The following is a 72,089-nucleotide window of genomic DNA, read 5'->3' on the forward strand; positions in this document are numbered from 1 at the left end:
AGGTATGTAAAATCTCTCACCCAAAACCCCTCAATACTACTGGACCCAGATTACTAGTCTGACTTTGGCATCAAAGGGTCCCCTACTCTAGCCAGGGTCTCCTTTGTCTTCTTCTTGTGTAGGTACTCAAAGGTCAAAAAAGGGTGGACCAGATTTTTTGCATCAATAGTACAGTTACAACAACACCATTCCAATTACTGGCATATGCTTTGTGTCTTGTCGAGTAATTTGATCTCGACACAATAAAAACCAAAAAATCACTTTTCCCTAAATTTGTTGTATTGATGACATCCTAATCATGGTCGATGCTGAGCGCTTTGCCTTCACGATGGTGATCGGGAATGTTTGCTTTAATTTCTCTATTGATAATCTTTAAGATCTTGGTTGATCTTGAGCACTCCATCCCCGTAGTCTTGATTTTGTTTAGTAACAGGAGTTTAAAGCCCAATAGATCCCTATGAATCTCTAAATTTCACAATGTACATGTCGTATTGGTAGATTTTGTTTAGTAACAGGAGTTTAAAGCCCAATAGATCCCTATGAATCTCTAAATTTCACAATGTACATGTCGTATTGGTATGGGCGGAGAAGGGTGCTTAACCCTTTCATTTTCTGTTACCGAAGCCCTTCCAAATGGTTGCAAACCAATTATAGGAGTCACTCAAGTTAGAAAGCCTTTTGATTTCCTAACCCATTATAAACATATGGTGTTTAGCCGACCGTAGATTTTGAGCATGATCGTCTAGTGGCAACTTCAAGTTAAGAAGAAGTATTCACAAGCAAATTTACCCTATCGTCAAAAGAAACTGGCAACTGGTGTGTGCATTGAGAATGTAGTTATACTAATAGCCGATGTGTGGGTGTTACAAAGGCCATGCATCAAGATCCGGTCGAGGCTCAGATGATCCAATAATGGATCCAGTAGGTTATGGAAGATACTATTATTGGACCGATTTTATGATCAGGACTATCTATCAAGTGTTTTCCGGTTGTTTAACCGAAGGTCTTTAACCATTAACTTTTGGTTTTAACCATTGATCAATTGGAGGGGCTGTTGTGCTGCCATAATGGGCTTGGGTGCTTGGTGTTTTTTTCTGGGTTTCTTGGCTCTCAGGCTGAGGAGTGGGCTATGCTTCCAATCCCAGTATGTGGGGGAGCAGGGGTTTGCTCTTTCATCAGTAGGAGTGGCCGGCTTGAGGGCAACAGGATGTTTTTTTTTGCTTTTTAGGATATATGATGGATGAGGCCTGATTTTGTGCAGCCCATCTGTGTCTCTGTTTTTGTACATCCCCTGCTCATATATTCAAAATTATAGGGGCATGACCCTCTTTTCTGAAAAAAAAAAAAAACTTAAATGCATAAGACTATATATATATATATATATATATATATATATATATATATATATATAAATTTTTTTCTGGTAAAAAAAAAAAAAAACCATTGATTCATTTTAAATCACGATTGATGATTATCCAATTATTAAGATATGTTGATCCATTAGGTAGACTCAATGTCATAGAAAGATAATACATAGAATCAGTGCCGTCTTATTTGTTTGCAACAATAGGACTCAAAAGAATCTTTGGACTTGCATTGGACATTGGGCCAAAAACGGTGTCGAAGGAGAGTAGAGGAATTTGGTCAATTAGGGTACATGGTTAAGCACGATCACAAACTTCCAATGGGTTGAGCTTGGGCCTGGGTTTTGAACCGGTGAGGCCAAGTCATCTGCCAGGCATACATTCAAACTTTTAATTTTATTAGGCCTAGGCCTAGGTTGCCAATCTTAAATGTAGTAGGGCATATAGAACTATACGGTTGTAGAGCATCATAACTAGTATTTCTCCTTGTAATCCTAACTCTTTATATGTAATCCTCTGCTGGATGGAGATGAGAGAGGAGCCTTGGACGTCTACAGTCCCTAGGGCATACCCATTAGAGAGAGAGAGAGACGGAGAGACAACTAGAGAGAGAGAATCATCTCTCCCTCTCTCTCCCACCTGTCCACACGTACCAACATGTGGGGTCCATTATGGACAACTCTTGTGGGTCACCTCAGCCAATTTTTGAGGTTGGCGTATTGTCTCTCTTCCCTTTTCTCCATATAGGATGCATCGAGGAGAAAATTTTTACTTACGAGGATTTGCATCGACAATTCACAATTAGACAACACTGATTAAGTCATATTTCTAGTTGGATAATTTCTAGTTGGATAATCATTGTTTTTTATTTCTAAAATCTTGATAATATTTTAATGATCTTAAAATTAAATTACTTAAATATAGGTTTTTTAAAACTTTTATTTTCCCCCATGTTTCAAAAATGTTAGCACCCGTGATCTTGACCTTCAAACAGTCATGTCTTCAATGCATTGCATGGTGTTGATCGTCATGGACCCATGAGGAATGCTATTTGGACCACATGGATAAAACCAAGGATGAAAATTATCAACAATTTTCATAAAGATCTATGACTTTGGTTAGGTGGACATACGATGACCGCTTCATGCAGGCCATGATCAATTTGAATATCTAGTTCACTTGGACTCATCACAACTGATTATAGAAGCCATCACGGGGCTTCACATGATCTCACATGCCTTGTCATTAATTTTGAGACCCAACAAACCTCACATTAGATTAGTGGACCCATGGCCCAACTATGTGTCCAAATCATTCAATAACTTGCATTCCACTTTTAAGGTACCAGATAATGTTAAAATGATATGAAATTAGTCCTTTCAGAGCTTATTAAGTTCTTTTTTCAGATAACTCGAGATCATGTGATTTCGATATCATTTCAATTTGTTATAACCGAGTTCCAAGTATATATAGGTATTGTTGAGACTAAAATAATATTGTATATTTATCTCTTCAATTGTATTAGCTTTCCTTACAATTAAGTATTAATTCAAAAAAATTATATATGTTTTCTACATACGAGGTGATTTTAGACCTAAAGATGAATATATACTTAAAATGATTAAATTAAAGTTCAAAAGAAGATAATAAAGATTTGGAGATTTAGAGGACATTAATAAAGAATTCAAAAGCTGAACATTTAAGAAAACCAAGTGCAATGGATGGATAAAAGGGTATTGGCAAAATCACAACGTCTGATAGCAGAATAAACAGACTGTTAGGTGCCACTGAAGTTTGGTTCGGTCCGATCGAATGTTTACAAAACAGTCCAACAACCAACTATGATTTTCAAAGATAATTCGGCTTGATTTAGGTACGACCGAAGCCAGGTTTGGTGCAACCAAAGTGGGGTTTGGTGCGATCTAAGGGAGATAGAGATTTCAAATACAAATTGAGGAAATTCAGCTGCAATCGAAGATATGTTCGGTGCGACCGAAGCGTACAGTCAATTACAACCGAAGCGTAATGAAAGTACATAGATTGAAGTCAGTTCCAAGTTGGCACAAGATTTTCTTATTTAAAAGGATGTTTTATGCCCCCAAAGTACGAATTAGGGGTTGAAAGAAAGACTTAGGGATGGTGAAGCTTCTATGGAGCCATCATTCTTCTTTTCCTCAATTTTAGTTTTTTTTTTTTTTACTTCTTAATTTTATTTTTCTTTTAAGATATATGCCATATTAGGCTAATCTCTTAGCTAAGGCTAAGGGATCAATTTCAGTATTTATTTTATTTGATTTAATAACATTATTTTAAATAATGAAATTAGATTGATTTGGTTTGAATTTACTTTAAAAAAAAATTATTTATTTATTTTTGGATCTATCGTGCATTCCGAGTACAATTAATGATTTGATGTAACAATTATTTAGCCTGAATTAGAGAATGATTTAATCTGTATAATTAATTGACCTAGTGTCATCTAAGGGTGCATTAGACGCTTTTGATTCCCCAAGATTGAAATCCAAGTATTTCACGAGAGAACTATTCAATTGAAATCATATTCTTATTGATGTTAATGATGGTTTAACAGAATTATCTTTTGAATGGATAGAATAGGACTTCGATTCCAATTGAGACACACAATAAATCGGTAAATTGATATTGTGATTGCTATAAGTGGATTCTTGTATCCTTAATCTTTTATCTTTATTACTTTAAAATTATTTTTATCTTGCTGGATTAAAAATTCAAATAAATCATTATATTTAGATTAGTCTAAATCGTATTTCCCATTTCATGTGGATTCGACTTCGGTCTTACCAAATTATTACAACATCGCAGCCTTGCACGTATATATATAGGTTGCGAGGGATGTAAATTAAAGAGTTAGAGTTGGCCTAGGACTTTGTTAGCTTGAGATACGAGCAATTAAAATTCTAAATGTAAGCATAAAGTTTTTGAATTTTAATAATATAGAAATTTTAATTAGATTTAACAAAAGAAAATTTGGTTTTTCTTCCTAAATTTTAAGCAAGGGCGTGCTTGCAGACTTGTTGAACGTTTATGCTTGATCTTACTAAGCTGCTTAGGTGTCTCTCATTATCAAGGGTTTTTTTTTTTTTTTTTTTTTTAAAAAAATAATAATAAAGGAAAATTTCATTATCAAGGTTTTAATCAATCTGTCACTTACTCATCATGGAATTCCGAAGCCTATCTATATTATCAGGTGTATTCAGTTGATGTCTCCGATGTGTACTTGCTGTAGCCGTTCATTTGGATGAATGAACCTGCATTAGGATCAGCCCGCTTCTAGTGATGTAATATCTAGATGCGTTTGGCCAATCCAATCATTTAGTTGGTCCAATAGATTATCCAATCATCCTAAATCTTTTGATGTGTATAAGTGGAATCGACTAACTGGTAACTCCCTGTAGCTAACACGCACTCAAATTTTCCCACCAGTAGTGTTTGGCCCATGTTACCCATTTTACCCCTTCAATATAACATGAAGAGATGTAAATTTTGAGTTTTACCTAAGGGTATATTTTTTTTATCTTTCAAATTTCTTCCTACGAATAGCTTGTACCCTCCTTTTCTCTGTGTGTAGCTTGCATGAAGCACATTCTTAGGAAGCCTGTGTAATAAAGGTTCTGCGAGGCTTAGTTTAATGATTATATGACTTTTACTTCATACATCCGTTGTATTAGCTCACGAGCGCTAGCTTGTTAATCAGAAACTATACTGAGCCATGGCACGGAAAAGAGCAAGGATGGGTCCGTCATAATTAGAACTATACGTGTAGCATCCACCTGCATGTTGCCGCACCTTTCCCTTCGCCTCTTCTCTACAGTACTCCATTGCATGTGGCATACAGTACAATAAAATTAAAAAGGAAATCTGGGAAAACTGCACAGATTTCTATTCTTTACCATGTACAGTATAATTAGAAAAAAAAAAAAAAAAGGGAAATCTAGGAAACCTATTCATACAGATATCTTTTCTTCACAAATCTAACAGAAGTTTACAAATTTCAATGTGAGGTTTGATCAATGAGAAATGCTAAAACTACCCACTACGCGTTCCAACACTACACGGCTGTATAAGATTCATGCAATTCACCAGGCTGGCTTCGCCTTTTAGCACCCATGTCCACAAAATTAGATTTTGTGTGGTCCCAGTTATATAGAGTTGCTTAATTATGGGCACCTAATGAATGGCCTGGATCTCACGTACAAATGAGACACTGGTACAGCAGGCTGGTGAGAGTATGATGGTAGCTTTAGCAGTGCATGCTCACTATCAATTCCAATACTTGAACCATTCTTCCAAATTTAAAGCTGCAGCAGATGCCATTGAGTCCATCTCTACGCTTGTGGTGTCTCCAAAGAAAGGGTCACTTGCACTATCTCCAAACTCACCCCTTAAATACTCACTCAGATTATTGGTTAAGGAAGCATCTTCCCCCAAAATAAACTCATCAATGAAGTTCCCATCATTAGTATGAGAACTCTCACCAACCCATGAATTGGTTTTAGATGTGGGACGTGTAAGTAGGGCATCGAATGGTTGGGATTGATCAGGAATCTCTCCATTCAAGGAGTTTTCTAGAGACATTAAAGGAGGAAGGTATGCATCAAGAGAAAGGCCGCTGTTACTACTGCTAATATGATTATTATCAGTAGTAGTACTGATAGTAGCATTAGAAGATGATGATTGGGTGATTAGGCCGGAGATAATCACGTTCTCAATGGATTTGATCCATTGCTTCACATAATCAGATAAGAAGGGATTGCACAAGGGTTGATGTGTGATCGGGTTGATTCCTTTGAGGATTAAAACCTTCCTTAATCTTGTGTTCCAGAGGTTCTTAATCTCGTTGTCAGTCCTTCCTGGGATTTGGGAAGCTATAACTGCCCACCTGAAAATGCAAATTACAAAGAATATAAAATTTTAACTCCAGAGATATAAAGATATTCCTATTTGGATTCGTAGAATCCAAAAAAATGAAAACGTCACATCTCAGAAAACTGCGTATGAAGAACCCCTTTTCATGGGAAGGTGTCCAGTCTCTTTCTTTCATATATTCTTGAACTTATTAGAAGGTGTATTTTTCTTAATATGATATCAGTAGCAAACTACCATAGCCAATACCACCTTTAGTTGAAGGTTTATTAAATAGCACACGTGAGAATGATGTCTTCTTTGAATATGATTCTTACAGATGGATTAACTACTAATTTGTTGGGCGGCATGAGGAATGAACGGTACAAAGTATCGGATGGAAATGAGCTCTTTTTCTTTTTCCTTTTTTTTCTTTTTTTTCTCTAAAAAAAATAAAAAATAATATAAGTTCAACAGTAGAAGTCCCAAATCACCGTTTATTTTTCTAAGCTCATACACATGTATGAGACAGTTCATTCACACACCACCACATGTGCTACCGTAGCTAACGGGTGTAATATCCAGGCCCTTCATAAAGTGGGTCTAACCCTTTAGATGTTCTCTCCCAAAAAATAAATAAATAGCAAACTGACTTATTCAGCAGTTGGTCAACGATGTTGGAAACAGTTGGACGGTTATAAAACTTCACCCAGGCATTTTCAGCGCTGACAATTTGATGGATGTGATTCTTGGACGAGAGCATTTACATGGTGGTACATCTCAGATGAATGGATTGGATCTCCTACCAATGCGCCAGGATGGCACGTGTTTGGATGTACATGAGTTGCCTTGTGTCACGTACGTGGGTTTTGTAAAGTTCTTATAGTAACATGGAGGGCATGATTTGGGCTCAAAGTAGACTACTGTATTTGCAATGCATGTGGAAAGAGAGGAACTAATGTGGATGAGGAGTAGATTGTATGGTGACCCTAACACCTCATACATCGTGGTATGGGACATGCAGCGGTTTGGTTGGGTCATGTGGCACTGTTAGAGGTAAGTGCAGTTGATAGTAGGCTTTCAACACCTATGGATACTCGAACCCTTGACCGGGTACTGAAGCTCCTGAGAGTCTACCACCCATGCCGGAGCAAGGATCCGAAACTCGCTTTAACAACTTATAAACATGCTTTATGTGGGCTTTATTTCTAACAGCAGTACATAATCCGATCAAATTCTGCTGTCTCAACACCACTGACATATGTGGTGCTGGGATCCCACGCATTCTGCAGGGGAAGAAAGTCTCTTTGAGCCGGACGCAGATCAGCTACTAAAAGGTTGAGTAGCGAGACTCGCCATGAAGGGACGTCTCCAAGTTTTGTCGGCCCCACCATGATGTATGTTTTGTATCCACATCATTTATCCAATTGGACAGATCATTTGAGTGCATCATCCAAAGAATGAGGCAGATCCAAAACTCAATGGATCCCACCACAAAAAACAGTGGGGAGAGTGATGCCCACCTTTGAAACCTTCCTAAGGTCCACTGTGATATTTATTTGAGATCCAACCTGTTCATAAGTTGACTCAGACATTAAAGAAGGGAAAACACAAATATCAGCTTGATCGAAAACTTTTGTGGCCCTTAGAAGTTTTTAATGGTGTGCATTATGTTTTCTGTGGTGGGGTCCACTTAGGCTTTGGATATTACTCATTCTTTGGCTCATGCCTTTAAATGATCTCTCCAAATAGATAGACAGTGTGGATACAAAATATATATCATGGTGGGACCCACAAAACTAGGTGACGTCACTTGAGTAGCCAGTCTCGCTACTCAACCTGTCAGTAGCTAATCCACGTCCCTTTGAGCCGGAGCTTGGATTAGCACGTGCTTGTGATAAACTATATGCCCTTTAATTTTAGCTGCCTCCATTTTTTTTACAGACAATTTTGGTTGCATATGGTAGAATTAAAACATCCAAAATGAGAAGGGTATTTCTCCCGCCAAAGTGCAGTAAAATGTCCAAAGTGCCCATACAGGAGGGTGGTTTTTACTCACTTGTTTCCAATTGCAGCGTGGAGTTGAACTATGAGGTTCTCCTCTTCAGGTGTGAAGTTTCCTCTCCTTATATCTGGGCGGAGGTAATTCATCCAACGGAGGCGCGCTGACTTGCCGCATCTCAACAAGCCTGCACAAAAATTCTAAAGTTAGATGTTGGTTCAATGAAATAAGACTGGATTTGATAAGCCCAAGAGATCATCAAATTCATGGATTTACATTGGTTTCGTATTGGCAAATCCGATTTGATGTTAATTATTTGGGAACAAAACTTAAAATCTTTGAATTTAAAAATATATATAACAACGTCAGAGTATTTATTACAAAGGAATGACTTTCATTGCTTAAAAAAAAATCTCTAACTTTATATATTTGTAAAGTCTTAATTTATTTTTTTTTGAAATTTAAAGTTAAACTAAATTCATAGATATTTATAGGGGGCGTCCAGTCAAGAAAATTATAGATTTGACAAATTCTCAACCCCACCCTTTAAATAAAATAAAATAAAAAATTAAAAAATTAAAAAAAAAAAAAAAAAAACTCTGAACTTCATGAATTTCATAAATCCTTAGCCCAAATCCATCACCACAAACAGACGAGAGGAATGATCATGCATATAATCCATACATTGAAACTTAATGCATAAACCATCTCTAATGCCCAGCTGACACAGACACACCCGTTTATACCGTGATGGCCAACTCTTTGATGGGCCATAACCTAAAATCAAATTGGTCCAACGAGTGGCTTTCATAACTTTCCATAACCCATCCAAAAGATTCATCTTCATGTCATGGCTCACTCAGGTACTTAGAGATAGTTTATACACCAAATTTCAGTGTATAAACATTGTATACAAGATCACTCATCATCTCACCATATAACTAATTGAGTTTTTCCTCTTTTGCATGAACCTGCTTTGGGCGGGACCACGCGCCAACTGGTGTTAGGGTTTTGCAGCACAAATGATCTGAGCCGTTCGTCTTCTTCATGGGACCAAGGACCTCTCTTCAAACCAGCATGATCGCCGCTGCAACATGGGGCTCGACCCATAATAGCAAGTTGTATTACACAACCTTACAAGGAAGTTAGGGAGGCAGTTGGGAGTATGCTATAAATAGACAGTTATCTATAGTTGAAAAAAAAAAAAAAAAGAAGAAGAAGAGATTAGTGGCTTGCGAGAGAATCCAAGTGATTCTACACGCTTATTTACGTAATTTCTTACCAAATTACCCTTATATTAGAAAATTATCACACACCCTTAAATGTATGCATGTGTACATCATTTAGTTTGTGTTTGATATCCACTCCATCCAACAGGTGCACACCTTCATCTTCACCGTAGAGCCCAAATCTCAGCTCAATCCAAAACTCAGGTCAACCACAGGGAACAATGAATCTCACACCTAAAATCTCTAAGTTCACCTAGTGTGGCCGACCCTGAGCTTTGATTCAGGATGATTTTGGAGTGTCGATTCATCTTGTCATGGCACACTGGATGAGTGGATGTGATGGAAAATACACATCATGGTGTGTCCAACAAACAAACCCATGGTTGGCGTCCCTTCCCCATTTTTATTGTTTGGCCCACCTTAGTGACTGCTTTTTGGTCCCATCGACTAACATCAAGTGGCACACCTGATGGATGGAGTGGATGTTGCATACACAACATAGTGGGCCCCATAGAGCTAGGGTGTTCTACCAGCTAGCTATAGACAAAACTGATTAGAGCTGTATTTTTTTTTTTTAATTACTATTTTTCTTATCATGGGATTATTTATGATGAGCATTTTGGTCATTTCCTAAAAAACCATGACCACAACCATCTTATTTATTGATTTTATGCAGTTGTAATTAGAGCAATTTTTATATAACTAATGCTGACTAGGTTTTAAAGTGGAAGTAGTTAAGTGTCCCAAGGGAGAAGGGATGTCATTGGGCTGAGGCCTCAAGAAACTCAGTAGAATAGTACAAAGCCATGAAGAGTAAACCCACTTGCATAATATTGAAATAGTACCTTCCCTTGCTTTGTGGCGTATCATTTGCTACCACAACGTAAGAGGCTGCATAAAACAACTCACCAACCAATGAAATATCATAAACCACTATAACAAGGCAAGCAATCGCTGATGACTTTATGAATTTAAGGCCCAATTATCTTAGGCCTTGTGGGTTACTGTCGTGCTGATGTGATTTGTTAGAAACCAGTAAGATGTGGCAAATCATCCAGCATACACATGGCAAACAGGCATGACAATTTGGACATCCAATTGCTGGGTCCATTGTGAGTCCGGCATGGCTCAAAAATCAAACTAATGTGATGGTCCAAACTATCCTATTGTGGCCATCAAATGGTCTTTAAAAAAAGGCAATGGTCATGATCATGATACTCTAGGTGGAGATTTTCATCCCATCATGTGTGGATTGTCATTTTTGAACTTGGATGACCATGATCGGGATAGCGTGAAGAGTGGCACCATTCAGGGCTCCACACGAAGAGCACTCTCGTTGGATGAGTGCCAAATTAACCTTATTTCATTTGCAGATATTTTCTCCTATTTTGTATTTATCTAGATAGAAATAAATTCTGACTTAGATTTTTTTTATCATTAATCTTTCTATCACTTTTAGCATATTAAAATGATGTTGAAATAACGTGAAATTGATCTCATTTGAAGCAAGCTGAGTTGCTTTCCAACGAACTCATAATCATAAAATTTTGATATTGTTTAAGTTATGGTCAGTTTTACAAGCATACGCATAATAGGATTTCAATTTACAGAGTGAAGGGTAAGTTAGGACTTTGTCAGCTTGAAATACAAGCAATTAAGCCTATGTGTATATTAATGTAATTTCTAAATTTTAATAACAAGATGATTTCTTTTGATTTAATAAAAGAAATGTTGAGTTTTCTCCCTCTAGCAAGGGTGTCCAAATTTGTAGAAGGTTTACCCTTATTGTGCTAGGCCGCTCTAAGATCTCGGGTAATCAGGGTTTTCATCAATCCATCCCCAAGTCTCTTGCATGATTTCAAAGTCTTACTTAACATTGATATTAGGGATTTTGATCAAAGCAGCCTTGTGGTATTGCCTAAATGACGTAAACAATCGAAAAATATAAACAAATGCCTTAGCTAGCTCCTTGGCACCTTTTAAAAAAATTGGTAAGAATTTGCCCTTGACTATGTTTGCGTTGATCCCAGCACCCTTGGTTGGAGGGATTCAGATGGGCTAAACTGTGGGGCCCATTATGGTCTTTGTGAGAAATCCAATCCGTTCACATGTTTTGCCAAATCATTTTATTATATGAGCCCAAAAAGATGTAGACCCAAAGTTCAAGTGGGCCACACAACAGAAAACAATGGAGATCATATGCCCCAGTTAAAACATTCATCGAGTTGCGGAAGCTTTGGATCAGGCTAATATTTTTATTCTTTCAATCCATCCTCGTGATAAGGACTTTATGAGCATTTGGACAACCTTATGAATGGTTTGGATTGCATATAAACATTACAATGGAGCCTAAAAAGTTTTGAACAGTAGGCAACCCATTTCCACTATTTCCAGTCGTATGGCCCACTTGAGTTTGGAATCTGTCTAATTTTTGCTCTCATGTCTTAACATGATATTTCAAAACGAATGGATGGAGTGGATTTCCCACAAACATCACGGTTGGCCCAACATAGCTTCCAGTGGCAGGAACAGCCTGTAAAAGGCTTTTGCTCTCAAAATCCGTGGCAATGTGATGGGGCATGACGTTGATTGGGTAGCAGGACCTCGCTAGAGGTGGATGGGCTTGTGGGGCCCACTATGATGTATATATTTTATCCACACCGCCCATCCATTTTGAAAGATCATTTTAGGGCATGAGCCCAAAAATGAGGTACATCGAAGGCATAAGTGGACCACATCACATAAAGCAATGAGATTGAAAACCTACCATTGGAAATTTGTTGGGGGCCATAGAATTTTTGGATATAATGCATTCTCTGGCCTATGGATTTAAATTAAGTTTTGAATCCAATAGACAAAGTAGATTCAATACATATCTCATGGTGGGCCCCACAACCCATAACACATGACAACTACAACCTAGACTCTTATCACATGACAATCTCGACCACCATCACATGACAACCACGAGTCGGACTTTAACAACCTTGACCCTTAACACACGACAGACAACCACGACTTAGACTCCTAACACATGACAACCACAACCCAGATCCTTAATACAACCTCGACCCTTAACAAATGATATAGGTTCATTGTCTTCCAAAGCTATATATATTCTATCTCCTTCATTATATTTCACATGACAACTATAATTATCCATCTCCACCTCACATTCTTTCCGACAATCACTTCTCTCCACGACAATAATTATGGTCATCCCTCTCTATTCACAACCAAAAGTGGCTTTCATCTCTAAAATAATGTTATTCTGTAATAAAATAATAATAATAAAATAATCTATTTAAAATGTCTCTCCACCTATCAGTGGCTTCCATCGCTAAGAAATGTGGTCATCAAAGCAAAAAAAAAAAAAAAAAACACTCGTTTTTAGGGTCATAGAAGTTGTTAGTGGTGCCCATACACTGGAGAAGTTAATGGCATAGAAAATACAGTCGAAGGAGGTGATAGTGGGTCCCTGGAAGACATGCTTGTAAAGGATGAAAAAGAGTCCTAAGAAAATGATAAAGGAAAAAAAATGTCCACATTGTGTGAGCCTCCGGTAAGAGTGTACGTAGGTTCGTGTAGGATCGTAAATATTGGTAGTGAACTTACAGAAAACCATTGTAAATGTTAGTAGTGAACCTATAAAAAACCATTATAATGGTTAATAATGATCCTATAGAAAACCATTGAAATAGTGAAACCCGACAAACTCAAGTTTAAAGTGTCATCGGAGAGTGGATTAACGATTTAGCTGAACCACTGCATCATTGTATTTGTGATTGTTTATGTATATGAAAATCTAATTATGCTTGTGTTTGATTTGTTAATTATGGATGCATGAATAGATTGTATGCTAGGTACTTAATTTATTGCGCACACTTGATAATCACTATATCACATCATAGACATTTTGCACATATAGTTGTATCTTTATAGTATATGTTATAGGAACCGCTTAATTGAATAAAATAGATAAATAATTTTAAGTGGTCCAATTCAACCCCCTACTACTCCAAAATTATAAATTTGCGACGGACCAGACCAGTCAAAAAACTAAATTAATAACGGATGTGGTCTGTTGCTGTTTGCGGAGTCACAAATATCGACGGACGGATCTGTGACGGCTTGTCCATCGCAAAACTTAAAAATCCATCACTGAACTAGGAAAGCCCACCCGAATTATTCGTCATTATAAAAGTTTCGGACAGATACGGTCCGTCGCTGATCTTAGGAGAAGCGACGGACCCCAAATCTGTCATCAATGACTTGTTCATTAATTAGCGACAGATTTGGTCCGTCGCTAAAATTTATGCAAACAACTTGACATTAGCTTTTTTTTTTAAAATCTATTACACCTAATAGTCATCTTTAAAAAATCACACAATTGTTTAATAAGAATCCCATTCAGAAAATTCAAAATATTGAGCTAAATATGAAACTGGACTCATTTTGGGTGTTTGGATGCTCAGTTGGCCTGAATAGCAAAATGAACTAAATATATAGTAAATAGCTGAAATTGGGTCAGCTACTGATGAAATAAGGTAATGTAAAGAATATCATTTGCCTTGCAAACTAAACAAATGATCAACATAATTATGTCCCATCAATTAAAATACAATTCAGGAGATACTTTTATTCTCAATATTTCTACGAACATCCCAATGGAAAATAACACACTTGAAACAAAAGAGAAATGGTAAAGATGATAGACCTATAAGTTGCTTCCATTGATGTTGCATCGTGAATGCTAGCATGATAGTCCTGAACATGAGAGACATTGCATTAGTTTTATATAAACACATTTGATAAAGTGATAAATGCGCAATCCCAGGATTCGAGTCGTTTACTTAGCTTTTTACCATAAATTTCTTGAAGTTATCAGTCATAAACATTGAATTGCCATTGACCTGAAAAGTATGCAGTATTATAGTTCAAAAATCAAACTAAAAAAGAAAATCTCGATATAAAAAATAAAATAAAATGTTCATTTCATGAGGAACTCTTGCAAAAAAAAAAAAAAAGAAGCATGAGAAATAATTTCAGGTAAATCCAATATATTTTCAGGTGAAAGAGGAAGAAAGAATCATAGTTGTTCATAGTTTTACCTCATCTAACTTTTTCCACACCAGAATAGGCCAATTTGCATAACCTTCATCAGTAATTAAGAGATGGAGTTCACCATTGAATTGCAAATAGGGCAGGAAACAGTTTAATTTCCTGCAACTTGATGCTAACTACAAATGAGAACAATAAAATTTTTATGGCCGGTTTCTTAGAAGTGTCATATAATATCTTTGATTCCTAAATGAATGAAAGAATCAATTGAAATAATATGTTAGGGCTATAACTGACCTTAAACATAGTACTGAAGTGATTGTTACGGAAAACAACACAGTTCGCGTTCATTCAGACCCTCTTTTAGGCACGACAAGCTGAAAAAATAGGATGCTGTAGTTCCAAATGGAGGCTCCTGATTGGAAGAAAAAGGGGTGTTATAAGCCAAAAACGGTGTGCGTACCCATATGTGGTCAACTAGCTTGCATTATTACTTCTCAAAAAGTTTTAAATTAGTTCCTCCGAAAGCAATGGAAAAAGAGTTCTTCCAATAACTTAAATACAATGCAAAGGATACACTAAAAAGCCCAACCATATAGATATTATTATTATTTTTGACGTTTTTTGGTTCTGTTAGTAAGCAGCCCGTCAAAATCATCTTGCTCAACAAGAGCCATTTCACTTTGGTGCATAGGATCTCGATTTGATTCAGAATCAGTTCTCCTTCAAAGAAATTCACATGGTCTTTGGAAGTGTAGCATTTAGAAGAATCATCTTTGTCAGAGAGAGGTAAAGGACCTGTTAGGAGAAATTTGGTTTCATCTGAACTTGTTGATGGACCACATGTGCGAGATAGCATATCCAATGTCAAGGGTCTCTTAAGTTCCTCTTTCAAAGAGTGGAGCTGGTGCCTAATAATTTGTTGACTGGTGGGACCATGTGTTAGAAAATTCTAAACCGAATTAGTCGATGGGTAAGTATTGGATCATGGGTCCATGGGCTGTGACTCTGATTGGGGTTTGAATGGTCAGTCTGTTTTGTATTAGGCCACTAACCCCAAACTAGTTCCACCATTTGCTACTCTGCTTAAACTATGGATGTGTTTGTACTTTGAGCATAATGTTTAATTTGCACAACAAGAGGTTGTAGAGATGATTCTTGACACTTGTGTAATAAATGTAATAAGGAAGGCCAGTATGAAGATCCATTGGCACCAAAAAAAAAAAAAAAAACCAGATCATTAACTCATGCAATGGATATACATGAGAAAAATGAATTGTTATAATAACATTACCAAGGACCTATATTCAAAGCAACGCACACTTCATGAGTGGAGCATGCATCAAAACTCTTGAGGGAGGGCATGCTAACAGTGGGCACAGTTTATGAACTTTTGTATGATATTTTTTATTTCATCAATATAATCGACCGTTTCAGTTGAATAATAAAGGAAAAAAAAAAAAAGAAAAAGAAAAGAATCCGCTGATTTAAACTATTGATCTGAGATGAATCCAGCGGTGGAATTGAAAGTTCCTAATGCTTTCATATTTGGACTTTCCTTTGGTTGTTTGTAGACTGGTTTTAACCATTTTCCCTTCACAATGGGATGGAACGGATGGTGGAATTTATTTTTTATTTTTGCTCAAATCAATTTTAGGGAATGGATATTGTGATGTTTATTTTTCATCCGACCTATTGAGAAGGTCAACCAGCTGATTTGGATGGATGGAAAATACAGAGATCCACTTGATCCAAAACTTTTGTGGCCCAAAAAAAGTTCATAATGTTCATTCACCATTATTTCCATTAGTGTGGTCCACATGAAATTTATATCTTCTTAGGTTTTTGAGATCACATCCTAAAATCATTTGAGAAAACAGATGGATGGCACGCGCGCGCGTGCACACACACACAGATATATATATATATATATATATATATATATATATATAGATATATATATATATATATAACAAATTCATCAATTTACTAAAGATGGGGACTTAAATAGATGGATGGGGAAAACAAAGCTCATAAAAGGGATGTTTGGTAGCGTCAAAAGACCAATTTTGGACTAGTCAATTTGACACTAAGAACCCATCCATGGTTTGTTGGAAATTATTTTTCAAAAAATTAAAAAAGATAACAAAATAGCACATATGGGCCACAGGTATCATTCTAAATGTTAAGGTTACTTATGTGAGATAAATAACCATACATACACAAACACATAAAAATGTGTAAACTAAAGAAACATAATTCAAAATCTGACCATGTAGAATCAAAGTAATTAACCTTGTAATATATACTACATCTTTAGCCACATACAAACAATATCAGACCTAGTATTATCTATTACACACTAATAACATACAACTAATATTGAGGCACCATACCATAAGTTACAAGAATATCATGTCCCCCTAAACAAGGTATCCTCCATTGATAACACACACATACACACACACACACACACACACACACACACACACACACACACACATATAAAGTTGTTAATTGTCATTCACATTTGCAAATACATTCATCATCCAATCAACTATTAACAACATTTATAAATGAATAAAAGATATCCAATCAACTTTTTCCTCTACGATAAAATATAAATGAAGCGATAAAAATATAAATTAATCAAGATTAGTTTAAGGTTTTGAAAACTTACAGTTCGCTAAAGATTTATAGGTTCACCAAAGAGGAAGGAATTGGACCTAAATGTAAATATGGTTAAATATCATTTTGGGTGTGTTTGGATCCTCAATCGGCGTGAATAGTAAATTGAACTAAATATATATTAATTAAGATAAATTGAAGTGTGGTAGGATTGCCATCTTACCATAAAGATGGTCTTCCAATGAGAAACTCCACAAAAAAAATCCCTATTTCCTTGGAGCCCATCTCCATCCAATTGTTTTATAGCAACAACTTGCTCAAAGAAGCACACATTCTCATTAGTAAAATGCAAATATTTTTCAAAATCTACAATGTATTTTGCATTGAGGTTTAAGTTCAGTTCTCAAGGATGGTATTTGTTGACCGAACTCAAAATTTGGCATAGCAAATTTGTACTTCCAATTATCCTACATAAAAGATAAATACATGCATCATCATATACAAGTTCTGAAAGCCATCATCCTTGAATGCTAAAGAAAGATCAGCCAAGAAATGTAATAAGAAAAGTTCAAAGGCACAATTTAGAATCAACTCAATGTCTAGTAGGGTCACTGTTGGAATATTTGGTTGAATTAAATAAACTATTAAAAATCGAGAACAAAAAAAAAATTTTGAGAAAGAAGAACTTATTGAATTGAGTCGAGGCATGGCTGAGTCACTCGGCTTGAAATCTAATTTGCTCCCCTTGGACAGCGTCCCAAGTGCAACAGGTTTCCAGAGCAATCGACCTCCAGGATACAACGACTATGACCCGATCCCAGCGGTGCACTCACTGTACACGGGCTCGAACCACTTGCAGTTTAATCCGAAAGTTCTGAATTGACTCAGCGATGAACTCAGTAAAATTCTTAAAATTGTATTAGAGAGAGTTTTATAAGAGAGATAATAATTTCCTATATTTAAAACTGGAATCGATAGTCTTTATATAGACTTTGAAGTGGTGCATAAGCACCCTTTACAAAAGGTTAGGTCCGTTGGGTTTAAAACCAACAGGGGCGACCAACTGGAAGGAATGCATCTCTCTGGTTTAAAACGAAAAAGCGCAAGTGCACCCGCACACACACACCCATGCGAGTACACTCACACCGCACACGCACCCGCACCTGCACCCGTGCCCACGCCCGTCCCGTCCCATCCCGTCACGACGCGCACCCGCACACGGACACGAACTCGGACTCGGCTCGGCTCGGCTCGACGTGCGCGCGCGTGTGTGTGGTAAATGGTATAGATTAGAGTTATTGGCATAGCCCCCCACAGGACCAAATTCACATGCCCCCTGAAAGGGGCTCAAGCCCTAGGCAAAAAGACTATCTTATATACAAGATAGTTCACTTTGTCAAATCCGATGTGGGACAAAACCCACAACTCAAAAGTACTACAACTTTTCAAAAATTGAGAAAAATCACCGAAAATTTGAAAATTTAAATTTTAATATTATTTTAAAATAAAATATAACAATCCCTCATATGTTTTAAAATAAAACTCTTTCGGATTAAAGCGTAATAGTTGTGCAATGGTGCCGGTGTCACCATAGACTTGAACCGACATTAGAGTAAGTAAGACAGGTCTATAGGAATCAGGTAACACCATAATCTTGAAGTTGAATCCTTTTAATGTAGATCGTAAGTACATGTCACTCACACAACTCTTCCTTTGCAAGTGATTTTGCGGTTCGATGCGTTTTGGCCATACACCATTACCTGAATTTCATGAGTGCTCTAGACAATTCGCCTAGATTCTCATAGGAAGCGGCCTCCACCTCCACACTCATATAGGTGAATTCCATCAAGTGTATGCAGCAACTGTATACACTACCAAATATATGGCTATGGATCCATTAAGAGTTCTAAAAACTTATCCTTTTGCGTTGCTGCTCGCACTGTACACCATAGAAGGGGCTCATACAATTCAGTGCAATCGTCTACCTCATGTCTTGTTATTTACCCATTGAACTTATCTCATGGGATCTCCACTTGTATAGGTTGGGTTGCCGACACTGGCAGCTCATATATTAGGCTCAGCCCCATTCCCTTCGATGTATCATTGACTAACCTTTTAGATAGTCCTTTGGTCAGAGGATCTGCTAGATTCTTTTCTGACCTCACAAAGTCAATAGATATGACTCCATCACGCAACATATATATGTTTCACTATGTTGTGTCTGAGTTTAATATGCCTGCTCTTTCCATTATATATTTTACTCTTTGCTTTCGCTATAGCTGCTTGACAGTCACAATGAATAGATACGGCCGATACAGGCTTTGGCCACAATGGTATATTAGCTAAGAGATTTCTAAGCCACTCGACTTCTGATCCAGCCTTTTCTAAGGCAATAACCTCGGATTCCATAGTAGACCAAGTGATACATGTCTTCTTGGTAGAATTCCAAGAGACTGCTCCTCCATCTAAAGTAAAGACATATCCACTCGTAGATTTTGTCTCATCTGAATCACTAATCCAGTTAGCATCATTGTATCCTTCTAATACAGCAGAAAAACCATTATAATGTAAACTATAGGCTATACTGCCTTTTAGGTATCTCAAAATCCTAAACAAAGCATTCCAATGCTCTTTTCCAGGGTTATGTGTATATCTACTTAGTCTTCCTACTGCAAAAGCTATATCTGGTCTAATGCAGTTTGTTAGATACATGAGGCTACCAATTATTTTGAAATACTCCAATTGAGACACACTATTTTCTGTATTCTTCATGAGAGTCATACTATAATCATAAGGAGTACTAACTGGTAAATAGTCAAAATGGTTAAACTTTCTCAATATCTTCTCAATGTAATGAGATTGAGATAATATAATAATGTCATTTTTCCCGGTTACTTCAATACCCAAGATTACACCAGCCTCTCCTAAGTCTTTCATGTCAAACTTAGATGACAAGAATTTCTTAATTGTATTAACTAACTTAATATTAGTTCCAAAACTAAGCATGTCATCAACATAAAGACATATAATAACATATTCATTTTCAAAAATTTTACTATATACACATCTATCTACATCATTTATATGATAACCATTTGATTTTAAAACACCATCAAATATTTCATGCCATTGTTTAGGAGCCTGTTTTAAACCATATAATAATTTAATTAGTCTACATACTTTATTTTCTTTTCCTGATATCTTATAACCCTCGGGTTGTTCCATATATATTTCTTCTTCTAAGTCTCCAATTTAGAAAGCTGTCTTAACGTCTATCTGGTGTACCACCAGTTTATATATAGAGGTTATCGCTATTAAGACCCTGATAGTTGTAATTCTAGTTATAGGAGAGTATGTATCAAAGTAATTTATTCCTTCTTTTTATTTAAAGCCTTTCACTACCAACCTAGCCTTAAACTTATCAATAGTCTCATCTGGTTTTAGTTTCTTTCTAAACACTCATTTACAATTTATTAGTTTATTTCCAGGTGGTAGGTCTATAATTTTTCAAGTGTTATTAGATATAATAGATTCTAACTCATCATTTATTGCTTCCTTCCAAAAGGTTGCATCTGGAGAGTTAATTGCTTCTATATATGTTGTAGGATCATCTTCTACTAAGAAAGTGAAAAAATCATCTCTTAGGTTAGTTTCTCTTCTAACCCTAGTACTTTTTCTTGGTTATATTTCTTCTACTACTTTCTCGTATGCATTTTTACTAGTAGACGCAATATCTGATTCATTGACTTCCTCTATTCCTATAGATTTAGATTTCATAGGGAATACGTTATCAAAGAACTCTGCATCCCTAGCTTCTATAATTGTATTAGGATCTAGAATATTATCCTTAGTTTTTAAAACTAGAAACCTGTAAGCCGCACTGTTTTGTGCGTAACCTATAAATACACAATCGGTCATTTTAGGACCTAACTTTCTTTTCTTAGTTTCAGGTAATCCTACTTTAGTAAGACACCCCCACACTTTAATATATTTGTAACTAGGAACATGATTCTTCCAAAGTTCATGTAACGACCTTGGAATTTTTGTGCTAATCTTTCCTTAAGTAGTTGTTTTTGGGGTAATTAGCGCTTTACTTGATTGCTTGTGAAATTCGCATCAATCACTTTAAATTGTATCTGCATGGCTCTAAACGTGTAGATTAGTGAGCGCTACATTACTCTGAAATCTGGGATCCATCGCTAAATCCAGTTGTTCTGGGGATTTTTTGGAAGATCTGGATCGGACCTAGACCGCGCGTCAAAAGTCCGATGGCGATGATCTTAGGCTGTTGCGGTCACTGAGTTGGGCTTGGTCTTCACCTCAAAAATCAAGTCGATCTGATGTTCTGGGTCGATTTGGTTGAGTTCGGAGTGAAGAGTGTGAGAACGGTTGGAATTTAATAAGCTTTTTATGAAATCTGAGTCGTGTCGCTTGCGCGACGATTTTAAGCTATCTCACCGTTGGACTCTGACCCAATTTCACCCTCCGATCAGGATGGTTGGCCCGGCATATCCTAGTGCTTGTGGACTGATCGAGATTCCGTGACCGTTGATTTGAGTGTGGTCCGCCACGGCCGATCCACTGATCCGATCAGATACTCACCGACCTAGATCCATGGTCATGAGCTTAAGTCCGACCTTTCGTGGTTATAGGCCCACCGAAGTGCTTCGTTGGATCGAGAAAGGCGTACTTTGGTTATAACCTAAGTATACCTTGACCGGGTTATTTCCATCATTTTAAGGTCTATATATAGTCCTTAAACCCTAGCTCTCATTTCCATACGAATTTTCTCTAACCCTACCTTGGAAAGAGAGTGGAAAAGAGAGAGGAAGTGAGAGAGATTAGTTGGTGAATCACCTTGATTCTTCCTTGTTCTTCTTCACCTTTGAATCTTCACTTTGAATCGTTCCTTTGGCGATTCTGAGTTCTTTTGGGGTAAGTTAAACTAACCCTAATCTGTGTTAGAGCTTAGATTAGACTTGGTGTTGTTGTATCTCATTTCTATCCTTATTTTAGGGTATTCTTGCGCCGTTGACGAAGACAACTCGTCTAAATCAGTTCGGCGGTTCTTTTTTCGCTTAAGGTGCGGACTTTAAGTGTATAGGTTATGGTTTTCAAGGCTTTCAATCCCAGTTAGTGATTTATTCTTGTTATGGATGAGATTTCACATGTCAAATGTTATGTTTACATTGCTTTCCTGATATGCATGTGCTATATTGAGATTTATGTATTCTAAGTGTATTTATAAAGTACCGTATACGTATAAAATACGCACTTGTGCTTGCCATGATTATTGGTCATGTATGTATGCTAGATGCATGTATGACAACTCCTTGGTAAAGGGAATTGTCTAAGTGCATGTATTCCAACATACGTCATGTATGTTGTTCCTTGTATGCTAAGTGTTTGTAGAAATGCATGAATGATCTACGTGTAACTGATTACACTAAATGCAGGCGTTGAGAAGTGGTTCTCAATACTCCTATGGATGCGCATGATTTCCTTATGCATTTACATTCCAAGTTATTTAAATTCAAGCATTCCTATGCTTACATTTATGTTAAGTTGATATTCTTCGATGTGTATGCACCATGATTTGAGTGGTTGTTCCATTCTTGTTTTACATTCCATATGAATATCGTAGTAGTGTAATGTATTTGGGACTATGCCTTAGTCCAGAAATCGGTAATTGACCCTATGGTCGTGGTTGAGATTGCTTTCGCCACGTGAAGACGCATTAGACGAACCCGAGTCGTATTAGAGTTGTCGGCGGTGGTTCGACCACGCGAGTGTTTGCGCACTCCATGTCGTTCAATTCAACGTGCGCTCGTGCTAGTCGAGTTCGTCAACTAACCCGATTGTCCAGTGTATGTTAACCATGTATGGACGCTACGCTTGAATCTAGGGTACCGAACTTACCAGTGAAATCCTAATAACCATGGTACCTGATCCGCTAAGACTCATGAGCCGGACATGGTGGTATGGGACACCGTGGTCGAGCTGTCGGCCTACGCTGGGGTGACGAGCCTCCCCGTAGTGACCAGTGAGTAACTTAATCTCGTGAGCCGATTATGGTGGTATGGGACACCATATTCGTGCTGTCGGCCTACATTGATTGGTGACGAGCCCTTTGTAGTGACCTCGAGCATACCTGGATACCGCAAGGAGGTGACGAGCCGATCTGTGGTAGTAAGGGCATGAAAGGCGTACATTGATTGGTGACGAGCCCTTTGCTACGACCTCAACTATATGATCGTATGAGATATCTAGGATTGACGACCCTAGTATGGATTACTGTTTGGATGGTGATATGAGGAAGGTACCTTAGCTTCCCAATCTTGTTGTGTGAAATGGACTAATAACAACTTGGTAATCATAACCATGCACCGCATTTGCATGTGCTTTGTAGATGTGGCGCACTTTGAGGCGATGTCATGCGTAACGTAAGATGAAGACGCTGAGGGTGTACGTGTGAGGGCACGCATCATATTTCATTCATACCTGCATTAATAAGAGTACTTAGGCTTTATTTAAGTGTTCTGCTTTATCATTACTGTTTGATTGAACTGATAGCATGTTAACCAGTGCCTTATTGTTCCACTGAGTTGATCACTCACTCCCACGTTTCTGGGGCGGTGTTACACACCCACCAGACTCTGTCTTAGGCCCTGATGTTGCAGATGTGGATGCGACGTCTGAGGCAGAGCGGGAGCTGGATGACGACGAGGCTGCCTTCTCCTATATGCAGTTTTTAGACAGGTTCTAGCGAGCCTCGGTCTGTTGCGCGGGATATATGGGATTACTATTTTGGGAACTGAAATGATGTAACTTGTACTTATAATTTTGATAAATAACACTTTTACACGATCTGGTTGTATATGTAATTCAGGGACTTACACTTGTACACATATTTTACTATAAGTCTTTCGCTTGCTTTATTCACTTATCCCTGAATCATATCTGCGTTTTGGCTTAATCTATCCCATGTTTATGTGCTAATACAGTCAACATACATCATTCATTAATTATGTTGCATAAGTGATGTTTTGGAACTCGGGAGCTGAGTTATGCTCGACCCCCGAATTTCAGGGCGTTACAGTTCATATGGTGTTTGTTTAAAATATTTAGAAGGAATCTTATTTTGAATATAACAAGCAGATATAATTGCTTCTCCCCACATATTTGAGGGTAAGCCTCAACTATTTAACATAGCATTCATCATCTCTTTTAGAGTTCTATTCCTACATTCTGTTACTCCATTCTGTTCTGGTGTATAAGGAGTTGTAGTTTCATGAACTATTCCATTATTTTCACATAATTCTCTAAATTGAGAAGATTCATATTCACCTCCTCTATCTGTTCTAAGTCTTTTAATTTTTATATTTAATTGATTTTTAACTTTAAGTATGTATTTAGAAAAAATATCTAAAACTTCATCTTTGTTTCTTAATAGATAGACTCTAGTGAACCTAGAGTAATCATCTACAAAAGTTATGTAATATCTTTTTCCACCTCTAGACATGTGATTTGTAAAATCACCTAAGTCACTGTGTATTAACTCTAATAAAACAGATGATTTTTCTATTTGTTTAAAGGGTTTTCTAATGAATTTTGATTCGACACATGTTTCACATTTGTCAAATTCTTCATTAAATATATTAGGTAATAAACCTAATCTTTTCATTTTCTTCAAAGATACTATATTCACATGACCTAATCTACTATGCCATAGATAAAAAGGTTCAACGATATAAACAGAACTGAATGTCTTCTTATTATTATCATTGGATACATTTATAATGAATAAACCATCGCTACAATACCCCTTACCAACAAAGGTTCCATTCTTGGTCATTACAACCTTATCTGAATCAAATACTAACTTAACACCAGCCTTATTGAGGAGTGAACTAGAGACCAAGTTTCTTCTAATGTCGGGTACATGTAGGACATCATTCAACATCAGAGTCTTTCCAAAAGTGAGTTTCAGAAGTACTTTCCCTTTCTCTACAACTGGAGACGTTCTAACATTACCCATGAACACCTGTTTATCATCTCCTGATACTTGGTAGGACGTAAACATGCTACGATCCTTGCACACGTGCCTAGTTGCACCAGTGTCTAGTACCCACTCCAAGTTGTTTACAAGGAAGACTTCTGACACCACAGCTACTATCATGTCAGACTCATTACCTGTTTCTGTAAGATTAGCTTGTGGCTTATCTTTGTTTTTCTTAAGCCTGCAGGTTTTGACATGATGTCCAGGCTTTCCACAGTTATAGCAGTTTCCCTTTTTCTTGAATTGATTGTTTGCATTCTTCTTTTTAAGCCTGCATTCATTTGCGTAATGTCCAGGTTTGCTACAGTTATGACAGTTGCCCTTTTTCTTATTATTTGCCTGACTTGATTCCACAAGATTTGCCTTTGAATCTATCTCATTTTTATTTTCTTTTTAGTCCCTGATTCTATTGGCCTCCTCTATTCGTATGTGTACAATAGTGGTTTCCAAAGAAACACCGTTCTTTTTATATTTCATTCTATTCTTATATCCTTTCCAGGAGGGCAGTAACTTTTCTATTAGTGCTCCTGACAGAAACACTTCATCCAACTTAATTCCTTCTGTCAATAGTTCATAAACTAGACTTTGAAAATCGTGAATTTGATTTGTGATAGGTTTATCATCTGTCATTTCATAATGAAGGAAATTAGCAATTACATGTTTCTTAGCGCCTGCATCTTTTAATATATATTTCTTTTCCAAAGCAATCCATATGTCTTTAGCAAATACGTAAGAAGCATACACGTCATATAGTTCATTGGATAAAGAGTTTAACATATAATTTTTACAATTATTTTCATCTGTTACTTCAATTTGATTTGCTGGATCTATAGTAAATGATTCAGATAAAATGTATGAAACTTTCAGGGTGGTCAGAGTGAACATCAGTTTCTGTTTCCACCATTTAAAGCATTGTCCAGCGAACGGTTTGATTTTGGCTAACTCAGTAGAAGCATTTACTGTTACTGTAGCCATAGTCTATGTAATTCAACAAATTCGATTTCAAGATTGTTGGAAATTTGGTTGAATTAAATAGACTATTAAAAATTGAGAACAAACAAAAAATAAATTTTGAGAAAGAAGAACTTATAGAATTGAGTCGAGGCGTGACTGAGTCACTCGGCTTGAAATCGAATTTGCTCCCCTTGGATAGCGTCCCAAGTGCAACAGGTTTCCAGAGCAATCAACCTCCAGGATACAACGACTATGACCCGGTCCCAGTGGTGCACGCATTGTACACGGGCTCAAACCACTTGCAGTTTAATCCGAAAGTGCTGAGTTGACTCAGCGATGAACTCAGTAAAATTCTTAAAATTGTATTAAAGAGAGTTTTATAAGAGAGATAATAATTTCGTATATTTAAAACTAGAATCGGTAATCTTTATATAGACTCCGAAGTGGTGCGTAAGCACCCTTTACAAAAGGTTAGGTCCGTTGGGTTTAAACCCAATAAGGGCGACCAACTGGAAGGGATGCATCTCTCTGGTTTAAACTCACACCGCACCCGCACCCGCGCCCGCGCCCGTCCCGTCCCGTCACGTCGCGTCGCGTCATGCACTCGTACGCGCACACGGACACGGACTCGGACTCGGCTCGGCGCGCGCTCGCCCGCGTGTAGTAAATAGCATAGAGCTATTGGCATACCCCCCCCAAGACCAAATTCACATGCCCCTGAAAGGGGCTCAAGCCCTAGGCAAAAAGACTATCTTATATACAAGATAGTTTACTTTGTCAAATCCGATATGGGACAAAACCCACAACTCAAAAGTACTACAACTTTTCAAAAATGGAGAGAAATCACCGAAAATTTGAAAATTCAAATTTTAATATTATTTACATCGAAGTAAATACACATAGGTAGTCCTGATCATACTTGCATCTACACTACAAGAAAGGAATATAAGTATTTGTGGCTGCATCGATATGGTTTATTATGAATGGCTACCTACGTACCCAATAGTAGATGGTTTGGGATCAAGCCACTACATAGTTATTTTAATATTCAAATCAGAATATATATTTTCATTCATAAGCAGAGAAAAACCTAGAAACAAATCATACTAGAAATCTACGTACCTTATGTTATGCATAAACAAATGAAAAGTTGAAACAAATCATAGTAGAAATCTATGTAGATTAGTCAAACAAAAGCACTAAATAAGTTTGATTTGGACTTGGATGAATGTAGTCACTTTCAAGAACTTGTTTGAGGTGCAAGTGCCACATGCAACAACAATGCCTACAGATGAGAGAATTCGGTAGAGCATAAAGAATCATAAAATGGAGAGCTATCCCTGCACATGAGATGTGGCTGGGTGATGTGCAAATCACACCCGTTGATATGCAGGGCCTTCGCATGGATGCAGTGAGGTGGAAAGAAAAAACAGTTAACACCAAATATGTTGAGGGATGAACTGTGTAAATAAATAAATTAAAAAAAAAAAAAAAAAAAAAGTAATGGTTAGGCTTGCCTTATATGTTTTATTGGGACCAGATCGAATGCATCACCCTGCCACAAGTTTACCCTGATCAAAACAAAGGAGATGACCCAGAGCAATGACAGGTGTAGAGATAAGGCTAGTTAATGTGCATGCCCACTACACATGCAAAAGTAGCATTAATGAGCAAGATTGGATCCATTTTTCAGGCTGGCACCCTTATTAGCTATAGAAAATTGAAATTAATAAAATAAAATAAAACGGAAAGAAAGAAAGAAGACTAGAGGAGGCAAGGCCCATGTGATCGAGAACTTGCCATCACGGAGCATACATAGAACCAAAAGACCACATATTTGGACAGCCAAGTATAGGTCAAGAAGACTTGAGCACTTTTTTTTAAATTATTATTACAGTTAAATTCATACAATTGACAGTTTCCATGAGAAATCAACATTCTCTGTGGTACTACTTATCAACAACAGCTACAGGATAGAAATCTGGACCAATGCGATTTTTTTTTTCGAACTTCTTAATTTTTTTTTTTCAAAATGTCAATTATATATCAAAATCTCAATTTTTTTTTCGAACTTCATTTCTTAAAATCTCAATTTTTAATAAAATAAAAAGGATGTCAAGTGGAATTTTTCATGTGATATTGCAAAGCATTTAAATATCGATTTTAAAGCAAATAATAATAATAATTTCCACTCAATTGATATAAAAACAAAACAAAAAAAAAATAAAATCGTTGCATTCAATCAATTGATACAAAAATTATCTTAAATACAAATAAATACAATTAAAACACTAAAATTCTATTAAAAAAATACTTCTTAGATTACAATAAAACACAAATTTCCACCATATTCTACAAAAAAAAAAAAAAAAAAACATGTGGTAGGGGCAAAAGGCAATTTACAATAGACCATGAACCATCGTAAAAGCAAATCAAATCCGTCACTAAATGTTTTATGTCGGGTTTTTTGGGTGGTAGTTTGCAACAGAGCAAAATCCATTGCAAATTTGTGACGGACCACATCCATCGTAAATCTCATTTTAGAGATGGATAATTTCCATTAGCGATGAACCAAGTCCGTCATTAAACTAAGCCTTTTTTGTGAATCCGTCGCTAATTCATGATTTTGGCATAGTGCCTCCCCTTCCCCTTAAAGACTTAGCCATAATTCTAAACTTCCTAAGGTTCCACATCATGGTATCATATTAGATAACTGCATGGTATCAAAGAGGGTTTCTATTTAAAGACTTAATCGTCTAGACTTGGTCCATAGGAGCTTTAGAATGATGTGTCATAATGAGAGTTTCTCATGACCATCGTACTTTGTTGGGTCTAACTATGCCTATTGGAAGGCTAGAATAAAGATATTTTAAAGATCCCTTGACCCTATAGTTTGGAAAATATAGACCAAGGATGGCATATGCTAGTGGAACAAATCGTGATTAAAGGTGTCACTATTACCACTTCAAAAGATAAATCTAAATGGAGTGTTAATGAGAGAGATAAATATGGCTATGATGTCAAAGCTTTAAATGTTATTTACTTTATCGTTTCTCAGGATGAATTAAAAGAATTTGTACATGTGAAACTGAAAAATAAGCATAGAGCATTTTGGAGAGCACCCATGAGGGAACGAGCACAGTTAAAGGATCCAAGGTTCAGTTCTTAACTACACAATGTGAAAATATTAAGATAAATAAGCATGAAACTTTCATGAAGTTTTATTCTGAACTGTATGACCTTTGCAACTCCATGTGCAGTTTAGGTGAAAGATTTCTAGAGGTCCTTACATGTAGAAAAATTCTTAGGTTCTTACCGAATAGATTTACCTCTAAGATAACCTCAATAGAAGAGAGTAAGGATATTTATAGTATGAAGGTAAAAGAACTTGTACGTTCCCTACATACATTTGAACTACACTTTAGAGAAATCCCCTATAATAAGAAGCTCACTGTCTGAAAATCTTCATATAGGCACAAGAAAATTGAATCCGAAAAGGATGATGATGAAGAAAATGAAGATAAAGAAATGATCTCAATTACTAAAGAATTTATGAGGTTCTTTCAAAAGAATAGGATGAGATCGCTACGTTAAAGGACTGATGCAATAATGTTGTTGCTTTATTAGGATGTTTAGTTTCCATTTTTTATATTCATTGTTATATGGATGAAATTGAGAATTGTTCATATAGTATTACCTCTTTGAGTTATGATTGATTATTTTACTTTAATAAAATCCCAAATTGGTGGACTTTAACTGGTTTTATGATATATTTTATGAATATAAATGTTATAGATGAAGTGTTAATAAAAGAAGTGAAAACAGTTGGATGTTAATATATTTATGCGGTGAGAATTTAAAATATGTATAAATTGTGCCTCTTAATAACCGTATGAGGGGTGGATTCATATACACTTAGTGTATGAGTCATATATCGTAACTCAGGTCTAAAGGTGCACACTGTGTATCCAATTTTTAGGGCATAATAGCTGACATGTGATAGTTGTATGTTGTTCATCCGTCCATCCATGATAGGGCCCAGTAGGTGGATGGATCCAATTGATACATCACCTTACCAAGGCTATTTTGAAGAGATGGATCTTACATATTTTTCTTTATCAGGTTCTACCATATCATCTTCACATGTTGCATGTTACATGGAGACCGTGTAACCCAAAGCTCCATGGGGCTTGCAAAAATGTCCTTGTAATATCCATGTCTGTCAATTTCGCCAACTCATGGTAGGACGTGAGCCAAAAAATTACCCAAACCCAAAACTCATGTGGGCCAAACCTGAGAAATATTAGGGGATAGAAACACCCATTGTTGAAACCTTCATGGGTCAACACATCTTTATTGCATCCACTTGGTCCATCAATTTTGCATCCTCATAGTAGGATGGGAGCCTCAAAACCAGCCAAATCTTAAACTTACGTGGGCCACAACATAAAAAAGAGTGGGAGATGGAAATACCCACCATATGAAACATTCATAAGGCTAGCCATGTCCTTGTGACACCCACTCTGTCTATCAGTTTTACCATCATGGTAGGATGTAAACCTAAAAACTATGCAAATCCAAAACTCAAAAACACCAATGTTGATATCTTCATATGAGTCAACCATCATCTCTATATTCTAACCGTTCATAGGTAATGCCCACAAGGGTGGAAGGAAAACACAAATATCTACCTCATTTAAAACTTCTACGTTGTAGGAAATTGATGATTAAAAACTGCATAGGGCCCCATAATAATGCCTACCATAACGTTTCCTTTCCAACCCATTGATAAGGTCAAACAGACCTTGATGTTGGGAAAATATAAAGATCAGCTTGATCCAAAAATTTTGGAGCCCATAAAAATCATTTAATGGTCATTCATTATTGTTTCTAGTTTTGTGGCCCACCTGAGATACGGATCTACTTTATTTTTGGGATCACATACTAAAATAATATTGGAAAATGGTTGGACTGTGTGGATATACAAAAATCTTATCAAGTTAGGGCCCACACGGTAAGGGTAACACCTAATCCCTTCCCCCTAACTCACGTCCGCTAGTTGCAATCGGGAAAAAGATAGTGAAAACTATGTTCAAAATAGGTAAAATTGTCTTTTTAACTAATAACGGCTCTTTTCAAACATTATCATTATTTGAAAAATCTTTAAAAAGTCTCTCTCTCTCTCTCTCTCTCTCTCTCTCTCTCTCTATATATATATATAGGGGCATGCTCACCTGCGCACCTACACACATGCGCACCTTTGTACACGTGTTGTACGCATCAAATCCGAATGGTCCATGTGATGCGGAATCCCATGAAACCCTAAGGGACAAATTTTCACACTGATCTAAAATTCAGGTGGGCCATAGAAAAGAGAAATGCAAATTAAGGGAGTAAACTGTTTTCATTTTTCATGACACACCAAAGTTTTGGATCAAAGTAAAATATTGGGCCTGGGAGTTTCATGAGGTGCTGCTTCACATGGACCGTTCAGATTTTGGAGTCATGTACAATGAGTTCTCAAAAAAGTTCACAAGTTCCGTGCAAACTAGCGTGCAGCTGAGCAGTCGGATAAACACACGCACACACAAAATAAGATGAAATAATATGAAGGAAAAAAAAAATCATATAAAATACAAACAATATTGTCAGTAAACCACTTAATGGTGTGTTGTTAAGTTTCCCAGTGACTCATCTCAAAATCTCAGACTCTCGGCTGAGTACTTTTGAATCCATGTAGCAAGTTTTAGAACCAAACTTCTACTACAAGTGCTACTGGATTGTGGAGAGGGTGTAATTAATTAAAACCGACCGTTTTGACAACCGACTTCTAGAATTTTGCAATGAGGATATGATATTTTGACTAAGAGGGGAAGAAGCTTTCTTCATTGACTTCCGAAAAGGGTAGGAAGTTCGCTATTTCATGTGATTAGAGCCACTACATACCTAATTTGGTTTGGTAATGCAAGCAAGAGATTTTAGTTAGAAAAGGTTGGTTCCATTACATCAGACTTGTTGATTAATCTACTTTGGGACAGTGATAGCTGTTGGATCTGAAGGTCATGTTGCAATGATTCAAACTATTTATTTATATGATGGACCTTAGTGTGGATGCGCTGTAAAAGAATTTAGAAGAAGAAGAAGAAAAAAAAAAAAGCTTTAAGATTGCTGGATCATGGCCCATAAAGACGTTGCTGTAGTGGGTGATGGTCCATATAAAAGGAAAAGAGTTAAATGATCAAAGTGTTGAAATATCCTTTAAATTTATTTATTTATTTATTTATTTTATTTTTTGATTACTCCATGGACACTGAAGCCCATTACTTGAACAGTTTGGATCATTGCAACATCACCCAAGATCAACAATAGCTAAAAACCCAGTAGAAAAACAAGAATACGTAGGAATCCAGGGATGTAATGTAGAAAACGTCTTAGTCAGAATACTTCAACGAGGCTTCTTACTGGACATTTCTTACATGAAAAATATATAAATATCAACGTCATACATAGATTAGAATAATCCACTGGGATAATCTGTAGCGTTCACCAAGACCAGCTATCCACCGTCCACGTAGCATTCACGTCCCTAGACCACAGTCTTCGTGGCGGAGGATTCGATTATGGATGAATCATTGATTGAAAATTACACCGGTCAGGCCATCTTAACCATCTGATCTGGCCTATCGAATTTGATCTACAGACCAATTTTTCTACTTTGGAGTATACACTAGTTTCCTGATGACGAGAAAAATCTTTGATTTTTTTTAATCTCACTGTTGTCTCAGAGATCTTCCTTCGGACCGGTTCTCATTCGGAGGCGTGTTTCTAGTGTTGGGTGCTCCTCCCTATTGCCTGAATTGTCCACTTTCCAAATCTCAGTTCATGGCAACGGAAGGTCGAGAACGTCTCCTAATGGGCCCTTTGTCTTGAGCCTGCATCATGGCTATGTAGGTTTAGTGTCGAGCCTCCTCACCGCTTGGCTTCTTGCAACAGATCCGTTTAGCTGCATCTCTATTATGGTCGCCAACTTAAAAACCTCATTAGAAGTCCAGACAGATTGCATCATGACACAATCTTGTATGTCCATGCCCGGTCTTCCTATGAACCTTGCTACTTGTTGTGATTTAGTCTCTGTCAAGTGATCATTATGTGAAAATAAGTGGTAGAATTTTTCCATATAATCCTTCACTATATGGCTTCGAATTATATTTGTATCAACTTGTTCGTTTAAGGCCAATTTTGTGTTGGTGTCTTCGATTGTCGTGTCCACAAGAATTGGAGATACTCCTACCATTATGATACTCTTATCTTTAAGCTTATATGCTACAAGGAAGGATATTTTTTTTATTTTTTTATTTTTAACTGAAATTCCGGTGTTTTCATTAAAAACATAAAGGAATACAGTCCTTCGGGAGGGTCCGAACAAAAAGACAACGGACCACTCCTATCATGTCAATCCTCCAATCTTTACAACTATACAACCAACAACTCAGCAACTAAAACGAGTTGGATGGCCCAGCACGAAAACCCCTGCACACAGCGAAGGGAATGGAAACTGCAAGAATGGCAGGCTAGGAAGGGGAGTGAAACGTTCTCAGGCCGACCTTATATATCCAGAAAAATTAGACCCTTAACATGCCTTGGGAGCGAAGTTAAGTGTTCATGAGTGAATGTAGACTGGGTTGCGCTCCCGACCTTCGCCAAGGCATCCGCCGGACCATTACCTTTCCGGAAGATGTGCTTGAATCTGAAGTTACCTGACCTCCTGAGAGCATAGATCCTGTCAACCCATGGTTTCCAATTCCACGGACAAGTAATGTTCCCATGCAAGATGTCCATAACCATCTTTGAATCCGATTCTACTATGATCTGGGCCATACCTTTAGATAAGTTGATCAACATTCCGTCGTGGATTGCGCGTAATTCTGCGAGGTTATTGGAACCCACCCCATAACCAACAGAGAACGTGAACCGAAACGAGCCATCCTCCTTTCTGCAAATGCCTCCACCGCCCGAAAGGCCTGGGAACCCACCCCATTACAAGGAAGGATATTAAAAATACAACACTTTCTTGAAATAATAAAATTACTAAAAATAATAACAAGATGTCTAATCATACCAAAACTTGTAAACAATCTTTAAATGACAGAAGTAAAGAGTTTATACCACAGCCGGACTCTTAAAACCTTACAAATAAAGAAAATATAATTTATTAAAATTAACAAATTTTGATTTAAAATTCATATTTAACTCTTAAAATGACTTATTTTTGGAAAAATGATTGAGAGTATTAGTGATGTAGAGGGGATGGCGGATAATTTCATGGCCAAGATGGACCAGAAAATGCCCGACCAGAGACTGAGATGATTCAAACCGTCAAAACTTAAAATGGACGTATCTTGCAAACCAGAATAAGCTATCAGACATACCATATATGATTTTGAGGTAGGATGAGTTACTTTAGCCACCCAACACAGATATGATGGGTTACGCATGCCAAATTTGCAAAATACCATCAGATCGACAATCGAATTCCTGTTTTAATATCATTTTTACTATTTATAATAAGTTTTAGTTTGATTATAACTCTTCATCCGTTGGGCTTTAAGAGTTATGCCCAACATGAAAAGTGCTTAGAATAATTAGGAGAACAGCGTGGTGAAGCCAAATATGACAATCAGTTGATTCAATGTCGCATTCATCAATGGGCCTCCATATCTATCAGATCCTTGAAAGGGCGGGTCCTCTGGGGCATGGCTCCTTCCTTCATCATCTAGGAATTATGGCTGAGTAGAAATGTGGTCAGATTCGATAATCAGATTCCTTCACCATTCAAGATTATCTCTAAAGTTTCCAGCTAGCTCGCAGAGATAGGAAACCAGCTGCCTGGCTCTAGCAGACTTTTCACATGTAAAGAGGCCATCTTGCAGTCATTAGGCATTGAGGCTCCTTCTACCACCATAGGCGAATCAGTCTTAATAGTCAAATGGAGAATGCCAGACAGGGGTTTTTCATATAAGTGGTTATTATGTATTGGTGTGAAAATAAGTGGTAGAATTTTTTCATATAATCCTTCACTATATGGCTTCGAATTATATTCTTATCAACTTGTTCATTTAAGTTCAATTTTGTATTGGTGTCTTTGATTGCCATGTCCACAAGAATTGGAGATACTCCTACCATGATGATACTCTATCTTTACGCTTATATGTTACAAGGAAGGATATTAACAATATGACACTTTCTTGAAATAATAAAATTACTAAAAATAATAACAAGATGTCTAATCATACCAAAACTCATAAGCAATCTTTAAATGACTATAGTAAAGAGTTTATACTACAACCGAATTCTTAAAACCTTGAAAATAAAGAAAATATAATTTATTAAAAACAATAAATTTTGACTTAAATTTCATATTTAACTCTTAAAATGACTTATTTTTGGAAAACTGATCAAGAGCATTAGTGATGTAGAGCGGGTCGCGGATAATTTCATGGCCAAGATGGACTAGAAAAGGCCCGATCGGAGACGGAGATGATCTGGATCATCAAAACTTAAAACGGACGTATCTCGCAAACCAGAATAAGCTATCAGATGTACCACATATGATTTCGGGGTAGGACGAGCTACTTTAGCCACTTAACCTGCCTATGTCGGGTTACGCATGCCGAATTTGTGAAACACCATCAAATCAAAGGTCAAATTCCTGTTTTAATTTTGTTTTTACTATTTATAGTAAGTTTTAGTTTAATTATAATTCTTCATCCGTTGGGCTTTAGGAGTTACGCCTAACATGAAAAGTGCTTAAAATAATTAGGAGAATGGTGTGGTGAAGCTAAATAGGAAACTTACTATTTTTGGTAGAAAATCATGTGCACTAGTAGGAATCACGACCATCTATAAAATAGTAAAGTTTACTATTTATGGTAAGTTGCGAATTCTAGGAGTTCTAGTTGTAGTTTAATTCTGAAACTTCTTTCATGGTTTAATATCTCTATTTAAAGGAATGTAAACTCATTTATTCAGATATCAATCAAATTATGAATTTTATAGAATTTATTTCTATTTTACTTACTTTTTTTCCTCATGGATTCGAGAAGTCTCTGTGAGGAGTCCAAATTAGTTCCATGGATTTGAAACAATTACCCCCCCCCCCCCCCCCCCGGGCGGAGGAAGACGATATCAGAGCGAGGACTCTCCTCGAGCCGATGGCAAATAATTAAGGTATGGGCCAAAATCCAATGGATAGTGATACAAAGATTTGTTATCTTTTGAAAAGAATAGAAGCAGCATATCGAGAGAATCAACAAGCCATGCAAGGGCTGCAAGCTTCTATCGATCGCATGACAGAAGCCATATGGCAACTCTGTGTTCCTGGTGGTAATCCGCCACCAGTAATTGCTAGAACTCATAATCGCCTTAATCACAGGATGCACCAAAGGATTATTCCTAAGGAAAGGGGATCCAGCAACAAGGAAGTCGATGACATAGTCCTCCAATATCCCAGACAAGGTGGTAATCGAGTAGATCAGATAGATTAAGAATTCAAGATGAGGGTCGATGTTCCTAACTTCAATGGCCAACTACACATTGAGGATTTCCTCAATTGGCTTTCTGAAGTTGAGCGATTCCTTGACTATGTCTAAAGCAAAAAAGGTCAAGCTTGTGGCCTATAAGTTGAAGGGCGGAGCTTCAGTTTGGTGGGAGCAACTGCAATTCACACGGGCAAGGTAAATGAAAGCACTAATCTGCATATGGAAGCCGATGAAGGAACTACTACGCGCCCAATTCATCCCTAGCGACTACGATCAGGTATTATTCCAACAATATCAGAATTGTCGGCAGGGTAGTCGAGTGATGAGATATTACGCAGAAGAATTCTACCGCTTGGCGATGTGTAACGATTTGGTCAAGACTAAATCGCAGCAAGTCACCCGATTCAATAGTGAATTGTGTATGGCGATCCAAAATCAGGTTCAAATGCATTCCGTTTGGATGATGAATGACGTAATCAAGTTGGCTACCCAAGCGGAAGCATAGCTTAAACATCCCAACACACGGACTATCATACAGCTAAGGTCACCGCGGTTGGTCCGCCCGAGGGAGCTCTACAACCTAGAGGGAATGAGCCCATAGGAGCACGCACTCAACCTCCTGCACTCATGAACTAAGATCAAGGAAGCGGGCAAGGTAGGTCCCAAAGGGGCATATCAACTGTTGTTGGTCCGAGCAGGATCCCGAACCCGTATGCTCGACCAAGACCCGACAAATGCTTTCGTTGTGGCCAACTAGGTCACTTATCAAATAATTGTCCCCAGCGACAGGTGGCAAACCTCGCCACCAATAGTGGTAGTGCTAAAAACGCCAATAAAGATCCAGATATTCAGGAACCGGAGCATGCCAGAGAAGACGAGGCGGATGAGACAGGTTGGGTTCAACATGATCATGGCGAGTCACTCGTCATGAGGTGACTATTGTATGCGCCACGGAAAGAGGTAACCCACAACGACTAAACATCTTTCAAAATAGGTGTACAGTGAATCGAAAAGTCTGTGATGTGATCATTGACAATGAGAACAGCAAGAACATCATCTCCAGGATAATGGTAGAAAAATTGCAATTGAAAACAGAGCATCGTCCCTCCCCATATACAATCGGTTAGATAAAAAAGGTCCGCGAAACAAAGATGACTGAATAGCGCACCATATCCTTTTTAATTGGCAGACATTATAAAGACAAAGTAGTATACGATGTAGTTGACATAGAGGCATGTCACATACTACTCGGTCGACCATGGAAATCCAACCATGAGCCACTCATAAAGGGAGAGATAATGTGTATATTTTCGTCAAGGACAACCGGAAAACCATATTAGCCCCTATATATCTTGAGGGACCACCTAAAACTTCTAAAGTGGAGGACTTTTTCTTTTAACCATACGAGACTTCGTGGAGGAATTCAAAGAAATATAACAGGCCTATGCATAAATTATAAAAGGGAAAAAACTCAATCTCACCAACATCCCTGATGAACTAAAACCCTTACTACATGAGTTCAAAGAAATTTGGCTTGATGACCTTCTCAATGGAATACCTCTCATACGAGATATCCAACACCATATCGATCTTGTGCCTGGGTTCATCTTACTCAATCGTCCACACTATCAGATGAGTCCGAAGGAGAAAAATTCTGCAGGGGCAAGTAAAGGAACTGATCCATACGGGTCTTATTCAAGAAAGCATGAGCCCATGCGTCGTACCTGCCCTATTAACTCCTAAGAAAGATAAGAGTTGGTGCATGTGTCAATAGTCGAGCCATCAATAAAATCACCATAAAATGCAGGTTTCCCATACCACGACTGGACAATATGTTGGGCATGCTTGAGGGCGTAGAATTATTCTCTAAATTGGATCTAAGGAACGGCTACTATCATATTCGAATACGGCCAGGTGATGAGTGGAAAATGACCTTTAAGACCAAGAAAGAGTTGTACGAATGGATGGTCAAGCCCTTCGATCTTTTGAATGTGCCTAGCACATTTATGAGGTTGATGAACTAAGTTTTGAAGTCATTCATTGGGTGGTTCATTGTGGTTTATTTCGATGATATTTTGATATACAGTTAAGATGAAGTCACCTATATGGAATGCCTTGAGAAGGTCCTTCAAGTACTCACTGAAAATAAACTGTATCTCAATTTTTTAAAAATGCAGCTTCATGACCAATAACCTGTTGTTTTTGGGCTTTTTCGTGGCATCCAAAGGCATTCGGGTGGATGAGGAAAAGGTGAAGGCAATCAGGGAATGGCCAGTTCCAACAAACATTCACGAGCTACGGAGTTTTCACAGACTTGCAACATTCTATTGTCGGTTTGTGAAGAATTTTAATACTATTGTGCCACCAATCACAGATTACATGAAGAAGGAGCAGTTTTTGTGGACTGATGAAACTGATAGGAGCTTTGCTAAAATTAAGCACAGGTTGTCCACAATCCCAGTTCTTATACTTCTCAACTTCGACAAACTGTTTGAAGTCGAATGTGATGCCTTATATGTCGAAATTAGAGGAGTTTTGTCTCAAGAAGGTAAGCCAATAGCCTTCTATAATGAAAAGCTTAATGATGCAAGCAAAAAGTGGTCTACATATGAGGTCGAATTGTACGCATTGGTCCAAGTACTATGACATTGGCGACATTACTTGATTCAAAGGGAATCCATTCTTTACATAGACCATCAAGCTCTCAAATTCATTAATAGCAAAGCTAACGTTAATCGTGTGCATGCTAGGTAGATTTCATTTTTGCAGGAATTCATGTTTATGCTAAAACATGAGTTTGAGCAGCAAAATAAAGTAGTCGATGCACTGAGTCACCGTGCAACTTTGTTAGTCACTATGAGCAACGAGATTGTTGGGTTCGAGTGCCTTAAGGACATATATCGCTAAGGACGATTTTAAGGACGCATGGGTTGCATGCCAAGAAGGTCACCCCGGTGACCTATATATGCAAGATGGGTTCTTTTTCAAAGCGAATAGACTATGCACCCCTAAAAGTTCGTTGAGGGAGCACATCATCCAAGAGCTACATGGAGGTGGCCTTAGTGAACACTTTAGACAGGACAAGATGAGAACTCTTGTTGAAGAACGGTATTACTGGCCACTATTAGTACATGATGTGGGTAGATCGGTGCAACGCTATTATGTTTTCCAAGTCTCGAAGGGACATTCTCAGAATATGGGACTCTACGCACAATTACATATACCTGGCGGCCCTTGGGAAGACCTATCAATGGACTTCATGTTGGGTCTCCCATGAACACAGCGTGGCATGGATTCAGTGTTTGTGGTGGTAGATTGTTTCTCAAAAATGGCACAATTCATCTCGTGCAAGAAAACCCTCAACGCGATGCATGTGACAAATTTATTCTTTAAAGAGGTCTTGTGGCTACATGAGGTCCCTAAGACTATCACTTCTGACTGTAATACGAAGTTCATGAGCCACTTTTGACGAACTTTTTGGAACTATTTCGGTACACGACTTCAGTTCAGTAGTGCTTACCACCCATAGACCGATGGGCAAACTGAAGTTGTGAATCACACATTGGGGAACCTCCTTCGATATTTTTCAGTAGAAAAGTCGAAGCAATGGGATTTAGCCTTGTCTTAAGCAAAGTTTGCATTTACTAACATAGTAAACCGCTCAACAGGGAAGTCCTCGTTCCAGGTTATTTACGACCAAGTGTCTCACCACACACTTGACTTGGTCCCTTTGCCCAAGCTCCTAGGCATGAGTGTTGTAGCGAAACACATGACAAATAAGATCATGGGCATTCATACAGAGGTCAAAGCTAAGTTACACGAGTTGAACGAAAGTGCAAGGAGCAACTCGACAAGCGTCAGCGACAAAAGGTATTCGAGGTGTGTGAACAAGTTATGGTCCATCTGCGTAAGGAAAATTTTCCAACTGGGATGTACAATAAATAGGGATACTAAGTCATGGAAGAAGTTTCAAAATTAAACTACAACTAAAACTCCTAGAATTTGCGACTTACAATAAATAGTAAACTTACTATTTATAGATGGTCATGATTCCTAATAGTGCATATGGTTTTCAGCCAAAAATAGTAAGTTTCCTATCTGGCTTCACCACGTTGTTCGCCTAATTATTCTAAGCACTTTTCATGTTGGACACAACTCCTAAAGCCCAATGGATGAAGAGTTATAATCAAACTAAAACTTACTATAAATAGTAAAAATAAAATTAAAATAGGAATTCGACTATCGATCTGATGGTATTTTGCAAATTCGGCATGGGAAACCCGACATAGCAGGTTGGGTGGCTAAAGTAACTCGCCCTACCTTGAAATCATATATTGTATGTCCGATAGCTTATTCCAATTTGCAAGATACGTCTGTTTTATGTTCCGACTGTCTGGATCATCTCCGTCTCTGATCGAGCCTTTTCTGGTCCATCTTGGCCATGAAATTATCCGCAACCCGCTCTACATCAATTATCCAACATATGAGCTTGTTGATAGCTTTTCTCAAAATGGATACCAAGGCTATAGTGCATTGTTTACCCATTCTTGTCCTAATTTGAGCCTTTCCACCAATTTCTTTGGATCATGGCCATCCATGAAGCCATCTACCACTTGTATCATTGAAAGCTACAATTGTTTATTGTTCTTTTAATACATTTCCCATGATTTGCATATTTTCCATCAGCCACTTGTATACCAAAAGCTAACTATTTATTACTCTTTTAACACGTTTTATTGATGGAGGGAGGGACGTGATGAGATTAATCACTATCTTTCTTAGGGAATATCCACTTCGAATACGCGGAGCTCTCTAGACTCCTCACGGAGCTTCCTTGAATGCAAGAGAGATAAAAGTAAAAAATAAATTCTCATAAATTCTAAATAACCTAATTGATGATAATAAAAAATAAACGAAACTAAAACTCTTTAAATAAGGAACTCAAACCTAAGATGGAGTTTTAGACTCAAACACCTTAAAAACGTTACTTACTACAAATAGTATACTTAATATTTATAGACAACCTCTATCCCTACTAGACTTCATGGTTTTTAGCTAAAAAAAGTAAGTGTCCAATTTGGCCCAACCACATTATTCTCCTAACTTTTCGAAGCCCTTTTCATGTTGGGCATTACTTCTACAACACAAAGGATCAAAAGTTATACTTGAAGTAAAACTTACTATTTTATAGTAAAAACAAAAATAAATGGGACTTTTGATCGTAGATCTGATGGAATCTAGCAAATCCGGTGTAGGAAACCCGACCTAATGGGTTGGTTGGGAAACCCAACCTAATGGAATCTAGCAAAAACAGCATGAATGCCCATGATTCAGTCTCCCATATGTTCTGTCATAATACTCATGCTCGAGAGCTTGGCCAAATGAACCAAGTTAAGTGTGTGGCGGGACACTTGACCATAAATAATATGGAATGGAGACTTTCTTGTTAAGCGGTTCACCATATTATTGAATGCAAACTCCGCTTAATACAAGGCTAAATCTCAATGCTTTGGTTAATCACCTAAAATACACTAGAGGAGGTTTGCAAGTGGTAGGCACTACTAAACTGAAGTCGCGTACCGAACTGATTCCATAAAGTCCTTAAAAGTAGCTAATAAACTTCACGTCATGATTAGAAGTAATGGTATTGGAAACCCCATGTAGCCGCACAAACTCTCTAAAGAATAAATTCATCATATGTGTTGCATCTAGGGTCTTCTTACATGGGATAAAGTGTGTCATCTTTGAGAAACGATCTACTACTACGAACATTGAATCTATGCTGCATTGTGTTTGTGGGAGACCAAATACGAAGTACATAAATAAGTCCTCCTAAGGGCCATTAGACACAAGTAACGGGGTATAGAGGTCCGTATTCTGATACCGCCCTTGGAGGTCCAACAAACATGATAGCATTGCACTACTTTACCCACGTCACGTACCAATTATAGCCAATAATACCATTTCTCAACAAGATCTCATGTCTTGTCTCGCCCAAGGTGTCCCACCAAGGCTACTTCCATGTAACTCTTGTATAATATGTTACCTCAAAGAACTTTGAGGGATGCACAGTTGATTCTCTTTGAAGAGGAAACCGTCTTGCATATGTAGGTCATTGAGATGACCCTCTTATCATCTCATCCATGCATCCTTGAAGTCCTCATCCTCGACATACATCTCCTTAAGACAGTCAAAGCCAACCACCTCATTGTTCATTATAACAGACAGTGATACATGACAACTAAGTGCATTAGCCATCTTGTTATGCTACCATGACTTATGCTTCAGAATGAATGTGAATTCCTACAAAAATGTGACCCATCTATCATGCACACGATTCACGTTAACATGACTATTAATAAACTTTAAGACTTGATGGTCAGTGTATAGAACAAACTCTCTCTGAACCAAATATTGCCGCCAATATCGCATCACTTGAACTACAGCATATAGCTCAAGCTCATAAGTCAACCATTTCTTTTGGGCTTTGTTGAGCTTCTCGCTATAGAAGGCTACCGACCTGCCTTCCTATAATAAGACTCCTCTAATTCTAACATATGATGCATCACACTCAACCTCAAACAACTTGTCGAAACCGTGAAGAACTATGACTAGTGTCGTGGACAATTCATGCTTAACTTCAGTAAATCTCTTGTGAGCCTCATCGGTCTACTGAAACGGGACTTTTTGCATGCAATATGTAATGGATGTGTCTATATTATTAAAATTTCACAGGAATTGATGAAAGAATGTCGTCAACCTATAGAAACTCCTCACTTCATGAATGTTTATCGGAATCAGTCATTCCCTGATGGCTCACACATTTTCATCGTCTGTTCGAATGCCTGTGGATGTCATAACAAATCTTAAGAACAACAAGTTGTCCATTAAAAAACTACACTTCTTCAAGTTGAAATACAACTTGTTAACTATCAGGACCTATAGCACCTGCATGAGATGTGACATGTGCTCCGTCCCACCCTGGCTATATATGAGGATATCATCAAAATCTATTATCACAAACCGGGCAATGAACAGCTTTAATACTTAATTCATCGTATACATAAAAGTGCTCAATGTGTTCGATAAACCGAAGGGCATGACCAACTACTCATACAACCATTGGTCTTGAATATCATTTTCTACTCATCATCGGGGTCAAATATGAATATGATGGTACCCACTCCTTAGATCTACTTTAGAGAACACATTGGCACCTTCTAGCATTCAAGCATATCATCTAACTATGGTATTGGGAAATGATATTTAATGATAATCTTGTTAATTATCCGGTCGTCAACACAAATGCATCATCTTCCATCTTTCTTCACCATTAATAAAGTTGGCACGACACATGGGCTCATGGTGTCTCTCAAAAGACCCTTACGAATCAATTCATCCACCTACTCCTGAAGTATCTCACACTCTTTTGGACTCATCCTATAGTGAGGGTGGTTGGGCAAGCTAGCCCTAAGGACGAGGTCTATGTGATGTTGGATGTCTCATACGAGGGGCAATCCATCAGGTAACTCTTTAGGCCATATTTCTTTGAATTCATTCAACAATGGCCTTAAACTTGGAGGAATGTCTAAGGGCTCTAATTCCTCTCCCTTTACCACTACGGTATAAACCTCACTGGTTTCCTTAAATTCCTCCACGAAATCCTAAACCCCTCCACTTTAAGAGCTTTGAGGTGGTTCTCTGGTATCATGGGGTCAAGGATCGTCTTTCGACTATCCTTGACGAGGATCTAAAAATTATCTCATCCTCAATGGGTTATATCATGATCCGATTATCATGATCGACCAAGCAACATATGACATGCTTTCATGTCAACCACGTCAGAAAGTACTCGATCTTTATAATTCCTTTCAATTGAAAACGAAACAATGCATTGTTCAGTTACCTTCGTCTCGTTCACCCTTTTCATCTAGCCAATCGAGTAAGGGGAAGGATGCCTTGTTGTAGATAGCCACAACTTGTCCACCATCACTTTTGAGTTCTCCATACTACTATTGTCTATGATTATATCACGGACCATGTCATTGATAGTACACCCCGTATGTAATATATTGTGTCGCTATGAGTGCACCTCCTTAAAATGTACAATAACCGCCTCACGACCAAGGATTCACCATGATCCTCAGCCAACTAATCTTCATCACCAGCTCCTTTAATAGCTTGTTCATCCTCATCAAATCCATGGCCTTCTTCCGCTGCCTCACTTTCAATGCCTCATTCGTTAGTGGCTAAGTGGGTTGCAGGGCGTTGAGGGCAGGTGTTTGATAAGTAGCCCAATTAGCCATAATGGTAACAATTACTTGGCCTTAGTTGACCATAAGAATTTGGAATCCTACTTGGACCCGCTATTGTGAGCGCTACACGTTAAGGCCTAGATGGACTATTCTCCATGTCACGATTTGTGATTGTAGGAGGTTGAGGACTCTCTCCTACTGCTTCCTTTCCTTTGTCCAGTGTTGAATCCTATATGAGACTTGTCATGGAGGGCCAAGTCAAAGGATAAGGCCAAATAGGGACTCTTGCAAGCTGCGTTTATGCTCTAAATGTCAACTAAATTACTTCATCCATGGTCTCGATCGAGTGCATCTAAACTCATTCTTGAATTGTCGGTTATAAGCCGCCTATGAACTATGCTACCTTTTGTGATTCGTTATTCGACAAATCATTCCATGTTGCCAATTGCTGGAATTCTTCAGTGTAATCTATGACGGTTTGATTCACATGCTGGTAATTTTAGTATTGCTGGAACAACACATGCTCGTAAACATAGGGAAGGAATCATGATCGAAGAAGGCGTCTCATCTGTGCATGATCAGATGGGCATCTTGTTATGTCGGGCACGTGAGAGTTGTAATTGCTCCCACCATGTAAAAGCACCGAATTTCAATTTGAATGTAACTAACTTCACTTTCTTATGTTCTAGCACGTCCATATAATCAAAATACCACTCTACTTTTGCTAACCAATGAAGGAATTCTTATATACATAATAAGTCATTAAAACTAGGAAGTTCAGTCTTACCTCAATATTCTCGTTCAGCACGATTTAGTTTATTGTCTACATGGACCAACCGTCGGGCAACGACGCCACTGACATCCTTGTCGCTAAAGCTCGACTCATGTGGGATATCCCTACGATTTACCTCTGGAAACGCTCTACAGAAATAGCGGTTGTGCCATATAGCGATCACGGGCTGCTGAGCATCGCCTTGGGCTCGGGGCAAGATTAACGCATTGATAATATGTTCGAGGATTTCCTGTAGCCCTTGCATAGTCAATTAAATCTCCCAGTTTAAAGCTTCCATTCTTTCTGATAGATAACGAATCATTGGATCATTGCTCATAGGATTTTGGTCCATTCCGTCATTAGTTGTCATCGGCCCGATGGGAATCCTCGCTCTGATACCACTTGACGCAAGGAGAGACATGATGAGGTCAATCACCATCTTCCTTAGGGGATATTTACTTTGAATCTACGGAGGTCTCGACTTCTCACAGAGCTTCCTTGAATCCATAAAGGATAACAGTAGAAATAATTTCTAATAAATTCAAAATAGCTTAATTGATTATTTAAAAAAATGAAATTACAACTCTTTAAATAAGGAACACAAACCTAGGATGAAGTTTTAGACTCAAACTCCAACTCAAACACCCTAAAAATGTGACACCATAAATAATAAACTTGCTATTTATAGACAACCTCTATTCCTAATAGACTTCATGGTTTTCGCCTAAAATAGTGTCCGATTTGGCCCAACCACATTATTCACTTAACTTTTTTGAGTCCTTTTCATGTTAGCACGACTTCAAATAACTTAAAAGAACAAAAGTTATATTTGAACTAAAACTTACTATTTGTTATGGGTAAAAATAGACTGGTCAAGGAGAATGAGTCATCTCTGACCTTTGTGCTTGTCGTGTGATCAGCCAAAGCCAGTCACGACCAAGGAGCTCCTCAACGGCCAGAAAGCAATAATACACTGATGAGGAAACGACCTACCTCTCAAGCTCAACCATCATAAGATGAAGTATCTCCACTTCCATCAGATGCTGAGTCTTTCCAAGGTCTCATCCATTTTTGAGTTACTGCTCGGAACATCTCTTGGTAAGGGCCTCTAAGGTACGAACCTGCACGAGGCAAGACCTCGAGCCGCTACACTCAGGGAAACACACCCCCCCCCCCACCCGATTTCATCCATATTCTACTAAGGAAATGAGCTCAATCTCAGTGCTTGGACACGACTCCCAAGGGCAGGTCAGTAATCTACTCAATACCAAGGGAAAACTCGACCATAAATCACTAAAGAATCTAGGTCAGAAGATTACTCCTTAGAATGGCTATATAAGTCACCTCGACCTCCTATTACATATTTCTATTGGTTCTGACTATTCAGGTCTTATTGAAGAGACCTACTTAAGATCTCAGCCGAGAATCTCGGGACATAACTGCAACATGGATCTGTCCGAGATCTAAGTCGAAGATATCGGAAGGTGTTCACGATATGCTCAGGATACGATTCCCTCTGCAACATGCCCCTACCAAATAGGGAGATTGCCCTTTACACCACCACCCCTCTTCAACTATAAATAAGAATACCTCTAATGGTAAAAGGTACAGACAACTCTACGCACAAAAATCCTACTGCTCATAAATCCAGATTCCCTATCTAACTTAGGCATCAGAGGGTCCCTTACTGTAGTCAGAGTCTCCTTTGTCTTCTTCGTGTACAGGTACTTGAAGATGGGTTAAGATTTCTGCATTAACACTATTTATAGTAAAAATGAAAATGAATGAGACTTTTGACCATCGATTGATGGAATTTTGCAAATCCGGCGTGAGCAACCCGGCATAGCGAGGTTGTGGGACTTATCAGATATGCAGAATAGGCCCATGGATCTATCTGTGCATAGGACATGGGGATCAAGGGTTCGAATGGCTTACCTAATGGAGACACCATGAATACCATATAAGAATACCAGAATACCAATGTTGTAGTCTTCCTTTCCTTCACACCCTTATACAGAATATCAGATGGGAATTCGTCTTTTGTTGTACTGTAGGAACGGGGACCCAGCAGTCTCTAATATAGAGTTTGTGGAGAGAGAGTTTGAAACCCATCACAACTCTCTCTCTCTCCCACGCTCCACATCTCTGTGTCCTAGTTCAACTTAAGTAGCCTTGCATAAGGTTATAGCATTCCACCCCTAATACGCATTGCTGCGCAGCCTACCTGCACAGCATATCACCTGAAGTGGGGCCCACTGGTTTACTCAATCTCATAGCCCAACTGAAGGACAATCCAGACCATTGATCAATAAGGCCCACCACATAGAGTTCTTACCTTCTCCCACCTGGGCCTCATTGAGCAATGTCAATGATTGTCATATAGAGTAATGTTGAAAACAAGTTTTGATTTTAAGAAAACACCCAAATGGTTAACCAATGAAATAGTTGGACAATATGAGTAATACTATTTAATCTGGTCCATCAAGATTGTCAGTATCGAAACACGATAGTCGTCACAATATTTAATTGCGAAGTGACGCTAAGCGTGATCACAAGTACTTTCAATCTTAATGACATAGATCAGAAACTAGGAAATGTGGTATAAGGATTACACACTTTAGTATGATGATATGTGTCTATCTTTAAAAGGTCCTGAAGATTTTACATGTCTCTAACGAGACACGACTGTAGTTCTACTTACTCAAAATTTACGCATATATAGAAAGAAGCAGAAATAAATCTTTATATTAAAATCATTCAAAAAAACTACATAAAACGAGATCTCTAAATATCTATGAAAATCAAAATATGCTCAACTCCCACTAACTGAAAATATCTGTGGGATCAATGATTCCCATGGATGTCACGTGCTCTTGAAATGGCGTGATAGGGAACCCTTTAGTGAGCGGATCTGCAATCATCTACTTAGTGCCGACGAATTTCACGGATACTTGATGATTCTGAACTCTTTCCTTTACAACAAGATATTTGATGTTGATATGTCTCGACCTTGACAAGTGCTTGTTGTTACTAGAGAAGAAAATAGCAGCTGAATTATCGTAAAATATTCTCAAGGATTTCGGGATATGCTCCAGTACCTGCAAACCTGAGAAGAAACTCTGTAACCATAGTACCTGATTAGATGTCTTATGGCAGGCAATAAATTCAGCTTCCATAGTGGATGAGGCTGTGGTAGATTATTTCACACTTTTCCATGACATAGCTCCTCCCACCATCATGAAGATGTATCCTGAAGTAGACTTCTTAGTGTCAATGCAGCCTATAAAGCCTGCATCTGAATATCTAATCAAGTCCAACCGATCAAATCTTCTGTATGTGAGTCCAAAGTCTTTCGTACTCTGTAGATACCGTAGTACTTTCTTTGTAGCTATCCAATGTTGCATTCCTAGATTAGATAGGTATCTTCCCAACATTCCAGTGACAAAGGCAATGTCCGGTCACATACAGACTTGAGCATACATGATGCTCCCTACTACTAATGCATATGAAAATTCTTTCATTCGATTCTTTTCCAAATCATTCTTTGGACACTGAAATAGTCAAATTTGCCGCCCTTCACAATAGGCGACTGTCCGGAAGCACAATTTCGCATGTCATACCTTTCGAGTACCCTAGTAATATAGGCCCTCTATGATAAGCTGAGCAGTCCAAGTAATTTGTCACAGCGAATCTCAATGCTAATGACATAAGAAGCTTCACCAAAATCTTTCATTTCAAATCTTTGAGATAAGAATTTCTTAGTGTCGCTCAACATCTTGATATCACTGCTAGCCAACAAAATGTCATCAACATACAAAATCATCATTAATGAACTTACTCCCACTGATTTTAATATAAATACATTCATCTGTAGTATTTTTTATAAAGTCGTATGAGGAAATTACTTCATGAAACTTTAGGTACCACTGTCGCGATGCCTGTTTCAACCCATAGATTTCTTTAGTTTGCAAACCAAATGTTTCGAGCCATTAGCTACAAAACCTTCAGCCTGCAACATGTATACATTCTCATTCAGATCCCCATTGAGAAATGCAGTCATTACATCCATCTGGTGTAACTCTAAATCCATATGAGCTACAAGAGTCATTATGATCCTAAATGAGTATTTCTTAGATACTGGTGAGAAAGTCTCCTTAAAGTCAATGCCCTCACATTAGATCTTTTTCCACCCTTATGTCAAAGTCGTGTTCCTGTAAATATACGATGTAATTGTCTCGATTTACAAGCATTCTCTCTCTTTCAGATCTTCTCGATGGTTCATTTTGTTGGGTCTGATCTTGATTTTCCTTATCAGTGGTTTATATATGAGGTTCTACATAGTGTTCTACAGTGACTGTAGAATCGACTGCATCATTAATTTCACATATCTGAATTGACTATGACTGGAGTCATAGTCCTTTATTCCTCAAATACAAAATTTCTTATGTTCGTGGTCTCACTATTTTCAGTGTCCTCAATGAATTTGGCATTCCCAGTCTCAACAATCCTGATAGAGTGGGAAAGACAGTAGAATCGATAACCTCTTAATCTTTCTAGGTATCCAATGAAGAAACAACTTACGGTTCTAAGATCAAGTTTCTTTTCCTACGGGTTATAAATTTTGGCCTCAGCAGAACAATCCCAAACATGTAGATATCGGAGACTTGGTTTTCTCTCATTCCACTACTCAAAATGAGTTTTACTTACTGCTTTGTTGGGAACCCTGTTTAGTATACGAACTGCGATTTTGATCGCATCACCCCACAGAGATTCTAGCAATGTCAAATTGTTGACCATGCTTCACACCATATCCATAAGGGTGCGATTATGCCTCTCAGCCACACCATTCTGCTCTGGAGTGCCAGGCATAGTGTACTGTGCGACAATGCCACAATCTTGCAGGTATCTAACAAATGGCCCTGAATTGCATCCTGATTCGTCATATCTGTTATAGTATTCTCCACCATAGTCAGATCTGACAACTTTTATCCTTTTATCAAGTTAATTTTCAACTTCGGCTTTATAGATCTTAAAAGCATCCAGGGCATCTGACTTCTCAGTAATAAGATAGAGGTACCTGAAATGAGAGTAGTCATCTATAAAGGTAATAAAATATTTATGTGGACTCCATGATGCTATAAGGCATGGTCCAAATGTCTATATGTATCACCTCTAATAGACCTACACTCCTAGTTGCAACTTTCTTCCTAGTTCTAGTCTGTTTTTCTTTTATGCAATCAATTCATACCTTATAGTCAGAGAAGTCTAGAGAATGCAAAATTTCTTCTCACACAAGCTTGTCTAATCTCTCACGAGATATATGACATAGCCGTCTGTGCCACAACATGCAGGAATTCTCATAGTCTAACCTTCTCTTAGATCCCACTTTATTTTCATGCAAGGTATTAATATTATAAACGTGAAAGGCAATTAAGTCTAACTGGTATAAGTTGTTTACCATAGAACTGGTCCCAACTTTAATCGAATTAAAGTAAATACTAAAGTTATTATTTTCATATTGAAATGAATATCCCAATTTATCTAAACAGAAAATTAAAACTAAATTACGTCTTATAGACGGCACACAAAATGTATCTACTAAATCTAAAAAATAACCAGACTTCAACTTAAGCCTATAGACTCTTATTACCTCCACGTCAACCTTAACACTATTGCCTACGTATAGTAAGCGCTCTGCATCAATTGGTGACCTGGCCTATAGTAATTCCTGCATAGAAGTGCATATGTAAATAGTAGTTCCTAAATCTATCCACCAGGAATCCGCTGATATATTGGTCAGATTAGATTCAAAACAGACAAGAATAGAATGATTACCTTTCTTTATGAGCTAATTCTTAAATCCTTCGCAGTCTTTCTTTAGATGACCCGCCTTTTTGCAAAAGAAGCACAGTTTACCTTTAACCTGTTTGCGTTTTAATCTGTTTCCAGATTGATTCTCATGGTTTCCAGATGGAGGACCAGAGAATCCATTATTAGAACCTTGTTTCCTTTTCCTTTTACCTTTATTCCCTTACCCATGCCCTTGACCTGAAGTCAACATATTAACATTTTGAACTTTGACCGTCTGTCTTATCCTATTTTCTTCTTGGATGCACTGAGTGATAAGTCCATCCAATGTCCACATGTCCTTCATGGTGTTATAGTTTACCAGGAACGTGCCGAATTGGGGAAGTAGGTTGTTCATGATCAAATGAACCAGTTGATCATCAGTGAGTACAAGCCTTAGAGAATGGATCTTAGAAACAACCTAAATTTACTCTACAATGTATTCACAAATATTGCATTTTTCATCGTAAGATGAGTGAGTCAATTTATTCAAAAGAATGCCCACTTCAGACTTATCAGATTTCTTAAATCGTTTTCTCATTTCAGTCAGGAAAGTTTTGGCCTTATCTGTTTCAGGCATGGCGCCCTTCATAGATTCAGAAATCGAATACTTTATGACTTTTAAGCATGTATCATTTGATGTAAACCATGCAACCCATCGATTATATTCAGCTTCAATGCCATTATCAGATGATTCTGGTGGTTCTGGTGTTATCAGGGCCAGATCTAATTGAAGGCAGCCCAGTATAACTTCAATGGCGTTCTTCCATTGAGCATACTTAGACCCATTTAGGGCAAGGACTTGATGCGTATTAGTTGGAATTGAGACTGAAATAGAAGAGATACATATATACTCATATTAGTTCATTATTTCACAAAGTAATTTCGTGAATGTAAACAAAATATCAGGCAAAATGAATCAATTCAGTTGCTAAGGGAGGCATCAACTGAATCATCCAAGATGACGATGGGCCTAACCATCTCATCCCGGTGAGAATCTGTTGCATCATCATCATTCCTCCTGTGGGAGGTAATAATAACATGTTAGTGATCCTCCTGAACATGAAGCTAAGTGATGTCAGTGATGTAAGTCTGAAACACTCAACACCTGTGGGTGAGATGAGTCTTTCAATTTTACATTACCACCATCATCTACTTCACCCGTTCATATGACTACCAAACGGTAATCGCCTGTGTTTTTGTTACCTTGTGCATGAAAATATGAATGCAGCTATATGCAATCCGCCTTATCCCAATGTTACAAGTCTATACTTGTAAAATTTTCATCGATTGAGGTCACGATGGTGGCTAACACAACCAAATTCAACATTACAAATATAGACTTAAGATCGCGATTATAATCCTGTCTCTCAATGGTTACATCTAAAATCAGTCCGATGTGGCCCATAAGTTAGTTGGTACAGACCTTTTGGAAAATAAAGGAACCTTAAAGTGAAACATACGGATAGGTTTCACATCATATATTCCAACAGTCCATATCAACTCCTAAGGATGGGTGATTGGCCAATAATAAGGCCGAATCAGTACTCTTATTTGATCTGTACTAGTTCAAATGAGCATAACTAAATTGAGCTTCTGACTTTCTCACGATAGACAGATAGCATGGACTGTATAATTTGACAAGTAAATCCATGTATGGTTGTCCATAAGTTGGACAGATAAGCTCAAAGTCTCATTATAGATGAAAGTTCATGATCAAATTAATAGACAGCCCAGGTCAAAACAGATGGTCCATATCCTTCTAAATGAGTTAGTTTATATGCTCATGATTTAACAAATAGATGGCCCAGATCAAAATAAGACAGAACACAATTGAGTGGACCAAATTCTAGGATAAATGGGCTTAGAATGATATCAGGGCCCACCAATCTAGATCCAAAACGATCCAGTTCGGGTCCTGTATTGCAGACCCGACTAATCAACAATCGGGTCCACTAACCCGTTAACATCAATCATGTAGGTATAATCCCTGCCTTTTATAGCTGTTCGAAAAAATAGCTGCTGCTGCTCACCCTAGCCTCATGGCTTCCTTCACGCGAAATGGGCAACCTAAAGCCACGATCGGCCTCTGCCCAAAGTTTGGAGATGGAAGATGAAAGCAACTACCCACAACTGACAAAGGGAGGGTGACAGCCGTTGCTCCATCCTAAGGCACCATTAATGGCTATCGCGACAGTGATAAGCAGGGGTTTGAGTAGACCCATCTTTGTTCGATCAGGAATGGTAACTGTTAATGGTAGCCACAATCTCCATGAACGATGGAACAAGCCTGCCAGAGCAGAGATGAGAGCTGTCGACTTCTTCCTCATGGGTGATGAATGGGATGTTGACAACTTCTCTGGTGGGTATACAGGTAAGGGATTTCATTCTTAATGTTGATTTGGGTATTATAATCCCAATTTCTAGATTTAGAGATTGAAAACTCTAACTGTCGATTTGGGAATCAAAATCCCTAATTGATCTAGATTTGGGGATCTGGATTTCGAAATCCCTAATTACTAGTCTGAATTTGGGGTTTAATCCTGCAATCCCCAATATGATATTTAGGGTTTCAAAAATCCTAATAATCTGAAGTGCGAAATTAAGGATTCGAAAATCCTTAATGGCTGAATTTGGATTTGGGGTTCGACTCCAAAATCCCTAATTTCTATTGCTGGATTAAGGGATTCGAGAATCCCTAATTAATTAACTGATTTGGGGTTATAGAACTGAAATCCCAATATTGGATTTAGGATTTGAAATCCCTAATGTGATTTCTGAATTCAAGGGTTCGAAAATCCCTAATAAACTGGATTTGGGGATTCGAATTCGAAAACACCCTAATGCTGATATGAATCTGTAATAGATGAATCTAATCATCCATGCCTTTGCACAGTGGCTCTAATACCAACTGTGGGACTTATCAGATATGCGGAATAGGCCCACGGATCTATCTGTGCATAGGACATGAGGATCAAGGGTTCGGATGGCTTACCTAATTGAGACGCCATAAATACCATATAAGAATACCAGAATACCAATGCTGTAGTCTTCCTTTCCTTCACACCCTTATACAGAATATCAAATGGGAATTCGTCTTCTATTGTAGTGTAGGATTGGGGACCTAGCAGTCTCTAATATAAAGTCCATGGAGAGAGTTTGAAACCCATCACAACTCTCTCTCCAACGCTCCACATCTCTGTGTCCTAGTTCAACTCAAGTAGCCCTGCGTAAGGCTATAGCATTCCACCCCTAATACGCACTGCTGTGCAGCCTACCTGTGTAGCGTATCACCTGAAGTGGGGCCTACTGGTTTACTCAATCTCATAGCCCAAGTGAAGGACAATCCAAACCGTTGATCAGTAAGGCCCACCACATAGAGTTCTTACAGGGGTTAGTTGGCTTAAGTAGCTTCTCCTACCCAAAATCATATATGATATGTAGAAAAACTCATCCGGATTTGCGAGATATAAACTGTTTTAGGGTTCCGGCAGTCCGATCATTTCTGCCTCGATCGGACCTTCTCTGGTGTATCTTTGCCATGAAAGTGTCTATGACCGGCTCTACATCACTTGCCATCAGCATGACATCAAACGCTGTAACTGTTTATCACTCTTTTAACACGTCTCCCATGATTTTGTATACTTTAGTATTTTTGTGGTCCACCGGATCTAATGCATTAAACTTCAAACCACTCTTTCTGTAAATAAACCCTACGCAACCCCTTTCATATTTTAATGATGTGTGGTTATCTCGTTAGAAAAGGAAGAACATGACAATGCCCCACCTGGCACTGATGAAAAACATCAGAACCTTTGAAAAGGAAAAAGAGGGGTGGTGGGCCATTCATGCTGACCATGACTCGAATCCAAATGAGACACGTCAGTCAGGTCAGCATATCTTAAGAAAAATTTCCATTATGAAATTATGGTAGTTTAACTACCATGAAATTATGATAACCGATGATTGGTATGCTCGGAACATTAAAAGATGTTTATTGGTGAAAACATAAGCCTGAAGAAGAAATACCCACAAATAATTTTTTTATTAGTTTTATAAATGCATAATTAATTTTATATCAAATGCATAATCACAAATCTCAAAATCTAACACTTAGCATAGCTGTCCACATAATTGGGAGGATAATACTAGACATTCTAGGATTTTCAAATGAATTGACTAAATCACGCTCTACCTTGGGAAAATAGAGGAAGAAGAAAGAGAATTTGTTTCCTCTTTCAGGATTTCTCTAATAAGAGAATGGGAACTAGGGTTTTATTATAATTGATAAGTAAGCTTAGTCTCATATTTGTAGGAAAACTTTGTTATGAAAGGTACTCATGTCTCTCATGGTTTTGTTATAAAAACTACTCATGTATCTCATGGTACTAAGGTGTACCATGGGAATTGGTACTGATTACTGATTTGTACCAATTTCCATACTCCCTTGTATTGCACATGCTTGTGCGTGTGTGCTAGGGCTGTCAACGGGCCAGGCCTGGGGTAGGTCTCGGCGTGGATTTTGAACTGTTTCGGGCTGGGGCGCTAGGCCGGGCCTATTCGAAACTCTGATTTTTTAGGCCTGAGCCCAGCTTGTTGACACCATTTCTGCGTGTGCACACACAAATGGTGATGAGGTGCGCTATAGGCTCCACCATGCTGTGTGATGGACATCTACATTGTGCATTTGATAGGTCCTCGCATCCAGAACTCAGGTAGACCACACCTGCTAAAATGATTCCTAAAACATCTAAAATCACTTGGTGAGCCCACCTGAGTTTTGGAATGGCCTAAAATTTGGTGTGACACCTCATCTGAGTGGGACACACAATGGATGGGCAGGATGTCTCAATCACATCTCACTCGTCCCTATATATAATCAGGAAGGTTTCAATTGGTGAGCATCCACTCTCAACTATTGTTTACGGTATGCCCATCTAAGTCATGAATTCGCCTAATTTTTAGGCCCATAGCTAATCATGGAAGAGTGCATATGATTAATGGGATGGATGTCAGTCCCGCATCATGGTGGGGCCAAGGTCAACCTCACAATATATTCGGGTTCTAGTCCTTGCCTGAGTGGCAGACTCTGAGGAGTTTCAGAGGTCTTGGGTTCAAAACCCATAGGTGGTGAAATCCCACTACTGCATGTGTGGGTGTCCGGGTGCCTGCGTTAAAAAAAAAAAGAAAGAAAGAAAGAAAGAAACTCACAATATATTCATCAATCATTCAATTTGTTCCATCCATTATATGAAAGCTAATGAACTTGTACTCATTAGTGAATGACATCACACCAAATTCATTAATAACCAGTAACAATACAATCCCATCTCCAACTACCTGTGTCCTAAACTATTAATCTAATAACCATTTATCAAGCATGACGGATCCTATCTATGCTCGTGCACAATTCCCAAAGTAGTTTTCACATATAAAATTTTACTTTAAGACAAACGGCCCCCACATGTCTAATAATATGGCACCATTACACCATCTCAGGACATCACCATGCATCTCGACTGTACCAAAAGATGACTTCAACTTCTGGAAAATAAAGAGCGGGCTAACATCAAGTCTCCACTCCATCAGAACTATTAAATACCCCTCCACGCTCTTATTTCAAGAGAGAGATCTTCGAAACTTCAATAGCACCATAGACATAAGAAACATTAAGTATATATGCTCACGAAGGTGAACCTCACTTGCCTGAATATTGCGCCCAATTTAGGAGGGTCTTGCGTCATGTGCATGACCTTTTAGGGATCACCATGATGTTATGTGCAAGTGTTGAATTTTCGAGTTCTAATGCGGCGGATGCTAAGTGTTTGTCACGCCCCAGACTCGGTAACCAGAATCACAAGGAACCCGATGGCCGGTTCTGGCCGTAACAGCCTCCATAGTACCCCATTTTCGGCTCCTGAGGCAGGTTCCGATCCTGGGATCCTACAAGGAGGATTTTCATAACAGTATAATCATTTCTAATACGAGCATACCCAAGATTACAACAAGTACATCTAAAAATAACAAAGGCACACATCGCAAAATCCACTATAAATTTGAACTTTTACAATCATCCATAAGGTCCAAAAGGACATACATAAGAATAAAAGGAAAAGAAAGAAATCAGCAACACTGGAATCCTCACTGCTCAATTCTACTCCACGCTCTGTTGCTACGGCGCCTACCTAGAGTCTCCTGCACGCATCAATCGTGCATAAGCTTATAGAAGCTTAGAGGGTGGTGAAAGTGTGTGTCAATGGTGCACAGAAGAATAGTAGGAGGTATAAGGAGAGAAGCATGATCAATGAGCATATCACTAGCCTTACTAAGGCTTACCATGAACGTGATGTAATGAGTAATGGGTGTCATACCAAGGCAATGCATGAAAGGGCTTGTACAGCCAATGCTAATGCGATACAAGTAATGTCAGTGCTCATATCCAAACCATAAGTCAAGTACATTTTCAATCATAAGGAAATCACCGAGGTCTATTACACTGTTGAATGACTACCGCTCTGCAGACCCCGCACAGTCAAATGAGCGTAAGAGACCTCACTACCCGCCTGTGGACAGCCAATCACCAACAAGGCCTGACGGTAGCGGACCCATTTACGAGCTGATCAGACTCAGCCTAGCAATGCCTCCTCACACCAGGCAGGTAAGGCCACACCCCTATCCAACCGACTATACGACAGTGGGAGCCACGGCCTAACGGTATAAGGCCCTCGTGCACTCATATATTCCACCCGGTCACGGCGTTGGAGCAGATCCTTAGTACGATGGAAGTTTTGTGAATTTCACCCATGGGCATCCTATGCACTCAGTATGCTCAACTAATATTTTTGGTGTCCACACATACGGCCATCCACGAATACCCCTGTGGAGGCAAGGCCCTAATGAAGTAAAGGCGATTATCCACAAGTTATGCAATGTCAGATGCATGAATCACACAATCACTCATGCATCAATTCCAAGCATTCATCTCTCGGGGAGATACCAACATGTCCTACACAATGGCACAACCATGGTCAACCATACCTCAACCAAGCATGCATATGATGCGTATGGGAGTGAGCCATGAAGATGAATAAGGGTGCCAATAAGGTGAAGATGAATTTTCTACCTAACCATGAAGGATCTAGGTACTTAACTAATTCCTCATAAGGAATACAACCTCTAGTGGGGGCTCATATACCTGGCGTAGCCCACGGGACTAAGGAGAACAATAGTTTGGGCATAAATAGATGAAACGGGCCTAGCAAGGGTCTATAGTGGGCCTTTAACCACCCATAGAAGCCCATGGGCCTACCTTATGGCCACCAATGTGGACATCTAACCACAATTGGTCCCCAAGAGGTAGCCCATCTCTAATTGATCATGGATCAAGGCCCAAGACCCACGCAACATCAGAAATAAGAAACGGGCAGCCATAATCATACCACAAACACTCATGTTGGGCTTCAGAAAGGTGGTCCAAGGCCTAAAAAAACATGGGTCCAAGGGAAACACACATAGCCCAACCCATATATATCATTATAGGCTCATAGGGGAAAGGTTAGGGCCCAACATAAATGCCACTAATCCCACATATTGTGGTGGCCTAGTGGGCAGCCCATTGCTCAAACCACATGGGCAAATGTCATACTCTTAGTCAAGTAAGTTGGGCCTACAACCCGGCCCAAGTATTAAAGTTGATTTGGTGGGCAACCAAGGGCCCATCTACTTGTGTAATCTGGCCCACTAACCCAACACAATAATATGGTAAAAATGGCCCAAGAGTTTAATGGGCCTATCTGGAAAGTTCCAGCCCAATTGGCCTAAAGAGTTCAACAACTAGCTACATTCATGGACCCAATTATATTCAACAGTGGTGGGCCTCAAAAGTGCATTTATTAAGCCCAACATTTAAGGAACCAAAGGTATAAATTATTTCCTCTAAGATCTTCACAATGTGGTGGGCCCCACTCCTCAAAATTTCAGCCCAAAGGCCAAGCATAATTATAACAAGTTGCTGGATTTTTAACCCAACAGGTTTATGGGCCTATTAGAGTCCAGTAATTGTTTCATTTGATTGGGACATCAGCCCAAGTGGTCTAGCTATCAAGTCAGAGGGCCTCACCACATAGGGTTATATCATATGATACAAGGGAGTAGGTGGGCCACACTGCTAGACCAAAGTCCAGCAAGTAGCCCACATAGGGCATCCCATATGGGCCTGGGTATTTGGCCGAAACTGACCCAAATTTGCAAGCCGCCGCACCACAGTCAGCTCGAATATCCATTGGGCCTGAAATTTTGCAGAGTGACACATCCATAGGTGGATCACACCCCCACAAAATTTCAGAATTTTTGAACACTTAAAAATATTTTAATTTATTTAAATGAAACAGACTGTTCAGAAAATCGGACTGATCTGGACACCATATTGTAATGGGCCGGTCTAACCACCATCATGGTGTGTACAGGTGTCCATTGGCCCCAAAATTTTGTAGGTGGGTCCTACCATGAGTGAACCACCTCTCTGCAAAATTTTATGATTTTTAAATACTCATAAATATTTTAATTAAATTAGGAATTTCAATCTGTCCAGGAAGAGATGTTGTTGTCCATGCATTGTTTACCCAATAAGGTAGGCCCAACCTTCATCCAAGAGGGGGAAAATGAATGTTTAATATTTTCTTCATAAAATATAGTAAGGTGGGGTCCACAAAAGTGGCCCATCCCTTAGAGAAACCAAGCTGAAGTGTATGTTTTCCCTCCATACGTGTGGGCTGGACAGCCCAACAAGGTGGACCGCCCACCCCTATGGGCCTCCTTTTTGGGTACCATTTCATGGGCCATCTGAGGTATGACCCATCACACCTCAAGGTGGGGTCCACACCTTCTCATTACACCCCATAATTATAAAGAAAATAATAGTAATCATGATCCAAAAATTCATGCCAAAGATTGAACATGACAGTCCATGTAACAGTTCAGGTTTTTGGATAGCAATACATAGCTAGACACATTAGCCTATATCTCAATAATCTCAGCCATAAAAAGGGTGTGTGGCCTTCCTCAGTGGGCCCCACATAAGTCCAAATCACATACTAGGACTAGGACACTTGCATGCATTGATTAAGGTATCCAATGATCATGGAGTTGGGTGGTAAGGGCATCCCACCTTGCTGGATTTTTATTTTTATTTATTTTGGGACATCCTAGGCCCACTAAATGGGCCACACACATATTATCATCCATACATCAGAGAAAATAGAAGAAGAAAAGAGAGTTATCTGGCCATAGGGGTAGGGCCCCGCCACTAATGGGCCCTCCCAAGAGTCAATCTTAACCATACAACAATGTTACTTGAACATGCAACATTATACTAATGCATGCATGATCTATGACTAGAATGAGTGGTTGGGATATTGTCCCAACATGACTTTTAGGGTCTAGATGCCCTTGAAATAAAGTGGATGATACAATACATCATGATGGGGTCCATGGAGAATGGCCTCATCATGTTTCATGATATGCATGTAGGATGGGCCAAAAGGCCACATCCACGAGGTCAAATGGGGTCCCCACCATGGATTGGTGGGTCCCATATGATCCATCTAGGAAGAAAAATAAGATCAAATGGTAGAAAAGAAGATTAAAAATTATAATCACCCACCTTAATGGATCCCACTCTAAAGTTACATCAATCTACTCTTCATGCTCCAAGAGACATGTTTCAATGGGTGAGATGGATTGTTGAAGGTTAGATGGGAGGGGATTTGAGGGAGAAGGGGCTGGAGAAGAGGGAAAATGGGGCTGAATTTTTTGTAAGAAAGAAAGAAAGAGAGAAGAGAGTAGAGAGAAATGAGAAGGAGAGTATGGAAATTTGCTAGAAAAGAGAGAAAGGGAAAGTAATCATCACTCTCTCTCCTAGATAAGAGAAAAATCATCATAGCCTATGGTGATATAAACTATCTTGCTAAGCTAAAGTAGGAATGGGTAGTGTGTGGGTGGTGGGTGGTGTAGGATATGAGGGGTTTAGGTAGTGTATGGGTAGTGTGTGTTGTAATTTGTACAAAAGAGGGTGGCTACCTTAAAAAATGTGCCCTCCACACTAGGTGGGCCACATAATCATGCTCAAAGGCTACAAATGAGATGCACACAACTTATGATCCACACATCGGATGGACGCATAAGACGTGACGTTGGAACCGCGGCGACAATGCGGTCACAATGGCATAGGTCTTAACTCGATCCGAGTCGGGTCTTCAGGACTAAGCTCACGGATGACCGCAAACACTATCCAAGGGTCACGGGTCACCGGGATTTGACCGGTGGGACTGCGGGACCAAGATGGACGGAATACATACTTACACCCACATGCACACAAGCGAACTCAGGTCGAGTCTCATAGTGTTTACTTGAAGATCCATTCAATTAAATAATTCTCTAAGATCCCCATGGTGATAACCTTGTATTCACAATCATTAAAATTCAAAAAAATGATTTAAATCTTACCTAAATGTGATGAATCGTGTAGAAGATTTTTTGTGATGAAGTTTTTAATATAGATCTTTTAACCGAAGAGGTCTCTCCCTGATCTATCACAAAAGTTTTCAGTATAAATCTTTTAACTGAAAAGGCCTCTCCTTGATCTATCAGGAATGAGTTGAGAGATGTCATTGTCTACACCTCTGGCAGTGACCAAGGGAGACACCAATCATTAAGTGGGCCAAACACCCTTATGCATGAAGGAGACCCAAATGCGTGAAGGAGATGAGAGAAGAAGAATGAAAGATGAGATGATACTCTCTCTTTCCACTAAAGTGACACCCAAGAGAGTGACATCCAATCACTCTCTAAAGTGTGGCACTCCTCTCTACGATGGGATCTTAAAAGTAAGGATTATGTTTCCAAAGCTACACACTAATGTGGTGCTCCAAAACCCCTTTGAACTTTGGTGCACTTGTCGAGGGTCAAATATTGCATACCAGACCCCAGTTATTGCTTAAATTTACGAACATGGTATTGTTTAACGGCCCAATTTAATCGTGTTGGTGATGCGATGTGTATTTACGAGCTTCGATTGAAACAGGGTGCTTAAAGCACAAATTTAATGCACATAATTCACCAAGGTAAGGGACTGACCCCAGGGGACCAAGATCGACGGATTTACACGTCAGAGATCCGAGAAAATCGAGAAACTAAAGCTCAAGTTGCCCAAAATTGATCCAAAATGCAAGATCACAGGGTTCCAACCATCCCTTCGGCTCGAAACTTCATATATGGCCTGAGAACCATAAATTAACCGTACATGTCAAATTTCAGCCATTGGATCCTGGTGGAAGTGGCCTAATGGACAGATCAGCCTATAAAACAGTGATTTAGGGCCCACCTAATCTTTAGATATGCTTCAATTTTGGTCTCAACCCCTTAAATTAGATGGTAAACAAGATGGACAGTGTGGATTTCTCATATACATCAAAGTGGACCCCACCTTGAGTGGCGTGGGCAAGCACACTCGCTGTGCACCAGAAGAGCCAGACCAGTCAACTGACCGCTGACCTGACCCGGTTTCTGCGAATACTGCATCCGCACCTTGCGGATGCTGATTTTACTAGTGGGCCCCACTCATTGCCCGGTTCGATGATCCGAACCGTTCACTTGTCCCAGGAGGTGGCCAAGACCTTCACCTAGGTGTCTGTATATTTCCATGCAAGCAAACGTGCGAAGATCTCAGCCAAACGGAAGATTGGCGGTGAAATGAAAAGTTCGGTGGGCCACACCTAATCCAAGACAAAACACTCCACTTCCGAAGGGTTTTCCACAAGAATTTTAATGGATGGAATGGATTTCTCTGCCAGTATCCAAAAGGACCCAACATCAACAGTTACAGACCTCTGCGGAAGCTCTGTTTCGCAGCTCGGAAGAACCAGACGTCCTGGAACGTTGTGGTCCACCATCTTTCATCAGTTCACCCATCTGAACCGTCAAAAATCATCCCAAGGTGGGGCCGAACAAGCTCAAGAAGTCTGAACGGAGTTGGTCTTGCGTCAGATTTCTATTTTTTCTCAAAAACCTGTCACTACGCAAGGAACGTCTGCTGTTGCTGCGTAAAGAGTTTATGCACTCCATGTTCGACTTCAACTCGGTCGGTTCTCCAAACCGACAGCATTCCACCACTTCACGCTGCTTATAAAAGAGAAAGGGAGACGAGTAGCCGGGAAGGCGAGGGAGAGAACGTGGAGCGAGCCGGCGGCATCAGCATCTTATTCTTCCTTCTTGAGTTTTTCCCTTCCTTTAATGTTTGTTGAGTTTTTAGCCATCATGATTATGACTTGCTAAACCTCTTAGCTGGGGCTAAGAGGTGAAGCTTATATTGTGATTGGGATGGTTGCTTTGTTTTGATTCATGTTTGGTTGAAACTCATGGATTCTAGTTTGATTTTTGAGGAATACTTTTAGTTTTTAATGGTTTGTTGTAACTTAAATTACAATGGATCTACGATAGCTTTAAGTACGTTTTTTCCATTATTGAGATTGTGAAATTAGGCAGACTTATTGTTCACCATTGTCTCATGGGCATGTAGGGTGACGGAACCCTTCCTAACTTTCACAATTCTCTTGTGATTAGTTGTGAGATTGGTAAATTGTTGTTGTTTGCCATAGTCTCCTGAGCATTGTTAGGTGACGGAATCACTTCCAAATATTCGCCATTCTTATCAATTGATGATTAAACCCATGAGAAGTTCAGAGATCTGACAAATCTCTTCTTACCAACTGGATAGGATATGACTCAGATTCTAGTTGTGTCCTTGAATCATTGCTAAATAACTTCCCAATTGCTACAAGTGGATCCTTGGCACCCTAGTTCCTACCTTTAAATTTCACCAGTTTTAGATTAATATTTTCACCATTATTTCCTCATATTCACTTAGTTTAGACTTCATCTCATTCTAGTTCTAGTTCTAGTTATTTTCAGATTACGTACAGGTTTTAGTCCTTGTGGATTCAACCTCGGTCTCACCGAGTTTATTACTACATCACAACCTTATACTTGGGATGTGAACAAGTTTTTGGCGCCGTTGTCGGGGACTGACGGCTACGTATTTTTGAAATTAATTGGTTTTAGAATTAGGATTAAGATTTGGATTGTACTAACTTCAGTTTTAGATTTTTCTTTCTATTTGATTTTTAGAACTAATTTTCTTGTTTTGTAGGGTTGTTGATAGATCTTCTAAATTGGTAATTTCGTCCTAATTTCTTTACTTTCTCTATTCTTTAGATAAAGTTTTATCTCTTAGATACTAACTTTGTTTTGTTTTGCAAGATCTTAACATAGGAACTTCTTATTTGGTAACACCTTTCTAACTTCTCACCTTACTTTTTATACTGCTGTAGGAATTATTTTTATTTTTTATTTTCTTCTAGGATTAGACTCAGAATTAGGGTTCACCATGGAAGCTTGGGTACGTGTCTATGCTAAGATGGATAAGTAGTTTTGGGGAATGCCTGAGGGTTTTGGAATTGAAAGTATACCAAGATGGATAAGTAGTTTTGGGGAATGCCTGAGGGTTTTGGAATTGAAAGTATACTTCAAGATTTTTCTCCATCGAGAACCGACATTGAGAACCGACTAGAACGTTATGTTCCATCAATTAATAGGTTCATATACGATCATAATTATGGGAATGAGGATTATTATCAACCATCATATTCTCTCATGTATGATCAGTATGACTATAACCAGTGGAAACATCAAAACTGGGAAGATGAACCAACAACATGTTGTAATGATTATTCTCTTGAATCCCCTACATTTGAGATCCAACCAGAAACAATTCAAGAGAATTCAATTCTAAATTCCTTCCAAACTCTAGAACTCAGCCAACAAAATACACTCCAAAGACTACAATAATTTATAAAAGATATTCAACAAGGGAGTTCACATGATACGATTGTGGAGAACTCTAGAATTTAGAATGAGGAGTTAGATTCCATTAATGAGCATATGGTTCAATTTCTCGATGAGTCGATCTCGATGACTGTTCAAAAGAATGGTGAAAAGACATGGGTGTCTTTCAAATATAATGATGATGACGTACTTCACTCACAGGACACACTAGATTTCAATGATGAGGAAGAGGTTGGTTTATGTGAACCTTAACCCAATCTAGGAATAAAATGTGAAGAAAGTGATCACATCCCAAATGTGCACTGCACTGAACTAGAATATGATGAGTGTTGGGATGATGATCATGAATCTATAGCCCCAGTTTTCCTGGAATTAATCTCAAGTTTGGTCCAGGTCAATGATCAAGAAATACACGAAGCGAGCGGTCATAACGAGCTACTCCACTCACCTGACATGTCTGATTTAAAAGTGGATGAGCTCCTTACAACCAACCCTTCTATCTCTTGTGAGACATGTTTGGACCACTCCCCTGAATTGAATAATGATATAATTCGGGAGATGGACGAGTTACTCGATACTCGATATGACTCTGGAATTTGAAACCTCTCAGTTGAGGCCACCATCTGAACTGTTAAATTTTGAGGATTCAATGCCTCTTCTGAGTAGTATCAAGAACAGAGTCCGCACATCAATGCTTCTTCTACTGACCCTCAATTTGTCTATGCAGGGCTGGAGCAAGAGAGTGTACCTCCATTTACTTTTAACAACGATGGACTCCTTGGGCAGCACATCACAAACTTCAATGTGAAGAATGAGTCACTTTCAGCTGAATTCCCCAACTCTTTGGATGATTGCTTGTCACACTTTGCAGATTCAAATGATCTCATAATAAGAGACATAGTGAATGCCTTGCAAGACAACATCTCGCTAGTTGTCATGGACCGAGAGAACCCTTATTCTGAAACCTCTTCTTCCCCAGATCTTCATTGTTTACCATTAAAGGAGGAGGAGCTGACAATGGAACCGAAGTCTGACACTTCGGAATGTGTTGAGACTACATCACTTCCTGAGAAGTTTTCTGAACTTTATCTACTTGTAGTCTCTGATTCACCATGGGATACTAACGTTGAAACTTCTTCTGTCACAGGTGAATCGTATATACTCTGAAAAATTTCTTATAAGGTACATAAGTTTCTCTGGAAAGTCATACTACAGGGCGTCCAAGCCTATTGCAAAGAGGGCTTTTGGATAACCCTGTTGAGGAACTTACTGAGAAACTTATCAAGATATTGGCCGGAAGAGGAACCTTGCGGCATAATCGAGTAGTTTTTCCCTGCTTTCATAGGATTAGGGTAGTTTGTTTTATGTTGTCTAGGTTAGATGGTTTTATGTCATTTAGTTTGCTTTCGTATTTTCACTCTCGTGCTGACCTGCTCTCACACTGCGATCTCTTGAAAAATCTCTCTCGATTCCTTCATTCAGGTGCTATCTTCCCATCATGTTTCATTTACTTTCGTTGTCTCATGTGCATTGCATGCTCATATATCTTTTACATTGAGGACAATGTAGATTTTAGGTTGGAGGTGGGAGATTAGGTTACCTAATCAGTGTTTTCTTGGTCTTGAGCAAAAATTGTAAAAAATTTTAAATTTTTCTGGAATTTATTGTAAATTCGAAGTGATTTTGACGACCATCTTTGATTTAGAATTACAAGAGATGTGATATTGGTAATCCATGACTCTTGGATTTAGTTATCGGTTAGATTTCACAGTTAAGTTTAAATTGTTAATCCATGATTAGAAGCTTTAAACATTTATTGAGTCATGATTTCACAAGACAAATCACGCTTGCACATTAAGGTTTCAGTTCGATATTGAATGTAACTTGGTGATCATTAAGCATGGAAGAAACCAACTTGAGGAATTTGTCCATCATGTTCAATAAGAAGAATATAGAAAAAAAAAAAAAAGAGTTTTTGAAAAAAAAATATCCAGCTAAAAAAATAGTTGTCATCAGGAAAGGATTGGGTGTACGATCTTTACCATAGGTTTGCTCCTTATAGGTGCGGATTCGATTCCCCTCCACCTCGATGGAAAAATCAAAAGCTGGAAGAATGAAAAATAAAATTTAAAAAAAAAAAAAAAAAAACTATAAGGCAAGTTTTGGTTTTGGTTTTGGTTTTGATTGTCCTAGATGCTCTTTCGATCATCAATGTTATCAGGGAACTTAACGATTGAATCTCTTAATGATGATAAGTTGAGACTATACTATACACCCATGGAACTCAATGTTTAAAATTTTTTCTAATTGATGGATTAATACTTTGAACTTGACTATAGAATTTACCGTGCGCTCGAGTCCAAGAGATAGTAATGCCCAACATTCATGAATCTTAGAATTCTAGGATTTAGATTGTTTTCCATAAATCACTCGAGTTTATGGAAATCGTCCTGTAAGTCTCAACTTATTTTTCGCATACTTTGCCCGGGATTAGCAAGATGCTGGTTAGGGGTTGTATTGAGAGTCAAATATTGCATACCAGATCCCAATTATTACCTGAATTTACGAACATGGTACTGTTTAATGGCCCAATTTAATCGTATTTGTGATGCAAGGTGTATTTACGAGCTTGGACTGAAACAGGGTGCTTAAAGCATGGATTTAATGCTCAGAATTCACCAAGGTAAGGGACGGACCCCAAGGGACCAAGATTGACAGATTTACATGCCAGATATCCGAGAAAATCGAGAAACTGAAACTCAAATGGCCCGAAATTGGTCCAGAATACAAGATTATAGGGTTCGAACCATCCCTTCAGCTCGAAACTTCATATATGGCCTGAGGACCATAAATTAACCGTACACATCAAATTTCAGCCATTGGATCCTGGTGGAAGTGGCCCAATGGACAGATCAGCCCATAAAACAGCGATTTGGGGCCCACCTGATCTTTGGATATGCTTCAATTTTGGTCTCAACCCCTTAAATTAGATGGGAAACAAGATGGACGGTGTGGATTTCTCATATACATCAAAGTGGATCCCACCTTGAGTGGCGTGTGCACGCACACTCGCTGTGCACCAAAAGAGCCAGACCGGTCAACTGACCACTGACCCAACCCGATTTCTGCGAATACAGCATCCGCACCTTGCGGACGCTGATTTTACTAGTGGGCCCCACTCATTGCTCGGTTCGATGATCCGAACTGTTCACTTGTCCCAGGAGGTGGCCAAGACCTTCGCCTAGGTGTTTGTATATTTCCATGCAAGCAAACGTGCGAAGATCTCAGCCGAACGGAAGATTGACAGTGAAATGAAAAGTTCGGTGGGCCACACCTAATCCAAGCCAAAACACTCCACTTCCGAAGGGTTTTTCACAAGAATTTTAATGGACGGAATGGATTTCTCTGCCGGTATCCAAAAGGACCCAACATCAACAGTTACAAACCTCTGCGGAAGCTCTGTTTCGCAGCCTGGAAGAACCGGACGTCCTGGAACGTTGTGGTCCACCATCTTTCATCAGTTCACCCATCTGAAACGTCAAAAATCATCCCAAGGTGGGGCCGAACAAGCTCAAGAAGTCTGAACGAAGTTGATCTTGCGTCAGATTTCTATTTTTTCTCAAAAACCTGTCACTATGCAAGGAACGTTTGCTGTTGCTGCGTAAAGAGTTTACGCACTCCATGTTCGACTCCAACTCGGTCGGTTCTCCAAACCGACAGCATTCCACCACTTCACGCTGCTTATAAAAGAGAAAGGGAGACGAGCAGCCAGGAAGGCGAGGGAGAGAACGTAGAGCGGGCCGGCGGCATCAGCACCCTATTCTTCCTTCTTGGGTTTTTCCCTTCCTTTAATGTTTTTTGAGTTTTTAGCCATCATGATTATGACTGGCTAAACCTCTTAGCTAGGGCTAAAAAGTGAAGCTTGTAGCATGATTGGGATGGTTGCTTTGTTTTGATTCATGTCTGGTTGAACCTTATGGATTCTAGTTTATTTATTGAGGAATACTTTTAGTTTTTAATGATTTGTTGTGACTTAAATTACAATGGATCTACGATAGCTTTACATACGTTCTTTCCATTATTGAGATTATGAAATTAGGTAGACTTATTGTTCACCATTGTCTCATGGGCATGGTAGGGTGACGGAACCCTTCCTAACTTTCAAAATTCTCTTCTAATTGACTGTGAGATTGGTAAATTGCTATTGTTTACCATAGTCTCCTGGGCAAGGTTAGGTAACGAAATCACTTCCAAATATTCGTCATTCTTATCTATTGATGATTAAACTCATGAGAAGTTCAAAGATCTGACAAATCTCTTCTTACCAACTGGATAGGATAGGATTCTGATTCCAGTTGTATCCTTGAATCATTGTTAAATAACTTCGCAATTGCTACAAGTGGATCCTTGTCACCATAGTTCCTACCTTTAAATTTCACCAGTTTTAAATTAATATTTTCACCATTATTCCTTCATATTCACTTGGTTTAGATTTCATCTCATTCTAATTCTAGTTCTAGTTATTTTCAGATTACGTACAGGTTTCAGTCCTTGTGGATTCGACCTCAGTCTCACCGAGTTTATTACTACATCACAACCCTATACTTGGGGTGTGAACAGCACTCTACTGTAGAAAAAGCTCATTAATCTACTTCATATATGCACAAACTCATGATCTAATCCTTTCATTGTCTCAGCTATCTACCATATATACAAATCCCATGCTGATCAAATAGTGGAGCACAAGATCTAAGCCATTAAGTCATCATTAGGTACAATTATAATAGTTTTAACAGTTAAAATAAAACTTTAATGGTTGAAAACTTTCATAAAACTGATTAAAACCTTTTTAATGTAGCCATATGATAAAACCCCTTAATAAACCATTGATCTAATTACATATAGCCTATAACAAATTCCTAAATAAACCCAGTGGATCCTAATGTTGGTTTTTAGGGTTATAATGTAATAGAAAAATATTTTTAAAATGAATTAATTTATAATTACCCGATCCCCATCAAGATCAACCATGTTCACAAAAAATAGAAAATCTATTTTTAATCGATGCATACATGAGGGAGAATTGTTGATCAAATACCACTATTGATCTCCCAACATAGAGTCTCTCTTCTGTCAGAATCCTTATAGGCCAAATTTGACCCTAAGCCATCTGTGAAGGGAACCACCATATTCAGAGTGTGGATGTGTGGAGATGAGAAGCCTTAGGCGTGGCCCACTTCTTCTCCTCTCTCTCTCTCTCTCTCTCTCTCTCTCTCTCTCTCTATGTGGAGAAGTCTACCATGGGGGGAGGGGGTATAGATGTCCAAGCTCTCCCCTCTCTCCTTTTGAAATAGTATCTTATAAGGAAGATTTTGGGTTTCAGGAGGATATACACCATATGATGCTCCAACCTACGGAACATTTATGTACCCTACTATGAAGGATGTCCGTATACCTGCCTAATTCATGCATCTTAATTGTCCAAATTCCTCTAGTATCTGTGGTCACCATTCCTGGGCAATTTTCATGCCACCTAAAGTATTAGTCAAAATATATATTAACCATTAAATGTCTATCAAGCTTAATAATAATAATAATAATCAACTATTAAAATCAAGAGTTAACAGTTGAAAAACCACAATTAACCAATTAGAAACCTCAAATGTGTTGGTTGGCCTTTTAAAATACTTGATGGACCTTAAAATCAACAACTTATTTATGTCCCGGGAAGACTAAGTGGATCCCATGTATGATCGTGTGTACTTCAAGGAACCTGATGAAGAAATTCAACTACACCTACTTTTAGTGCCTATGTAGAAGCCTCATAAGGAGAGCTATAACATGATTAATTCCTGGCCTCTCCATCCACACATCCTCAGGTTATGAGGAATTTTCAATGGAGCTAGTATAATTGCAAGCCTATTTAAAGTTGGATATGATGAGTCTTCCAGCCTAGACACTTACAAGCAATCCATGCCAATGCAAGTGATCAAAAGCTCAATCCAATGAACCATTCATTGCACACTTTCACACTCGAGTAAGGCAGGGAATAAGACAAATTGACACCAAATCAGCCTCAATGGCTGGAGACTGTCCATGCTAACACCAAACTAGTCCCCTCACATGAGACCACCATTCAATCACATCACAAGTATGCTAAAACCTCTATAGTGATGGCTAGGGTAATGACATCTATGGACCACGGCTCTCACTTGGCTACCAAGCCATTGTGTCCAATCCCAAGTGCTTAAGAACATAGAGGTTATACCTCTCAAACCTACACAGATATTTCATAAAAATTAACTCAAAAAGTAAATGCATCATGCCTATTAATCCAAGTCTAATAACATTGATTTTCTAGGGCATAACAATAACACCCACGTTGGCCCATGCGAGAATCAATAAATCTTGACGGACATACCCAACATCGACCACTTTAATTGGCCTATGTGAAACCTTGTAAAGTGAATCAAATCCACCCAATCAAGATCCATGACCTTTACACGCCCTTATGTCTAAGGATTGATCATCTTTCATGTACAATCAAGTCCTTGATCTCATTATAATAGTCTAAGCTACTAAGCCCCTAGACCTTTGGCT

General features: G+C 38.6%; 1 protein-coding gene across 1 annotated transcript; it reads right to left on the reverse strand.

Annotated features, from left to right (window-relative positions):
- Positions 1 to 5,263: 5,263 nt before the first annotated feature.
- Positions 5,264 to 9,357, reverse strand: LOC131247387 (transcription factor MYB8-like). Its single transcript, XM_058247702.1, has 3 exons — positions 9,219 to 9,357; positions 8,305 to 8,434; positions 5,264 to 6,282 (listed from the first exon to the last, which is right to left on the reverse strand). The coding sequence occupies exons 1-3, from the start codon at positions 9,355 to 9,357 to the stop codon at positions 5,664 to 5,666; spliced, it is 888 nt and encodes a 295-aa protein (XP_058103685.1). The 3' UTR covers positions 5,264 to 5,663.
- Positions 9,358 to 72,089: the final 62,732 nt, after the last annotated feature.

Source organism: Magnolia sinica, chromosome 5 (genome assembly GCF_029962835.1).
Source record: "Magnolia sinica isolate HGM2019 chromosome 5, MsV1, whole genome shotgun sequence".
In the NCBI taxonomy this organism is placed as follows: Eukaryota; Viridiplantae; Streptophyta; class Magnoliopsida; order Magnoliales; family Magnoliaceae; genus Magnolia; species Magnolia sinica.

Bases quoted from the DNA above. Each gene is read 5' to 3' on its own strand.
- LOC131247387 (XM_058247702.1), bottom strand. From the start codon at position 9,357: ATGGGTCGAGCCCCATGTTGCAGCGGCGATCATGCTGGTTTGAAGAGA. The intron at 8,435-9,218 runs GTTCATGCAAAA...ATTTTTGTGCAG, and splicing joins CGTGGTCCCGCCCAAAGCAG to GCTTGTTGAGATGCGGCAAG. The intron at 6,283-8,304 runs GTGAGTAAAAAC...TTGCATTTTCAG, and splicing joins CACGCTGCAATTGGAAACAA to GTGGGCAGTTATAGCTTCCC.